Source organism: Setaria viridis, chromosome 5 (genome assembly GCF_005286985.2).
Source record: "Setaria viridis chromosome 5, Setaria_viridis_v4.0, whole genome shotgun sequence".
Taxonomy (NCBI): Eukaryota; Viridiplantae; Streptophyta; class Magnoliopsida; order Poales; family Poaceae; genus Setaria; species Setaria viridis.
The window spans coordinates 19,974,549-20,046,637 of NC_048267.2; the positions used below are offsets into that span (position 1 = coordinate 19,974,549).

Genomic DNA, 72,089 nt, shown 5'->3' on the forward strand with positions numbered 1-72,089 from the left:
ATACTTGATGTGTAGCTTTGACGTACTTTTCTTTAACTTGGAAAATATGAAGCAGCCTGCTAAGAGTCATTTTCATGCCTTGAACTGGATATTGTGCTTTTGTATATTTAATTCATATTGAAATAACTATACAACTGAGAACGATGAAACCCATTTCTGTTAGCCTACCTGTGTTGCATGCTACCAGGGAAAAATATACGAACTAATAAACTGATGTTTGGCATGCCTGAACTAAATATCAAGTTTGGTATGTTCTCATGTGTCGTTTTTGCCCAGATTAAATTATAACTCTAAATGGTATGAAACCAACTCCTAACATGGTATTTATACATGTTCTGTCAATAAAAAAAATACTTCAGACGAAATATAGAATTTTAAAAACAAATCACCATCACTTGTATCGCTTGCATTTCTTTGTGTATATAATTATAAAGTGTTGCATTTGCTAACATCGCATTGCATACTTGCATACATGTAGATTCCGCTACAGAGTGGTGTACAAGCTCGTGGATGTGAAGCAAGCGTAGCCGCGAAGCCCAGCAGAGAATCCAAAAGACCCAGCCCAAGGTTCGGAACGGCCCAAGGCCTTGATTGTACTAACATCGAGCAGTTGAAAAGCAAGCCCCGGAGCATAACTTTTATTTTCAAAACTATGCAATGTTTTTATTTAAGTATTGTGCATTTACATTTTCAGGAGTTGAATAAAACCATAGATGCATGGTCCATAGGTTCCCATGGTTATACTAGCATGTGTAGGTCGTTAGCATGGCTCGGAGCATAACCTTCATTTTCAAAACTATGCAATGTTTTTATTTAAGTATTGTACATTTATGTTTTCAGGAGTTGAATGAAACCATAGATGCATGGTCTATAGGTTCCCATAGTTATCCTAGCATGTGTAGGTCGTTAGCTTTGCCATGCTTAATAAGTTCGATAGAAGTCGGGTGATTTCCTATCACTCGCAAGATATAGGATCCCTGGATACTTATAGTTGATATTAGGGGCAAATGGTTCGAATGTTAAAATGAGAGACAAGGCGGAGATGAGATTGGTTAAGGATATGACATGTGGATTGAAAGAGTACCTCCGCCTATGTAAGACCCGTTCGTTGTTGGCCCTGCTGATCAAGTTTGAACACTACTAATTACATGCTAGTAGTAGGAGGTAGTCGACCCCGGTAAGCTTTGTACCTAGTTCACTCTAGTGTTTGAGCTGATACCTACTTCTCCGGTCGAGTACTAGTCAGAACTCGCGTCTGACCCATCATAGGTATCGGTGGGGACTTGTTACTTGTGGGTCTAGGGCGATTCAACCATTTTTGTAGTGGGCTTTGGGAAAAGTTGGTGCGTGTGACTCGACGAGGTTGCATGTGGTGTGTGGTTAGGTTTTCTTTGCAAGGATTAAATCGAATCGATTCGCCGCCACTCTCGGATAAGAGGACCTTTATCACTATGTCACATCGTAGTATAGAAGTGAATGAGAATGATGATAATTATTATTGTTTGATTAATCAATTGTTTTCCACACGGATGTGTTGTAGTTACGCAAACGTAGAGAATAGCTACTCTCACTTTAACTTTTAAAATACTGAAAGTAAGGATCCATTCTTAGTTGCTTTTTGGTAAAACAAACCCTAGAACTAAAAGCCTTGCATGCTAGGGGTCGGCTATGTATATACTATAGTTGGGTAAGTTTTGCTGAGTATTAGTGTCAGGCATGCATCCCAAGCTCACGAGTAGGTCCTGTACGGCCTACTAAGGGGCGTACTCGGACGTGATCAAGGCTCGGGGGCTACGCGGCAAAGGAGCGTGGCCCACTCGGACTCCTGAAGACTAGTTGGTATACATATGGAAACTACTCTGTCTACACCAAGTAGAACTCTGTAACCATACCTGACTAGGATTTTAGGCTGTAACCCTGCTCCCCCGATCATATAAGGGCGGGTAGGGACCCCCTCAAATCAACTTATCCAAGTTCAATACAATCAACACACAGGACGTAGGGTATTACGGGATCTAGCGGTTCGAACCTGTCTAAATCGTGTTCCTTGTGTCACCATCAACTCCTTGATTCTCGACGACACCCACCGCACAAAAGACCACCTAGGGGGTTGCCGGTCTAAAACACCGACAACTGTCGTGTCAGGTAGGGGAAGTCGTTGAGTTTCTCTGCGCGAGTTCGATGGCATCTGTCATTATCAAGCCTGCTTTCACCTTCAAGGCGGGCCCAACCTTTGTTTTCGGATCCTGGCTTTGCATCGCCGATGGCGTCGGATCGTTTCAGCGCCACGTCATCAGCGTCCAGGGGAAGGGACCTCTTGATGAAAGCTTCCCTCAAGAAAAGATAGGGATTTTGCCAAGAAAAGCCAAATTTTCAAAATTAGCAACACCGAGTTCGACTACGGTTCGGAGTCGACCTCAGCTCGGACTAGTCAACACAAGCCGAAGCCCCAGCCACTTCACAAGTCGATCTCGACTCAAAAACGATTCCCATACGGACTCCGCAACACAGTCGAAGTCTACCAAGGTCTCCTTACTCGAACTCAACTCGAACACGGGAAATTCAAGGACTGCGAATTCGACTCAGACTATGTCCAAGAAATTCCATTATCAGGGCTAGCCCAAAGTTTGGTAGTAACTTCAACGCCACAAGGCAGATTCGTTCACTGGCTAAGGATGAGGCCATCTCTCCTTACCTATGACTACGACTCATGCCTTGTTGCTCACATAGACAACCTCCCGTACCAAGAAGGCATCTCGCTCACTTCAAGCCGCGAGGAAAGTACTACAGAAATTGCTACATCAAGCTCTGGAAGCTACTACCTAGACAGAGAAATTTTCGTCATCACTCAAAACAATAATGTTGGCACTAGCCAACAGAAAACCCCTCGATGGGTAGCGCAACTCGATAACGCTTCAGAGGATGAGTCATCGGCTAACGCTCCGCAAGATGAAACTTCCGATCAAAGAAACCAAAGGAAGATACGAAACATTACTCGGGCTGAATGTTGATAATTACTAGCCACAAACATTCCTATCACAAATCTTGAAAGAGCATTTGACGTAGTACAAGCCCAAGAGCACAACACTCGCAGCAGTTGCCTCAATCAACCTTATATCAACTCTCATACCTCAAGACAGAGATAATGAAATAACAGCCCAACTTGCGCAGCGAGGCAATGGACTAATTGCACAACTCGCAGAACAAGTTTACAAACTACTTGATAAAGAATCATCAATCCCATCTGTTCCTCGCAATTCGGCTCATCAAGACGGCAGTAGGGGTGCCACAGTCAATAACGGCCTTCACAGAGCCTAAGGAAACAACAACGAGGTAGTCAACCAACCAAGGCAACATAGCCAAGGACAGAGCAAACACGAAGCTCCAATACGACATAAGGACGTCGGAGATGCCAGCTGCACTAATTCTAAAAAAGTCTTCGCCATATCAGGAAAATTCACGAAGTATCACATTTCAGCGATCTACGGTAAATAATCAATAGTCACCACGAACGTGAAGTCGACAACTACAACCATTGTCCTGCCTTCACAACGCGGGTAATGAGGACAAGATTACCGGAAAAATTCAAGCCAACAGGAATTAGTTAGTATGATGGCAAGCAAGATCCAATTCAATGGCTCCGATGTTACTCGTTGGCAGTCTAAGCAGCCGGAGGCAATAATGACACAAAAGTTATCCATTTTCCCATATGCATGGAACCCGTGCCTCTAACATGGCTTAAATCACTCCAACCTAGAACAATTGACTCTTAGGAAGATTTGACAAAGGCTTTTACCAACAACTACGTGGGCTCCATGACCAGACCAGGCAACAAGATTGACCTAATTCAAGTAAAACAAAAAGAAAGCGAAACACTACGCGACTACCTACGACGATTCTTCGAAAAGAAGGCTACCATAGTCGACATTTTAGAAACAAACGTCATCGAGTGCTTTCAAAATGGCCTCTATGATCGTCGAACATACCAGGATTTTAGCAGACGATGACTAGTCACCGTCAAAGATCTCAAAGTCATGGTGCAACAATGGGCAGACGAAGAAGATAAAGAGTATGAGCGATTCGGCTCCCATCGCAACCGCGGGCGTGACAATAACAGTCACGAACAGGACAGGAATAGAAATACCGATACTCGAAATAACTATTCGAGTAACCAAAACCGCAAACGCAAACCTGATAACACCGTTGCTTCCATGACTAACTCAGGAAAGAAAGGATCCCGCAAACACGACGACGGACCAAGCTTCACCAAACTACTCAAAAAACAATGCCCATGGCACCCAAATAGCAAACACTTAACGATATACTACTACAGCATGCGCGAGTAATGCAAGATTTACCCACACCACCACCTCCCGAAGAGTACAACCAGAAAAAGGATAAGGGCAAAAACAAAGTCAATAAGGATGAAGAAGGGGAGGGAGACTTCCACACCGCCTCCAAAACAGTCAACGTAATTTTTAGCGGAATACCGGGTACCGCATCCAAACGATCCAGCAAATTGGTACTCAGAGAAATTATGGCCATCGAATCAATAGATCCAACATCACTAAAATGGTCTGAGGTACCCATAACCTTCAGCAGAAGGGACCAATGGACAAGCTTCTCAGAACCAGGCCGATTTCCCCTAGTACTCAACCCGGTTGTTGCAGGCTCAAGACTGACAAAAGTACTCATCGATGGCGGAAGCGGACTCAATGTCATTTTCTCCAAAATACTAAGAAAAATGTGTCTTGACATCATGGACATGCTCACTCCAACAGACTCACCCTTTTACGGGATTGTACCAGGAAACGCAGCCATAATGCTAGGACAAGTCGTCCTACCAGTAACTTTTGGCACTAAGGAACATTACCGAACCGAGTACATCAGATTTGAAGTCGTCGACTTTGAGACCTCTTACCATGCCATACTCGGGAGACCAGCTCTGGCTATTCATGGCCATACCATATTACGTCTACTTGGTACTCAAGATGCCAGGACCCAAGGGAGAATTAACGCTACAAGGAGACCTAAGGTGATCTTAGGAATGCGACACCAAAGCCGTGGAGATCGCAGCAACTTCTCAAGCACCTAGCCCTATGCAACAAGTTTTTTCAACCTTAAAGAAACTTCATCCAATAGAACTTGAAATCCTAGAAAACAAATTGGGACCAACAAAAGTAAAGCCAACAAGTGCGAAAGACTTCAAAACGTTTGATCTCCAGACCGGCGACCCTTCTAAGATAGCTCTGATCGGGACAGGGCTAGACCCCAAATTGGAAATCGCACTCATTAGTTTCCTTTGGGCTAACCACGATATCTTCGCCTGAAAGCCAGCCGACATGCCGGGTGTGCCCAAGGAACTGATTGAGCATTATCTAAATGTTGATCCCATAGCTACTCCAAAACGGTAGCGCCTCCGGAGGTTCTCCCAAGACAGACGAGAAGCAATTAAAAAAGAGCTAGCCAAACTACTTGCAGTTGGGTTCATCAAAGAAGTTTTTCATCCTGATTGGCTAGCCAACTCTGTACTCGTCCGCAAGGAAAACAATAAATGGAGAATGTGCATCGATTACACAGATCTCAACAAACATTGTCCAAAGGACCCTTCTGGACTACCCAGGATCGACCAGGTAGTCGATTCTACTGCCGGGTGCGATTTACTCTGTTTTCTCGACTGCTACTCAGGTTACCATCAGATAAGCCTCAAAGAAGAAGATCAAGCCAAAACAGCCTTCATCACTCCGTTTGGGGCATTCTGCTACAAAACAATGTCATTCGGGTTAAAAAATACGGGCGCAACCTATCAGCGCGCCATACAGATATGCTTCGAAAAGCAATTGCATCGCAACATAGAAGCTTACGTGGACGATGTAGTCGTCAAAACAAGAAACCAGGAAGACCTAATCATCGATTTGGAGGAAACTTTCTCAAGCCTGCGAGCTTTCCGCTGGAAACTTAACCCTACCAAATGCGTTTTTGGTGTACCTTCTAGCAAACTACTCGGGTTCATCATTAGCCATCGCGGCATTGAGGCCAACCTAGAGAAAATATCTGCCATGACAAATATGCAACCACCAGCTAGCATGAAGGATGTGCAGAAACTCACAGGCTGCATGGCAGCTCTCAATCGATTCATCTCGAGACTTGGAGAACGAGGATTACCCTTCTTCAAGCTTCTCAAATGTCAGGACAAGTTTCAATGGACAGAGAAGGCAGACAAAGCCTTGGCACAACTCAAGGACTTTTTGTCAAAATCGCCAATCCTCACCGCCCCATCCCCAAATGAAGACTTGCTCCTATACATAGCGGCTACTACTCACGTCATCAGCACCACAGTAGTAGTCGAGCGGTTTGAACCAGGCCACGTTTATAAAGTTCGGAGACCCGTTTACTTCGTCAGCGAAGTACTCTCGGACTCCAAAACTCGGTATCCACCAATACAAAAGCTGCTCTACGCAATTCTGCTCACCTCACGGAAGCTGCGACATTACTTTCAAGAACACAGCATATCAGTCATCACCGACTTCCCGCTCGGCGAAATCCTTCACAACAGAGATGGCACGAGTAGAATTTCCAAATGGGCAGTAGAGCTCGGAGCTCTATCTTTAGACTTCAAACCAAGAACAGCTATCAAATCCCAGGCTTTGGTTGACTTCATGGCTGAATGGATAGAAAACCAAGTACCAACACCAGTTGAGAGGCCAGAGCACTGGGTTATGTACTTCGACGGTTCCCTCAAGCTCGAAGGAGCCGGCTCAGGAGTACTCTTAATTTCCCCAAAAGGAGACCAACTCAAATACGTACTTCAAATCTTTTGGGAAGTCTCAAACAACGAAGCCAAGTACGAAGCACTGCTACACGGTCTTCGTCTCGCAATCTCCCTCGGAATCAAACGATTACTATTATACGGCGACTCGCTAGTCGTCATCAACCAAGTCAATGATGAATGGGATCGAAACAAGGAAAATATGGACGCCTATTGCAAAGAAGTCCGCAAGTTAGAGAACAAGTGCTCAGGCTTGGAATTTCATCATGTTGTCCGTGACAACAACGTAGCTGCTGACGTATTATCAAAAATGGGCTCAACTCATGCAGAAGTTCCAGCAGGAATTTTCTTACACGAGCTCTACAAACCGTCAATACCAGAACAAATCACACAACCAGTCGTCAAGACCCTATTTCAGAAGGCGCCACTTCTCGTTGATGTCATATCGTGGGCTCGATGTGATGTCTTCTTCTCGTCGTTGTTACCGTTTTAGAGTTAGTTGATAGATAATTGTATTTTAAACTTTATTTCCTTTCCACCTTTGAAATCGATGTTTTATTCTTGTCTTTGAACTCTTTTTTAAAATTTTTGTATCATCCTTGTGTTGTATCTTTTATTTTCGTGTAAAAGCTATCATGTTTGGACTATCTACGCTCACCTTCACATGAGACTACTGGTGGTTGTTCGAAGGGCATACTGGAGAATGCAGGCTGTCAAATTAAACCATTAAGTTAATGAGCCGGATGCGTTCAAATGATGGCCATTAGACTTAATTAGAGTTTTAATTTGACGGTTATGTCGCAAGGGCTCCACGGGAAGGGTCCACATCGCGAGCTTAGGCCATTTTCACCGACCACCTCACGTCTCCTGTCGGGAGACCCCTCCTTTCTTCCAAGATGTCGCCTGATCCCTGGCCTATATAAAGGGAACCGGGCCTTCTAACTTTCTCTCTTGACTCCGTCGCACACACGCACATACCACACGAACACTTGCCTACAAGCACTCCGTTGTAACCTCAGTGCATTCGCTCCAAGGAACAAGATTTCTGCCGAAAACACCCCGTTGTAACCTCAGTGCATTCGCTCCGAGGAATAGGACTCCTACCGAAAACTAGAAGTAGGAATCTTCTCGAACCAGTATAATTCCTTGTTTTTGTGTACTAGCCATTGAAAATGGGGAAAGCGCGGCGTACAATTACCAGTCGGCGGTACAACATACCGACACTACATGTATCCTACACAATTGCATCATAAGAAATTCTCAAGTTTTTAAACCGTACAGCTTGAGTACTGTACCAGTTGATGAGAAAGGATTGTCACGTAGCTCCAGCAGAGTCTTCTATTTGATCTGTTTCTGGATCTCTTCATCGTTCTGCAAGTGTAGTTTATTGACGGGAAGAAGTACAAGGAGTAAGTGCGTAGTAGTTGCTGTGTACTATGATCTCATAGAAAGATTCTTTTACCTTTCTAGGTGGACCGACAAGCATCTGTAGCACTGAGAAAAGGAGAAGCTTGTTTTTACTAATTCATTGACGACACAAATATTGGTATGACACGCTTTGTTTGGCCAACCTCGTATACTGAATCTGTCAAATTCTGAACCTCTGGCCTCTTGGTCCCCATAATAACAACTCAGTCTTGTTTTGACGTCAAAAGAATGGATAATGTTGCCACTACTATTTTTAATCACATGATTGCATTGTTTGCGTCTAGGTCTAGTAATGGCTTATGTTTGCAACTAATGATTCCAAATGAAAGATCATAGGCATGCTCTGAACCAGTAGTTCCAAATTGCCAAATTCTCGTGATTTAGATAGCACAGCATCCAAAACCAAGGCAGACTCGTTTATTCGATTTACCGGATCCTCATCTAAATGTGATTAGGTGGTTGATCTGGTAGTGGAGGTGGAGCGAGAGGCTGTCGCTGGAGGCGAGGCCAAGGAGCACCGATATTTGCCCAAGGTCCTACAACCGACGAGTTGCGGTAGGGATCCGAGGAGCGTCGTTGCCCCACCGCTGCCCCACACCAACAGCACGGCGCCCAGGAGAAGCACGTCGACGAGCCTTTTGCTCCACGTCTTCTCCGCTGGATGCGACGCCGTGCGGCAGCCCAGGCGGGAGGCGCTAGGGACCGGCGGTGGCAGGAGTTTGGGCTTGCAGGGCCACGCTCAGGCCCGAGGTGAACACCTAGGCTGCCTGGGGCGAAGGCACGTGGATGCCTTGTATTCCCTGGAATATCCAAGATTTTTCCAAGTAAAACTCAAATATGTACATACTATATACAGGTGTATATTTATTAATTGAAGAATACTTAGCAATTCTAGTTTTCCTACTGTAAAACGAGTCCGATATGCAACTTGGACCAACCAGCATCATCCGTGCTAAGGCCTGATTCGTTCCACCCAAAAGTGCCAACTGCCATAAACACAATGAATTCTTTTACCATGGCTAGCATCGCATCCCGCTTAGGCTCAGGCTCTCACCTCATTTCTCCCAAAGTCCATTCGCCTTTCTCAAATCCCTAATCATGGCTGCAATTCCCTAACTTCACGCATCTTTAGATGGAGTTGTAGCGCACTCGCACGCAGTGGTGTCCCCAGGCAGCATCACAGCGACAAACCAAATAGAAGTGCACCTCCAGCAAGTTGTGGAAGCGTATTAGTGAGGAGTGAAACCAAGATTTCCAAACTCATTCCATGCTGACCCCTCTGATCTTAGTCTAATAATTAATCAGCCCTGCATATCGATCCGTGCATTGTAAGATGAATGTTACTCGATTGCTAATTCTAGCCATGTTTCGATGACAGCGACACACACCAGGAATTAAGTTGGGTAAAAGGTTACAAAGTACAACCCCTAAGGGACTTTAGACAAACATATTTGCCTCGGAGCATGACTTGGATGATATAATTGTTTTAGCTTGGAATACCCAACTCTCAGAAGATCCTGGCTCCGCGGTGCGTGGAGGAATTTTTATTTCGCTCGCGACGAGCCGAGAAGGCTCTGCCAAGTGCAGCAACGCTGCTTGCGCGCGGCGTTTAACGGCCCGTTAAAAATCATGCCAGTGATCCGGCAACGGCTAAGGACTGGAGGTTCCTGGCTCAGGGATCGTTCACAGTTTCCGTCACTCAGAGATGGCTAATGGGTGAAAAATGTTAAAGTTTAGCATCTTTATGTGTTAGCCCATCAAATAGGAGAGTTAATGGGAGGGCTAAAGTTTAGCCCACGCAAAAGCATTAGCTGGTGAGGAGGAGTTAATAGGTGGTAATGGCTTGTGAAAAAGCTAAAAAGGGAGAGAGAAACGGTGGGAGGTGAGAGAAAAAGGGTAAAAGTGACATTTCATTGATTTTAACTCTATCCAAACGCCATGTCTCCAAACAGAAGTGCTTAGGCTAAACTTTAGCACTTGCTAAACTTTTACAATAGTACATCCAAACAGACCCTAAACATCTACAAACCAGCTGTAGCCTAACAACTAGCCCATAACAGTCCATCGAACTATCTCAACATTTTAGATGAACTATCTTAATTTTTTTTTAAAAAGTTGGTGAATGTAAAAAAATGGTGAGCCAAAAAAATGTTAGTGAATGAAAAAAAAAGTTGGTGCGTGTAAAAAATTATTTAGCAATAATGTTGGTGAGTGTAGAAAAGTTAAAGGAAAATGTTGGTACATATAAAAAATGTTGAACCATACTATTTTTAAAAAAATGTTGATGAACGTCATCAAATATTGATGAATATTAAAAAAATATTGTACATGCCCTTAATATGGGCTTTAAAGATAAGTTGTTTATTTATCTTCCGAAAGGCATATAGGAGTCCCCTTCCTGGCAGGATGGCCATGGGCACACAACAAGAAATCTTTCAATGTATGATGGAAATTTTATGATAAATGTCAAATTATCATAAGTTTATGATATTTTTTGCTGAGAACATAAAATATTGCATCCGAGCAAATTTGTTTATGAAGTTACGAAACATCATAATGGTTGCCATCGAAGTTAAATAGAAAATGTCACTCACTATTACATGGTGGTTTTATGACGATATAAGGTCTGCGAAAACATCATAAACTAACTAGGATCCCACATATAAGTATAAGCTGAAAATAGGGAGGGAAAATAAAAGGAGAACGTATTCCTCCCATGGGTCGAACCTGTTACCGATTGTTGAATTTGTGGACCGGCAGTCTACCTAGGGGGTACCCAAGTGGTAGAGTTGTAGGCGGGGGAGATTGCAAGGTCAAGAACTCGAATAGTAACACGCGACACAATGTTTAGACAGGTTTGGGCCACTGAGGAGGTGTAATACCCTACGTCTTGTGTTCTAGTGAATTGTATTGATGTGCTCGACAAAGCTAGGGCAGCAATGGCGAGGTATTGGGTGATATGTCCCCAGGGGTGCCCTTGGCTGCATTATGTTAGCGGATGACCTAGGGTTATGAGTCGGATTGAATCTAATCCTAGTCAGTTGTTACAAGGAAATTGACTTGAGTCGGTTTACAAGATATATCCCGCAATATCTGTCCAGAATCTATTCGCCCAGCCTTCTACCTTGCGCTCCGTATAGCTTCATGTCTTGCTCCGTACGCCCAGGATGAAGAGGGCCCACATGTTAGGCAGGCCAGAATCCTGGTCGGTGGGACCTCCTGTGTACCCATGTCTCTCAAGCCCCCGAGCGATGTGTAGTCGAACGGCAACCTAACGGATGTGTAATGAGGCCTTGAATATCTATGGCTGAAAATACTCCATCTTGGTTGTAGAGGGGCTTCACAGTGCTTAAAGAAGAAAAATAGAAGTCGGGAGGGTGCGCGCCGAGTGCAACCATTATTGGTAACCGCAGAGGCTTGAGCTGTTTTAAAATAAACGACCCAAGGATCGAAGGGAAACACATGGAAGGCATCGCAAGATGCACTCCATATGAAGTAGCCCCCGAGCTTTGAAGTGATTAGAATAATCAATCTAATGGTTAGGAAAAGCCATTGCAAACCACTTTATGCCGACCACCATCCAACGCCCAACCCCTGAGCGCGAGGACTGGCGGGACCACGGAGGCACGTCGACTTCTTTCGACGCTTAACCCCAGAGCGCGAGGACTATTGTTCATACATGATTATGGTACATTGAACACATTGGCGGGGCGAGCCATGAAAGGTTATTATGCTTGCGTCCATTGTGATAAGGATCTTTGCTCAAGGAGATTGAAGAAGAAGCTATGTTATAATGGTCATCGTCGTTTCCTTCCACCCAACCATCTATGGAGAAGAAAGAGGATAGACTTTGACGGTAATCCTAAAAACCATGAGAGGCTAGTGCAATTTACTATCGAGGAGCTCCTGCAGCAACTGGAAAACATCGAAGATGTTAAACCAGGAAACCAGGAAAGGAAGCGGGAATCAACACAACATCCCCAACTTGGCGTGCCAGGTCAGATTTCTGCTGGGAGCGGGTGATCACCTCCTGCAGACTAATAATTGCTCCACTCAAGGAATAACTCAAACAATATCAGGCCATGCAAAACAATATGCAAGACATGATTACCTGGACATATTTATTTAGCCTTTGCTGCATCTCCAGCATATACTTCACCTTCTCCAGTGCCAACAACAGGTCATCAATCAAGTTGATATTGTCATCAGATGTGTCCCTCACCGCTAGCGTACTCGAAGTGGGATCCGCTTGCATGATTTTGACAATTGTTCGGATGCGCTCTGACTCATGCGCAGGATTAGGTTCAACGGCCACATTTGCCACCTCAACCAGCATCTCCAGTTCGGGGGCTGTTGTTGCAGTCACCCTTTTCTTACCTCCGTGGTGCCAAAACTTGTTGCCATCTCAATTAAGCTCTCGAGCTTGGGGGCTAGAGTCTCCTCTTAGGATTTTCTTTCTGGCTTGGAGGCTAGCGACGCTGCAGTGCTTGTCTCTATGGAAGATGGGCGCTAGCCCTTGCTCCTTGGTTTCACACCATGCCTCTTCAGCTCCAGTGTCGAAGATTTTTCAGTACCAGCAAAGACATTAGTAATCAAGCAAAAGATTTCAAGTTTAAATTAGTACTCAAGCACACAAGATATACCTCGAGGATTTTTTTTCATCACCAAAGATGGTATTTCATAGGGGGGATGGGTCTTGTGGTGCATTTTTTATAGTCTCAAAATTTTTTTAACCAGCCGATGCTAGCCTTAGCTAGGGAAGTAGTCGTCGTCTTGGAGGAAATTTGATGGCTGCCTAGAGGGATTGTCATCAACGACCATCTGGGCAGATGGCCCATCTTCGATAATGATTTCTTCCTCAACGTCATCCTTCATCGCTAGCGACTTCTCCTTCGCAGCTTTAGCGGTTGCCTGCTCTGCTTTGGTTCCCGGCTCGACTACTTGTCGATCTCCATAGTCACTGCCCGTGGTCACTGTTGGTATTTCTTATGTCATGAATAAACCCACAAGCACATGGATATACCGATGTAGCACTTTACTTGGAAGTATTCAGGGTTGTTGATGGCTCTTAAGTACCAAATTTAGGCCATCAACTCCTGCATAAACACATGAAAGATGAGCATCAACAGTAGTGGTAGGAGTTATTAGTAACAAATTCCACAAGTGTTGATGAATATTTATATGCAGGTCCATTAAGGGAGAAAACACACATCAAGAGCAAGGAAACACACTCTCAACCAATTAGGAGCAAGCACGTGGATCCATGGGCCCACAAATGGGAGTAAATCGACTACATTCACCACCAAGCACCCCATACCCACACAAGGGCACACAAGGCAGTGTCCTAGCCAAAGGCAGTTGCCTAGGGTCAGCCGAACCCCCGATGGCCCCAATCACCTCCAGTCGCCACATGTCGCCAGTTATCGACGTTGCAACGGTGGTTATGGAAGATTCCCCGGATATTCCCTTCGGAAACCAACCCTAAGAGCCTATATAAGGAGGAGGAGAGCTTCATTCAACACACATCACTTCAAGATACAAGAGAAAGAGCTCCACTCCATAGCGAAGCCCTACTTAGGCTAGTGCTTAGAATTGGGAGAGAGAGGGAGTAGTTCGGAGGAGTGCTGAGTTCCTCAGCACTCTGCTCTGATCATGTACCGCTTCGGATGCTGGCTTCCCTCGGAGTAAGCAAAGTAAGTATTCGTGATTCCTATCTTTTGTGAAGTACTTATATCTAAGTGAGATTTGTTCTCTTTCTTGCAGGTTCATTGTTCAATCTAGTATAAATTACTTGATCTTCTATAAGCGTGGATCCAAGATCGAGGTAGTAATCAGTAGTGTAGACATGGTGCTAGACTAAAGGTTACCTGTGTTTGCCTTATATCTCACGAATTGCTAGATGTAGGTCGTAGGTGACAGCCGTATTGGTCCTTTGTAATCCTCCACATTCGTATATAGCGTACAGCTATTGGCTGGAGTCGCCTGGCAGACTAGGAGTAAGTCGGTACCTGAAGCATGTAGCAATAATAGAGATCGACCTTTAACTTACCTCAAGTGCTGTCCTTAGGAATCCTCTCTACTTTTCGCCTATATCTATCTTGGTTGTTCTTGGATGCTAGAGTCGTAGGTATACACACATGTTCCCTTGGATTCGATAACCCTTGAAATACTCTGAGGTGAAAGCTACAATGGTATTCGTGCGCTTGCGGATTAATTTGCATTCATTAATTATATCAACAAGGGTATTGTATTTTCCCAGGGAGCGGGAGTGTAAAGTCCTTCTAGCTAGTTCAACCCAAAGATGACAAGAGGTAGAATGGCCTGGGTAGCGAGGTTGTCTAAAGATAGAGATTCCAGGAAGGTTAAGCTTGGTTACTAAACGCTTGCTTCGGGTACTGGCTTAACCCTGGTCTGTCAAGTGTATCCGGCTTGTAGCTCTACGTCGAACTCAAACGTGGAGGACTACGAAGGACGGACAGGGATGTCACCACATGCCGCCTACCTCTCAGACTGTGGGGAATGAGGCAAACAAAGGTAACCTATAGCCTAGACATCATGTCAATGCTATCAATTACTACTCTAGCTTCAGCTAGGAACATCTTTCTCTATCAAGAGTCCTTAACTAGAGCATCCACTATAAGAACGAACGATGAACCCACAAACGACTAGCAACGTAAGTTTAGCCCAGCCAAAGAACTCACCACTGTAGACAAACTAGGATACTTACTCAAATGGATCGTATCCAATGAGGTACAAGCCGAGGAAGATTGCTGACAAACACGACACTTCTCTGAACTACATCCTCACTCACTCCCTATCTACGCTATTAAAGTAGCTCTAGGCCTAGGAGTGGAGACCTTCTCTTCTCTTCTTCTTGTTGGGTATGAGAGAGTGCCCTCCTCCTTGTTATATATGTGCAAGAGGGTGGTTCCTAGGAGGTATATTCATGGAATCTTCAGCAACTGCCTTGGGGAATGCATGAGGGAGCGCCATGTGGAAGCTGGGCTTGAGGGGAGCCCGTCTAGGTTTGGCCGAACTTGGGGTTCGATCGACCCTAGGTCACGCCTCCCCACGGCCGCCTTCCTCTGGTTTATTGCCAGGTGGGCCCTTGTGATGATCCTTAGTGATTCCCGCGGGATTGAGTTGATTTGCTCTGTCTTGTGGGCCCTTGATCCTTGTGCTCTCTTAAGGTAGTGTTGAAGTTGTGTTTCTTCTTTGTTTGAGCATACTTCATCCCCGTATGCAGACGCAATCTTCTGTAAACAGTGATTCACCAATGCTTGTGGAATTAGTTAGAATTAAACTTCTATCTCTAGTTTGATGTTTGATATGTCATTGTTCTCTATTAGAGTTGACGGTCGGATATGACATTTATAGACCATCAAGAGGCACGATGGTGGCCGATGGGACGTCCTTGGGCATCTCTGAATACTATGGATCGTCTCCTTCCTCTATGGTAATTACTTGAGGAGGAATGCTTTCGGAGGACTTGGCCTTGAATCTACATGCTAGCCACTTTTGAATAGCGGTGCATTTCTTCCGTGGCGGCGACGACAGTTCTTCTTTAAAAGCTTGCGTTGCAGAGCCCTTGCCTACCTCTATGATGAACCGACCTTGTCCAATGTTTGAGCCTTCAATTGGAACTCGCCAGCTCCAGATGAGGTCTCGCTTGAAGACTCGAATTCTTCCGGCTCCTCTTCCTCTGTTGCCTTTTGCATCTCTTCTATGGTTAGTACCTGAGGGGGTTCCATAGCAGCAGATGCCAGCTCAGGAAGAGGCGTAGGAGAATAGTATAGATCCACTTTAGATTATGCATAGAACAACAAGCCAGACAAAAGTTCCACAAGAATAAGTATTCGGTGGCTATAGTCTATGACTACTTACTTATTTCAGCGAATGTTCAATGCTGAATTTGGGAGGAATCACAGGAACCTCATGAGCACCATGCGGAAATTTGTTGATCCTCTTCATAATCTCATCTCGAGTCAAGTCTTTAGTAGAAACTCGGGATGGATCATCTGCACCAAGGTACTCGTACCTGAAATTTTCCCTCCTCTGCAGCGGATGGACGTGGTGCTTCATCTAGCTATACACCACACAAATTCCAGTGAGATCTTGTGCCTTCAAATCAGCTATCTTTTTCACCAATTCTAGCACTTAGATTGAATCGAACCTCTTGATCAACTCCACCCATCTGTTATTCCATATTGGCCTTTGCCCTATCCGTGGTGGAAGCTATGGGGCATGGTTTCCAATGTAGCACCTCTTCTCCTTCCAATCCATGTTGGAATCTTTCAGGGTGTACTCCAGGTACTTGTGAGCAAAGCCTTGCCTCAATTGGATAGTAGCACCGCCAACTACTGCTAGACATTTGGAGTTGGACTGTGGCTTGACGCGGACGAAATGATGAAGCAAATTCCAGTGGGGACGAATCCCCAAGAATGCCACACAAAAATGGACAAAGGTGGCAATATGGACAATACCATTGGGATTAAGATGCATGAGCTCAAATTTGTAGTTGTTCAGAATTTCGCAGAGGAAGTCGCAACACGAAACTCCTAGGCTATGCTTGAGAAAATGTGGAAACATCACCATCTTGTAGGCATCCATCTCCATTGCAACCGCTTCCCCATAGGTGCATCTCCACTCGATCAGCTTCTTGCACTGCAAGTAGCCCTTCTCCACCAACCGTTCAAGATCATGCTCAGTGGTGATGGATCGTCTCCAAGTGCATTCTTTGTTGGGAATTTTGTTGGTGTTGATGTTGGTGGACGTTATTTCAAAATTTTAACCGCCAAACTCTCGGTGAATAAATGGGGTATAGATAGTGTTCTATGCATTATTAGCTTTACATTAATGAATTCCACGAGTTTTCACTACAAGAAATCTTCTGGTCTATGACGAACCCAAAAGTGTCAGACACATTTTTTGCATCATAAACTGTGATTTATGACGCTCGAGTGACGAAAACCCTCCATCATTAATAGAGCGTCATAAACCGCGACTAGTGACGTTCCTTATTTTGGTGCATCATTGTATCTATGATGCCTACGAAATGTCATAAATTGGCTCCTACCGTTTTGCCATGATGGATAGAATCTGATGTGGCATGACAATTGTGACAAATTATTTTATCATAAAATGAATTTGGCCCATTTGTTGTTGGGTCGAGCCCAAATTTGTTCGCACAAGTCAATGTTGTTGTGATAGCCTAAAATTGATTTCGGTAGGCCCATTTGTTGTTGGGTTGAGCCCAAAGGTTGTGCATATTGTTTGCGGCCCTTTTAGTCCCGATTAATGAATGAAATACACTTTTGGCCCAATTATATGTGGGCTAAGCCCACTTAAGGCAGACATAAATTTAACTAATTCGGCCTGATAAATAATTGATTTCATTTCAATTCTGATTCGGTTGGCAAAATAATAAACACAACACACATATTTATGTATACAATAAAACAAATTGTTGTTCCCCGTAGAAACAACCACTATCATATTTTTCATCACAGATCACAAACTATTACAAGATAACTATCTCACAAAGAACAGAGATTAATAAAGCTGCATCCAGGTCATAAGCTCAAGAGACAAAGTAGAGCATTATCTTAACCTCTTGCAGAGTGTTGTATATACATCTATGGGACCACCAGAAGGTTTGGACAGTCCCAAATATGGGGCTGGACACCCAGACGCATCTAACATGGAGACAATGGCGTAGGATGGCGTGATCTAAATGGAAGGATAAGAACTAGTCGAGGATTAGGAAAATACTCGTTGTAATAGGGTAGGGCTTCTCTAGTCGTATGTGACTAGTATTCTTGTAATCAACCGACCTGTAACCCCGCCCCCATATATATAAGGTGAGATAGGGACCCCCTCCATAGCAATCCAATATAATCAACACATAGGACGTACGGTATTACGCTATTACACGGCCCGAACCTGTCTAAATCGTGTGTCTGCGTTTACCTTCGAGTTCATAATCTTGACGAGCCCCACAAACACTACCTTGGGCACACGCCTCGGTAGGTTGCCAGGTCTAAACAACGACAGCTGGCGCACCAGGTAGGGGTCTCGCCAAGAATCCACTGGTGAACTCGATGGCACAAGTCATCATCAAGCCATTTGTCGCGTTCGAAGAAGGCGTGACGTTCATCTTCAGCTCTGGGTTTGCATCGTAGACGATGCCGGAAGCTTCCGCCGCTACATCGTACCAGCCCCGGAGAAGAAGCAACCAACCATGAAGCTCCAACGCGAAGCTCTGGAGGATCTCGTCGAAACTTTCGGCGAATGTTCAATTTTTGACCTAGTCAGAGGCTGGGGGGACGAGTCTGAGTACAACTGGACTTCTTCCACTAGTCGTATTGACTTGCACGAGTCGGCACAGTAGCCATCGTGTGAGTTGGACTACTCCAAGATTCGATTCCCGTTCGGACTCTGCAACACGGCCATTCTTTATCAGGCGGCCTTGTCCAGATCGCAATCCAACACGGATAAGATCGAGGACCTCAACTACTAGTCGGATCAGGATGAGGAGACACAAGGCAGATTTGTCTACTAGCTCAACATGAAGCCATCCGCTCTTGCCAAGGATGACGATTCGTGCCTCATCGCCTACCTCGATACTCTCCCGTACCAGGAGGGAGCTCCTCTGTCGCCCATCACAGAAGAGGGTGGCTCCATGAAAGTCATCACCTCTAGTTCGGGAAGCTTCTCCCCAAAGCGAGAAGTCTTCGCCATCATTGCTGGAAAAGAAGATGACAAAGAAGGGGCTAGAGATAGACACCCACGATGTGAATGTCATCCAGATGATGTCTCGCAAGATGAGCACACTGCTGACGTCATCGGGGAAGAAACTGAAGCTCGAAGAACTCGACGAAGGACGAGGAACTCTGCGAGAGCGGAGCATCGGCGCCATCTTGCAGCTGATCTACCAATTCAGAATTTGGGCAAGGCTTTCGAAGCAGTTCAGACTCGCCACCAGCATACTCCTCTTGCCACCATCGCGTCCATAGATCTCATTACCCATGTTCTATATTGTCTTTGTCAGTTATCACAATGAACTTCTCGGATTGAATAGTTCAAGCAATTAGTTTTATGTTGAGTTACTGAACATCATACTACCAGGTTATTTGTATATTTGGTCATGGTTTTGATCATCACAGCAAAACGATGAAGAAGGTTGGAGCCTTTCGTTGGCACTCTATAGACAGTGAAGCTACTTATGATATGAACCCGCTACGGTTGATTCCCGATCTTTCGATGAGAGAGGCATGGATAACTCGATTGTTGGATGGAGACGACGTTCACGGCTTGACTATAGCCTTCCAAGCTGCGCCTTAGCAACCGATACAGCACCTCCAATGGCTGCCACGATCTTGTGGAGCACGTCACCCGGCCACTAGGGCACTCGTCCTGCAAGCAATCGAAGAACTAGCAAGAACAAGTATAACAAGTACTGAATTTACTAGATGAAGATGAAGGTTTCCAACAAAATCTCAATAAGGTGGGGTTCCGAAGACAGCAAGACGGGCGGCTGATCCAGCACGCGCGCTTACAGGCAAGTAGCGAGAGCTAAACTTGATCTAAACAAAACCCAATCTGTTTGTGGCGGCTCTAATCCTTATTAATGCCTAGGAGGACGACCAGGAGGGTGTTGGGGTCATGCTCCAACCCTAGGACATGTCCCTAATGGACCCAACTTGATACACGACCCATTGGGCCAAAATAAGGTGACGCAGCACCAGAAAACCTATCGGTAGTAAATTAGTCATTACGACCGCCTCAGACCAGATATAGACTTGAGTCCAGATCCATATGAAAATAGACTTCATAACGAATCCGTGAAGTACTTGAACGCCCCAATCCGTGTCCGTATGCGACCATGGTGACCATCACAAGTTGGTACTGTCCTGGAGTCCGAATCCAGCCTGCGCGAGTCCGTTTCCCTTTCGGTCTTCTCCATGATTCCTAACCAAAACAAGAGTGCACGCGTCTCCATGGTCTAAATAGGATTGACAGGAACTCAAGAGTAAACTTACTTGATGATTAAGTTGACGAGGACGGGCACGAGTTATAGGACCAGAAACTGGTACTTGTGTAGGTGTGGATGTATCGTTGGTGTTGATGTCCTCATCATCCTCCCCTTCTTGCATTTGAGTCGTCCTCGACTCAAGCTCTTCTTCTTCTCCCAAATATGGCTTCAAATCTGCAATGTTAAACGTGCGACTAACCCCAAAATCGGCAGGCAGATCGAGCTTATATGCATTATCATTAACTTTCTCCAACACTTTAAACGGTCCATCAGCCCGAGGCATCAATTTAGACTTTCGCAATTCAGGAAACCTATCCTTTCTCAAGTGCAACCAAACTAAGTCACCAGGTTCAAATATTAGTTCCTTTCTACCTTTATCACCGGCAAACTTATATTTAGCATTCATACGCTCTATATTTTCTTTAGTTGTTTCATGCAGTTTTAACATCAATTCAGCACGCTTAGTAGCATCAAAATTTAATTTTTCAGAAGATGGCAAAGACATCAAATCAATAGGAGCACGAGGCAAGAAACCATATACAATCTGAAATGAGCACATCTTTGTAGTAGAATGCAGCGAACGATTATAAGAAAATTCAATGTGAGGCAAACAATCTTCCCACATCTTAATATTCTTCTTTAAAACAGCCCGTAACATAGTAGACAAAGTTCTATTGACAACTTCAGTTTGACCATCAGTTTGGGGATGACATGTAGTAGAAAATAAAAGCTTAGTTCCTAGTTTTCCCCATAAAGTCTTCCAAAAATGACTAAGAAATTTAGCATCACGATCAGAAACAATGGTGTTGGGCACACCATGCAAACGAACAATTTCTCGAAAGAACAAATCAGCAATATGGGTAGCATCATCAGTTTTATGACATGGTATGAAATGTGTCATTTTAGAAAATCTATTAACAACCACAAACACACTATCACGACCCTTCCTAGTCCTTGGCAAACCCAACACAAAATTCATAGAAATATCTTCCCAAGGCGCACTAGGAACAGGTAGAGGCAAATACAAACCATGTGGATTTAATCGTGACTTAGCCTTTTGGCATGTCGTGCAACGAGCAACAAACCTCTCCACATCTCTTCTCATCTTTGGCCAAAAGAAATGACCAGCAAGGACGTCCTCCGTTTTCTTCACTCCAAAATGCCCCATCAAGCCACCTTCATGCGCTTCCTGTAGCAATAACAAACGAACGGAGCTAGCTGGAATGCACAGCTTGTTAGCTCTAAACACAAACCCATCACTAATGATGAATTTGTTCCATCCTTTTCCATCTTTGCAATGCAGCAACACATCTTTAAAATCAGCATCATTAACATATTGGTCTTTAATTGTTTCTAATCCAAAGATTTTGTAATCAAGTTGATTCAGCAAAGTATATCTCCTAGACAAAGCATCAGCAATAACATTCTCTTTCCCTTTCTTGTGCTTAATAACATAAGGAAAAGATTCAATAAATTCAACCCACTTAGCATGTCTACGGTTCAGATGTCCTTGACTATGAATATGTTTCAAAGATTCATGATCAGAATGAATAACAAATTCTTTGGGCCACAAATAATGCTGCCATGTTTCTAATGTGCGAACAAGAGCATACAATTCCTTATCATAAGTAGAATAATTCAGAACAGGCCCGCTCAATTTTTCACTAAAATATGCAACAGGTTTGCCTTCTTGTAACAAAACACCACCCAATCCAATTCCACTAGCATCACATTCAAGCTCAAAAGTCTTATTAAAATCAGGGAGTTGGAGGAGGGGTGCATGTGTCAACTTATCTTTCAGCATGTTGAAGGAGTTTTCTTGTACTTTGCCCCAACTAAAAGGCACTCCCTTCTTCGTGAGCTCATTCAATGGTGCAGCAATGGTGCTGAAGTCCTTCACAAAATGGTGATAGAAACCAGCAAGTCCTAGGAAACTCTGCACTTGTGTGATAGTCTTCGGTACAGGCCATCCCTGTATAGCTTCTACCTTAGCTTGATCAACCTCAATTCCCTGTGGAGTCACAACATAACCAAGAAAAGACACTCGATCGGTGCAAAAGGTGCACTTCTCAAGGTTACCAAATAAACGCGCATCTCGTAAAGCATTAAAAACAGCACCTAAGTGATCAAGGTGGTCATCCATAGATTTGCTATAAATCAATATATCATCAAAATAGACCACAACAAATTTTCCAATGAAAGCACGAAGAACCTCGTTCATTAATCTCATGAAAGTACTAGGTGCATTAGTTAACCCAAAAGGCATGACTAACCACTCATATAAACCAAATTTAGTTTTAAAAGCAGTTTCCATTCATCTCCTAATTTCATACGAATCTGGTGGTACCCACTACGCAAATCAACTTTGGAAAACACAACAGCACCACTAAGTTCATCAAGCATGTCATCCAATCGTGGAATAGGGTGTCGATATCGAATGGTGATATTATTGATAGCTCTACAGTCAACACACATACGCCATGTTCCATCTTTCTTAGGCACTAAAATAACCGGAACAACACAAGGACTAAGAGACTCACGCACATAACCTTTGTCGAGTAGTTCTTGCACTTGTCGCTGAATTTCTTTCGTTTCTTCCGGATTTGTCCTGTATGGCGCACGGTTTGGCAAAGATGCACCAGGAATAAGATCAATTTGGTGCTCAATCCCTCGTATCGGTGGCAGCCCCGCTGGAATCTCACTTGGAAACACATCAGCATACTCCTTCAAAATGTTAGCAACAACAGGAGGCAAAGAATGCTGCATGTCATGAACCGAAATCAAAGCATCCTTGCATACCAAAGCATAGGCAACAGAAGTGGAAGCAACCAATTCATTAATATCAGATTTAGTAGCAAGCAAGCAATGTCCTTTCAATCTTATCTCATCTTTCTTACTACTAACAGATTTGACATTTTTTCGCTCTCGGTTTTAGTTTTCTTAGCTTTAGCAACATCATCACGGACAATAGCTTCAGGAGACATAGGAAGCAAAACAATTTTCTTATCATGGTGTATGAGAGAATACTGATTTGATCTACCATGATGCATACAATCCGTATCAAATTGCCATGGTCTACCTAGCAGAATATGACAAGCTTCCATAGGCACAACATCACATTCAATAACGTCATGATATGATCCAATAGCAAAATTAATTCGCACAAGTCTCGTTACCTTAACCTTACCGCTATTGTTGAGCCATTGAATATGATATGGATGTGGGTGCGGTTTGGTTGTAAGTGCAAGCTTCTCCACCATATCGCTACTAGCCAAGTTGTTGCAGCTAACCCCCATCAATTATCAAATGGCACGAACACTCTTTAATGACACACTTTGTTTGGAACAGTGTATGCCGCTGATTTTGCTCCGCCTTCTCCATTTGTGTGCTAAGCACACGCTGCACAATGAGGCTCTCATAATGATCTGCATCCTCTGCACCAATCTCTTCTTCTGGTTGTTCCTCACTACCTGCATGGTGAGCAGCAAGTAAACCAAGTGTATCTTCATCAAAATCACTAGCAGAGGAATACCCACCATCTTCTTTGACCACCAAAACACGCTTGCTAGGACAGTCACGCTGCACGTGTCCAAAGCCCTTGCATCGATGGCACTGAATATCTCTTGTTCTACCCGTGGATGCAACCGAAGTGGTACTAGTGGCTGGTTTCTGGGTAGTCTTGGTTGCTGAATTTGTGGGAGGAGCACGTTGCTTGTCGCTGGACAGAGATGGTGGTGCCGGCCGACTCGGAGAGTGAGCGGGTGGAGGTGCACGTCCGGTCAAAGAAGTAGTCGTACGCGGCTGCCATGATGTAGATTTTCCTGCAGAAATATTAGTCTTGGTACTAGCACGTCGCCCCTGCACTTCCCTTTCAGCTTTACAAGCAAGATGAAACAAACGGGTTACGTTAGTATAATCTTTATAAGCAAGGATGTCTTGAATTTCATGGTTTAAACCACCCAAAAATCTAGCCATAGCAGGTTCCTCACCCTCCTCTAAGTTACAACGCAGCATACCCATTTGTAACTCCTGATAATATTCTTCTACACTTTTAGCACCCTGTCTCAATTGTTGCAACCTATTTAAAAGATCACGTGCATAGTAAGAAGGAACAAATCTAGCTCGCATGACCCGTTTCAAAGCATCCCATGTTTGTGGCATGTTATTAGGATTTTTCTTGCCATGTTCTATCCACCAAACAGAAGCAAAATCAGTGAACTCACTAGTAGCAGCCCTAACACGTGTATTTTCAGGAAACTCATGACATGCAAACTTTTGATCAACAGCAATTTCCCAAGTAATATACGCATCAGGATCATATTTACCATCAAAAGGAGGTATCTTAAATTTTATCTTACTGAAAGCATCATCATTATTATGTACCTCGCGTCGTCGATAACCACCCATACCTCTGTGATTATTGCATAGTCGTCGGCGATCATGAGCATCTGGGTCATCTTGTTCAGTATCATCATCCCAATTGTCCTCGACACGCTCATCCTTGTTGTTATCTCCATCATGTCCATTAGTGGTTTTGGCATGCATCTCATCAAAGCGCCTCAAAATAGCAGCAAGGCTTTTGTCAATACGAGCGACTGACGTCTCCAACCCTGTAAGCTTGGTGTTGGTGGCAAGCTGCGTGGCCTCCAACTGCCCAATCTTCTCATTCGTCACCTGCAAATCATCATCGAGCCCCTCGACGTGCCCCTTCACTAGCTTTTCAAAATGTTGTATGATGCCCTTGGTGCGGGGAGAATGTGTGGCGGAACCGCCCAACTTAAGCTGGTTTAAGTGCGCCTAATCGCTGTCGGAACAACAATTATCCCAAACGCACCTAAAACAGCGTAAGTCCGGTAGTCCGTCGAGTGTCCCTAGGACTCCTCGAAGGATCCACGGCATGTCTCATAACCATACATCAGGATAATATCCGTGATGGGATAATATCAACAAACATTACATTTTTACATACATAATTAAGAGGTACGAGTTATTACAAGACATAAGTTGAGGCAAACTTAGTGATGCAGTGTTAGACAAGCTCTAAGATTAAACATAAATAGTTCAGGAGAAGATGCATCGATAAACTGTTTTCTAGAGTATTGTGAGACTCAGGTCAATACTCTAGGTCTTCGGGGTCTCCTCCTCGGTAGCCTCCTGTGGAGCTTCTAAAAGATAACCACAAGGGGAAAACCCTGAGTACGGGGTACTCAGCAAGTCTTACTCGACTAACCAATATAATAGTTTTTCTTTGGAATGCATGTCAGCCTTTGGGTGTGCTTGGTTGACACAATTTTGCCGAAAAAGCTTACTACGAGTGAGGCCTTAGTTTTATCTTTTATTTTAGTTAAGTTATTACCTAACCATTCTAGATGATAACAGAAGTAAAACAATCATAGTTGTTAAATCATACAGCACTTGGCAATAGGAGATTTTATATCGCATGATTTTATGCTACGATGCTTAACAACGATCAAGTGCATTCACAACCGAGAATTGCGGCGATCCGGATCTAATTACATCCTGCAGGAGAGTACCCCGATCACCAGCATTATACGACTGTCCAGGTCGTACTAACAACCTCTCGATTAGCAAAGTCAATGATTAGGAATACAACTACCCGGACCCAGGGATGCACCCCCACATGGGACCCCACGTCTGGCCTGATCTCCATGTGAGTTTCAGGCTACACCCCTGCCAATCTCCAGCACGTCAAGCGCGGGTACGAAGCATTCCTGATCATAGAATTTACTAACCTACTGGGCTTTACTGGTCCCATACCCAGTAAGTGATCAGATGTTTATCACTTGATCAACAGTTAAGACACGAATCGGGCCTTAACCAGATTAATCTAGCAGACAGAACTACATCTCTAGCTTCTGTCCATTTTCATATTCCGGACTATCCTTCATAAGCAACATGTATGACTTAAGAGTTTTCCTTAAGGTTGGTAAACCAATCATGTAAGCAAGTAAGCAATTCTAGACTTGGGTAGTTTCTAGGATTTGAACAAGTGGCAAAGATGTCCTTAAATCAAGGCATGATCATACACAAGAATAGGTTTCAATCAACTCCTAGACTTAGTGCATACAATAAGCAAATAACCTATGACTAGTCACATAAAATAACGACTCCAAAATAGACAGGTATAAATGCACCGGGGCTTGCCTTGATCGCTAAAAAGATTAGTAGAAGCCGACGGATTTGCTTCACAGGGAACAAATTCAAACACTTCGTCGGATTCCAAGGATCCTTCTGAAAATTCCCAGTAATCTTCTTCCGGTGCTTCTGGATCTACGTCACATATACATGCAGGGGGTTAGAATGCAAACTTTCCTTCATGATAAAGTTGCAAGCCAACAAGGACTATACTACTTATCATGATAAAGTTGCAAGCCAAACACACACAAAAATCTAAAAAGATTTACCTATATTTTTATTTTTCTTATTTAACCCTTCCTATAGCTTTTCTTTTAATTTTTGAAAAAGTGGTAAATATTCTCTAACTTGAAAATCTAACCTCCTATAGGTTAAGAATTATTTGTGATTAATAAAGTATTATTCACCTTTTATACATTTTATAAATATTAAGTATTTATTTAATTACCTTAAAAGGAAGGCATTAAATAAATACCCGAATTTTTATTATTTTCCTAGGGTGTAAAAATTTTAATGCATAAAGGAAAATAAAATAAGCCTAACAAAATTGGTTTCACTAATTTTGGACACTTCTACAAATTTCTGTGATTAAAATGGTGTAAAACGAATTTAAACGAATTATTTTGCTAAAGAAATCTAACTTTTCCCGAAAATCGCCCGAAAAACTTTTCTTACTCACCCATTCTCTACCCTCTCTCATGAACCACTGCACCCCACGGCGCGGACCCCACCTTCCTATTCATCTATACCGACCGGCCCTATTCCTCCTTCCGACGGGCCCCGCGGGCCGTTTTTCTTTTCATTCTCCTTTGGCAGCCCAGCACTGGCCCACGGCCTTCTTTCCTTTTTCTCCCTCTCTTCGAAAACCGGCCAGCTTCACTGGGCCTTCGGCACTTTTCTTTTTCTATCGCTCGCGCACGTAACTCCCTGGGCCTCCGCAACACCAGCCCAAGAACTGCTCCGGCCTTCTTTTCTTTTTCGGCCGAACCGCGCGCGCTGCTACTGGGCCTCCAACGCGTCGCGGCCCAGCAACCGGCTGCACCGCTTCGGCCTGCTCCTTCTCCCTCTCTTCTCTCTGACGCGCGGGCCCGAGCGCCGAGCGCTTCTTCTACCTCCCGCCAAAACGCGTCCGCGACAGGGGGCGGCGCGGCTCGCCGGCCGGCACCCTCCCGGCGGCGGGACTAGGTCGCGACACCAACCCTAGACCTACACGACCCTGTGCGCGGCAACAGCTCCCCGGGAGATGGCCGGAGCCATCCCCTCCACGGCGACAGGCGGCGACTCCCTCGGCCGGCCGTGGCTCCTTGCGACAACAGCTTAACCGACTCAAACGACTGCTTCTACTCCATCCTCGGACCCTAAAGACTCGGCTACGACTACTCAAGAAGGAAGAAAGGCAGCGCAAGGTGGTTCTCACCATGAGCGGGCGGCGCGACGGCGGCGGACAGAAGCGGCGGCGAACACGGTTACTCCGGTATGGATGTGGGACAACAACTAGTCTGGGGTGTAGTTGGGGTGTTTGTGGGGGAGTGGACGAGAGGAATCGACGGAAGCTGCGGGGAGGTGATAGAATTTTGCGCGGCGGTGATACTGGTCAGAGGAGAGCGGGCGGCGGTAAAAAGAGGAGGCAGTGAAACGGTGGCGCGGGAACAGTAACTATTCAAGCGATTCACCCCTCGCATGGACGACACCGTGGCCTACCCGTAGGCTTGCGTGGTGAGGAGGTGGCCTAGCTAGTTGCCCTGGCGGTCGACCGACGACGGCGGCGGCGACACGTCTGGAGCTCTGTCACCGTTCTTCTGGCGCCCGTGATCTTCAGAAGGAACTGACGGTTGATCCTCAATCCGACGGCTTCCCGTGCTTTAACAGAAGTTGAGGATAATCTCATGACCGTCATCTTTTATTTTGGCGTCGGCTCGAGATAAACATCGAATCAACTGAATTCTTGAAATTTTGCTCGGGTTGGTTCTGAATGTTGACTGAATTGTAAATGCAGTTCGTCAGTTTGACAGTGATATTGACCTTAATTTGGGAACCAAATTAAGGACTTAAATCTTGTTCTGTCAATCCAACTTCTTCCTAAACATGTCCTCCTATGTCCCAATGTTCCATTTTGCTCATGAACAAGTACCTTTCTTGATCCACATTGCTCTGAATTTGGATTCAAAGTCGATGCCTAGCTGCTGTTCAGACTTAGGCATTTTCAGAGTTTCAGACAACTATGACAATGTGCTAACTTTAAGCTCGAGTTTGACTTCCTTCCCTTCACTGTTCCTGGCCAACAACACATGAATGTTGTAGTCCAAGATTCACACTTCAATATAGTGTAGATGTTCTAATGCACTTATTTGGAAAATTCTCCAAAAATCAATTTCCAAAATCAACTCTGAAGCTGTTTTCTCTGAATCCTATTTTCGGACGATGAACAGTACACGATCTTTTTCTTTTTCTTTCTCTGATTCCTTTGAGATAATTGGCACTAATTTGGTTCCAAATTTTTGATCTTCCAGTCCTAAATACTCTTACACTTGTATCCCACATTTGTGGCAAATTTTTCTGAATCAAAAATTTGAAATTCAAATTTCGGTCAAATTTGGCCGAATTTGAAATTTTTGTCAATTTTTCTTCTTTTTCTTTTGGAATTGCTTCTAATTTCTCAAGTTGTTGTAATGCCTCCAATGGCAGCTATTACAGCCTCTCCCGAGATTCCCGGGGTTAAATCCTTGGTTTTTGGAATGGAAAGGAAACTGCGTCAGGTCATTTACTCTTTCTTTTTCTGTACAAGGATAGTGGGGTGGTGGTCCTTGTTTATCTGTTCCTGACGGTTTCAAATAATTCCGGATACTTAGACTCTAGGTCTTCCGCTTTTTCCCAAGTAGCTTCGTCCGGAGTATGATTTTTCCATTGCACTTTATAAAACGTGATACTCCGAGTTCGGGTATCGCGTGTCTTTTGATCCAGAATTTTAATAGGTTTCTCTTCATATGTTAGATCCGGTTCGAGCTCAATTTTTGGATCCTCTAAAATTTCTTCTGGGACTCTTAGGCACTTCTTAAGCTGGGATACATGAAATACGTCATGTATAGAAGCAAGTTGGTCTGGCAATGACAGCTTATATGCCACGGGACCTTTTTGTTCCAGAATTTCATAGGGACCAATATATCTCGGGGCTAGCTTACCTTTTACTCCAAAGCGCTGTACGCCTTTCATTGGGGATACTTTTAAGTATACAAAATCTCCGGCATAAAATTCCAAGAACCGTCTTCTTTTGTCTAAATAACTCTTTTGCCGGGACTGAGCTACTTCCAAGTGCTTGCGAATTTTTTGGACCTTCTCCTCGGTTTCCATAACCAAGTCCGATCCCAGGTGTGTCCTTTCTCCTACTCCTGACCAATTTAGAGGAGTTCGGCATCTTCGACCATACAAGGCTTCGAAAGGCGCCATCTTAATGCTAGCTTGATAGCTATTATTATAGGAGAACTCGGCTAGGGGTAAACATTCATCCCATAGCTTAGAAAAGGTAAGGACACATGCTCTCAACATGTCTTCTAATATTTGATTGACCCTTTCTGTCTGTCCTCCAGTTTGAGGATGATAAGCAGAACTTCTAATGAGGGTAGTACCCATATCCTTTTGTAGTCGTTCCCAGAATCTGGAGACGAACTGGGAACCTCGATCGGAGATAATGGTTTTTGGCACTCCATGCAAGGATACAATCCGGGCTATATAGAGTTTAGCATATGTCGACACCTGGTAAGTAGTCTTGACTGGAATAAAGTGAGCTGACTTAGTAAGGCGGTCGACAATAACCCAGATGGAATCATACCCCTTAGAAGTGGTAGGTAATCCTACTATGAAATCCATAGAAATATCTTCCCATTTCCAGACAGGAATTTTTGAGGGTTGTAACAAACCTGCTGATTTCTGTAGTATGGGTTTAACTCTTTGGCAAGTGTCACATTCTGACACATATTTTGCGATTTCAGGTTTCATTTTGGCCCACCAAAATCTTTGCTTTAAATCTTGGTACATTTTATTGGTTCCGGGATGAATGGAGAGCTTGGATGAATGTGCTTCTTCTAGGATTAATCTTCTCAGGTTCTCATCTTCCGGAACTACTATCCTGTTCTTGAAATATAATCCTCCGTCTTCTTCTTGATTAAGTTCAGGAATCTTCCCCTCGGCTTTTCGCTGATAAAGTGCTTTAATCCATGGGTCTTCTTTTTGGGCTGTTATGATTCTTTCTTTTAGGGTATCTTGAACCATAACATTCTGGAGGGTGCCTTGTTTTACTATTTCCAAACTTAATTCTCCCATTTCTTCGCACAGGGTCTTCAGGTTAGACTGGACGGTAGTACAATGGCATTGGGCTTTTCTGCTCAAGGCGTCGGCCACCACATTAGCTTTACCAGGATGGTAATGAATTTCTATTTTATAGTCTTTGATCAGTTCTAGCCACCGTATTTGTCTCATGTTTAAGTCCATCTGAGTGAAGATGTACTTCAGACTTTTGTGGTCGGTAAAGATACGACATTCACTACCTAAAAGATAGTGTCGCCATATCTTTAGTGCATGCACTACGGCAGCAAGCTCTAAGTCATGAGTAGGGTAGTGCTCTTCATGACGTTTTAACTGACAAGAAGCATAAGCAATAACCCTGCCTTCTTGCATTAGAACACACCCGATGCCTGTTCCTGAGGCATCGCAGTATACATCAAAGGGTTTTTCTATGTCAGGTTGAGCTAGTACTGGGGCTGTAGTCAATAATTTCTTCAAGATTTGGAATGATTTTTCACACTCAGGTTTCCATTCAAATTTCGTGTCCTTCTTTAATAACTCGATAATTGGCTTAGAAACCTTAGAGAAATTGGGAATCAATCTACGGTAATAGCCAGCCATTCCCAAGAAGCTTCTTACTTCATGAACAGAAGTTGGCGATTTCCAATCCAGTATATCCTTGACTTTTCCGGGATCTACTTCAATTCCTTTTTCGGACAGTATGTGCCCAAGGAATGGAACCTTCTTTAACCAAAATTCACATTTACTAAACTTGGCATATAACTGGTGTTCCCGGAGTCTATTTAGAACAATGCGCAAGTGTTGCGCATGTTCCTCTTCATTTTTAGAAAAGACAAGGATATCGTCTATAAAGACGACCACAAATTTATCTAGTTCTGGCATGAATACTGAATTTATGAGATACATAAAATGCGCTGGGGCATTTGTCAATCCGAAAGACATAACCAAATACTCATATAGTCCATATCGGGTTGAAAAAGCTGTTTTTGGTATGTCTTCGGGTTTTATCTTAATCTGGTGGTACCCTGACCGAAGGTCGATTTTTGAAAAGACCTTAGCTCCGGACAACTAGTCGAACAACAAGTCAATCCGTGGCAGCGGATACTTGTTTTTGATGGTTACCGCATTCAAAGGGCGGTAATCCACACATAACCTTAATGTACCATCTTTCTTTTTAACAAAGAGAGCTGGGCAGCCCCATGGTGAAGTACTGGGTCGGACGAAACCCTTATCCAACAATTCTTGGAGTTGTGTTTTTAATTCTGCTAGCTCTTTAGGTGGCATTCGATACGGTCTTCTAGAGATAGGAGCGGTGCCGGGTTCTAATTCAATAGTGAATTCTACCGCTCTGTCAGGCGGTAGCCCAGGCAAATCTTCTGGAAATACATCTAGGAACTCATTAACGACAGGAATAGATTCTAGAGTCACTGCTCTAGTCTTTTTGACCATTTGGTCCAAACAAGGTTGAACGGGTAATTGGAGTTCGAAAGAGTGGCCTTGGTCATCTTTCAGGCTAACGACCCGTGTAACCACATTAATTTGAACTTCATGTGCTTTCATCCAATTTACCCCCAAAATAATATCTATTCCTTGATCTTCCAGAATTAAAGGATAAGCTCCCACTTTATTTCCTTCTAGGTTTAAAATCACATTACGAGCTACTTGATTGGTATTCTGTGTGGCACCAGTAGCTTGAATAGCATATTTGACATCTAAGGTATGAACTTCTAGTTGATGTTGTGTAACAAACTTTCTACTTATAAAAGTATGCGATGCGCCGGAACCAAACAAAACCATAGCAGGATAATTGTTAACAAGATACATACCTGCTAGGATTGGCTCTCCTTCTGGAATTTCTTCTACAGTCATATAGTGAGCCTGTCCTATTTTGGTGTTGACAAACTTGCGACGGACAAACTTTTGTCCAGTGCCTTGGCCCGAGGTCTGAGCCTTTAAGTTCAAATTTCCCCCAATTTTGGGAAAAAACGACAGTCTCGGGCGAAATGTCCTGGCTTCCCACAGTTGAAACAAACCTATGGGGTTCCCGAAGGAGTAGGGTTACGAAACCCGAAAGATGGTGCAGTTCCAGGACGAGGGGCAGCACTGGGAGCTCTGGCATTCCAGGACTGGAAAGGCCGTTGCTGGAATGAAGGACGATACATGGGTCGGGGAGGACCTCTATATACCATCCTCATCCTCTGAGGAGCATTTCCAAAATTTCCAGAAGGAACAGTCTTCCTCTTTAATGCTTCTTCTTTCTTCAATGTTTCATCCAATGCTTTCATCTTTTCTTCTGCGGTAATGGCTGTACTTACCGCGGAACTGTAATCAGCGAAAGTGCAGGTGGATAACTTTTCCTGCATTCTTGTATTAAGTCCTCGGAGATAACAATCCCTCTTTCTGGTTTCAGTGTTAACATGCTCTGGTGCATACTGGGCTAGATGATCGAACTCACTGGTATATGCCAGAATACTGCGAGTTCCTTGTTGCAGTCCCAAGAATTGTTCCAGTTTCATTCTCATGACACCTTCCGGTATAAACTGCGTCCGAAAGGCTTCCTTAAAATCTTCCCATGTGACTTCCCTTCCCATTGGCTGTCTGGCCAGATGACTGGTCCACCAAGTTGCTGCGGGACCTTGAAGCTGAAGCCCCGCAAATTCGGCCTTCTGAACGGCAGTACATTGGGGGATTACCCGAAATTTTTGCTCCATGGCCTGAAGCCACTCGTTAGCCTCCAAGGGATGCTCGGCTTTCAAGAAGACTGGGGGACGCGTTTCCAGAAATTGGGTGTAGGACACCCCCTGCTCCGGCTCTCTCCTACGTCCACCATTGCCGGTGTTCTGTACTATCATCTGAAGTAATCGGGCTTGCTCTGCCCCGGAATTCATCAAACTGGCTATTGCATCAGCCAATGTAGGTGCTCTGGGTAAATCCTCTTCCTGTCCTCCTCCGGAACCTGAAGCTCGGGGTTCTCGGGGGTCCGTCATGCTGCCAAGAGTAACAAGATATTAATATCTACGGTGCATTTTATCAAGTAACTCTCTGCATACTAACATATCACACATCACAGCATGCTCACACACAAACCATACTTATGTACATACTTATTTATATTACATGCCTAAGAGTTAATATTTACAAAACCCCCTTAGTGCCACTTGTCCATCACCCATATCTTACAAGAATATATTACAACATTTTCAAACCAAGTTCATTTCAACCGTCATAAGGGAAAATGCCCAGTTCTTCGGCATTTAATCCCAGTCGTGCCATGGCTTCTTGCAGGACGTCTTGGTCCACGGTCATCAAAGTTTGCCCTGGGGGAGCAACAGGTGGAGCTTGATTGACAGAATTTTCACTCCCGGACTCCGGTCCGTAGTCACTCCAAGTGCGGGAAGTGTCAGAGGTGCTAATTCCAGAATTTCCTTCCATTTCTTCTGGCTCCTCTTCTTCTTCGCCTTCCTGTTCTTCTTCTCCCCACTGCTGCATAGGACCATAGCCCTGAGGGTCTAGTCCATCGGCATTGGCATTAGCCCAAGCAAACTGTTGATTTCCCACAGGGACTTCGCCCTGGTCATCTTCCATGTCCACATCAAAGCCTTCCAGATTCTCATGAGCATATAAATCTATCTCAGGATCTGCCGGGGGCACTGGATCTTCCTCCATTTCTATCACAGGTACTAGCTGATCCGCTTCCTCCGGGTTCTGTGGTTGAGGCTCTTCTGGTGGGGGAGGTGGTGGAACATTGACAATATTTTGCGCAGGTGCTTGAGCCTGCATTTCTTCCAGGGCTAGACGAAGTGACAAAATCTCGTCTAGCTGCTGAAATCTTTCCGCCTCCAGCCTATGGACATTGGATTCAGCTTCTTCTCTTGCTCTATCCGCCATGCTTCGACTTGCTTCGATGAACCCTTGCATTGCCCGAAGTTTCTCTTCATAATCTTCAATCCGCCTGGACTGCTCTCGCATTGCCTTTTCCATCTCATGCTCCCTTGCCATTGCCGCCTTCTTGTACATTTCCTTGTCATACCGGGCACCCATCACTTCCATTCTAGTATCTTCGTTCTTCTGCCTCTGATTATAATACTCCCGGATACAAGCTTGATGTAAGTTGTACATAGCGGTCATGTAGTCAGAAGCAGCAGCCACCAAAACATCGTGCTCCACACGAGATGTGTTCTTCAAGGCTTTAATCCTCCGCTTCCATACCCCGTCGTCTTGATGCTTGATTGGATAGAATCGAGCAGAGCTCAACCCTATTTCTACCTTATGATTCTCACACAGCTCAGTAAGAGCTGTCATGGCTGCCCTTTCTATAGTATCGTTGAATTCGAAACCTGATTCCATTACTTCCTCCAAACGCCAATTAGGTCGGGTATCATCATCTGGGATATGCACATACACCGTGCAATATTGCTTATGGCCGGTATCTTCCTTTCTCCAATAATACTCTGGGGGACTATGAAAACCCAACTCTTGTAGTGTCTTCCAGAGTAACTGTACGAACCCCGGTTTGTCCAGATAACGACCACGGGTCCACCCATCCCTATCTGTGTAACCTTCTTCGAACATCTTATAAAAGAAACGAGGTCAGGTCTAGCGGCACTCACCAAACCCAAAAATTTTAAACATGCAATGCAATTATGATGCAACGATTCCTACGTACTTTCAGACTCATACACACACTCGTTAGGAAAATTGGTGGCATCGTAATCTCTCCCTAAATAATAAACTACCGAATACTAGCGACACGCAGCAAACAGTTAGCATCTGCAAAACAATCAACCAGTTAATACTACTGCCACCTATGACTCTTGTTTTTATTATTTAAAATAGTCTCAGTGTTTTAAAAGGTAATATTTGTTGATTATCCCAACCTACGGCTCTGATACCAGCTGTGGCGGAACCGCCCAACTTAAGCTGGTTTAAGTGCGCCTAATCGCTGTCGGAACAGCAATTATCCCAAACGCACCTAAAACAGCGTAAGTCCGGTAGTCCGTCGAGTGTCCCTAGGACTCCTCGAAGGATCCACGGCATGTCTCATAACCATACATCAGGATAATATCCGCGATGGGATAATATCAACAAACATTACATTTTTACATACATAATTAAGAGGTACGAGTTATTACAAGACATAAGTTGAGGCAAACTTAGTGATGCAGTGTTAGACAAGCTCTAAGATTAAACATAAATAGTTCAGGAGAAGATGCGTCGATAAACTGTTTTCTAGAGTATTGTGAGACTCAGGTCAATACTCTAGGTCTTCGGGGTCTCCTCCTCGGTAGCCTCCTGTGGAGCTTCTAAAAGATAACCACAAGGGAAAAACCCTGAGTACGGGGTACTCAGCAAGTCTTACTCGACTAACCAATATAATAGTTTTTCTTTGGAATGCATGTCAGCCTTTGGGTGTGCTTGGTTGACACAATTTTGCCGAAAAAGCTTACTACGAGTGAGGCCTTAGTTTTATCTTTTATTTTAGTTAAGTTATTACCTAACCATTCTAGATGATAACAGAAGTAAAACAATCATAGCTGTTAAATCATACAGCACTTGGCAACAGGAGATTTTATATCGCATGAGTTTATGCTACGATGCTTAACAGCGATCAAGTGCATTCACAACCGAGAATTGCGGCGATCCGGATCTAATTACATCCTGCAGGAGAGTACCCCGATCACCAGCATTATACGACTGTCCAGGTCGTACTAACAACCTCTCGATTAGCAAAGTCAATGATTAGGAATACAACTACCCGGACCCAGGGATGCACCCCCACATGGGACCCCACGTCTGGCCTGATCTCCATGTGAGTTTCAGGCTACACCCCTGCCAATCTCCAGCACGTCAAGCGCGGGTACGAAGCATTCCTGATCATAGAATTTACTAACCTACTGGGCTTTACTGGTCCCATACCCAGTAAGTGATCAGATGTTTATCACTTGATCAACAGTTAAGACACGAATCGGGCCTTAACCAGATTAATCTAGCAGATAGAAATACATCTCTAGCTTCTGTCCATTTTCATATTCCGGACTATCCTTCATAAGCAACATGTATGACTTAAGAGTTTTCCTTAAGGTTGGTAAACCAATCATGTAAGCAAGTAAGCAATTCTAGACTTGGGTAGTTTCTAGGATTTGAACAAGTGGCAAAGATGTCCTTAAATCAAGGCATGATCATACACAAGAATAGGTTTCAATCAACTCCTAGACTTAGTGCATACAATAAGCAAATAACCTATGACTAGTCACATAAAATAACGACTCCAAAATAGACAGGTATAAATGCACCGGGGCTTGCCTTGATCGCTAAAAAGATTAGTAGAAGCCGACGGATTTGCTTCACAGGGAACAAATTCAAACACTTTGTCGGATTCCAAGGATCCTTCTGAAAATTCCCAGTAATCTTCTTCCGGTGCTTCTGGATCTACGTCACATATACATGCAGGGGGTTAGAATGCAAACTTTCCTTCATGATAAAGTTGCAAGCCAACAAGGACTATACTACTTATCATGATAAAGTTGCAAGCCAAACACACACAAAAATCTAAAAAGATTTACCTATATTTTTATTTTTCTTATTTAACCCTTCCTATAGCTTTTCTTTTAATTTTTGAAAAAGTGGTAAATATTCTCTAACTTGAAAATCTAACCTCCTATAGGTTAAGAATTATTTGTGATTAATAAAGTATTATTCACCTTTTATACATTTTATAAATATTAAGTATTTATTTAATTACCTTAAAAGGAAGGCATTAAATAAATACCCGAATTTTTATTATTTTCCTAGGGTGTAAAAATTTTAATGCATAAAGGAAAATAAAATAAGCCTAACAAAATTGGTTTCACTAATTTTGGACACTTCTACAAATTTCTGTTATTAAAATGGTGTAAAACGAATTTAAACGAATTATTTTGCTAAAGAAATCTAACTTTTCCCGAAAATCGCCCGAAAAACTTTTCTTACTCACCCATTCTCTACCCTCTCTCACGAACCACTGGACCCCACGGCGCGGACCCCACCTTCCTATTCATCTATACCCGCCGGCCCTATTCCTCCTTCCGACGGGCCCCGCGGGCCGTTTTTCTTTTCTTTCTCCTTTGGCAGCCCAGCACCGGCCCACGGCCTTCTTTCCTTTTTCTCCCTCTCTTCGAAAACCGGCCAGCTTCACTGGGCCTTCGGCCCTTTTCTTTTTCTATCGCTCGCGCACGTAACTCCCTTCTTTTCTTTTTCGGCCGAACCGCGCGCGCGCTGCTACTGGGCCTCCAACGCGTCGCGGCCCAGCAACCGGCCGCACCGCTCCGGCCTGCTCCTTCTCCCTCTCTTCTCTCTGACGCGCGGGCCCGAGCGCCCAGCGCTTCTTCTACCTCCCGCCAAAACGCGTCCGCGACAGGGGGCGGCGCAGCTCGCCGGCCGGCGCCCTCCCGGCGGCGGGACTAGGTCGCGACACCAACCCTAGACCTACACGACCCTGTGCGCGGCAACAGCTCCCCGGGAGATGGCCGGAGCCATCCCCTCCATGGCGACAGGCGGCGACTCCCTCGGCCGGCCGTGGCTCCTTGCGACAACAGCTTAACCGACTCAAACGACTGCTTCTACTCCATCCTCGGACCCTAAAGACTCGGCTACGACTACTCAAGAAGGAAGAAAGGCAGCGCAAGGTGGTTCTCACCATGAGCGGGCGGCGCGACGGCGGCGGACAGAAGCGGCGGCGAACACGGTTACTCCGGTATGGATGTGGGACAACAACTAGTCTGGGGTGTAGTTGGGGTGTTTGTGGGGGAGTGGACGAGAGGAATCGACGGAAGCTGCGGGGAGGTGATAGAATTTTGCGCGGCGGTGATACTGGTCAGAGGAGAGCGGGCGGCGGTAAAAAGAGGAGGCAGTGAAACGGTGGCGCGGGAACAGTAACTATTCAAGCGATTCACCCCTCGCATGGACGACACCGTGGCCTACCCGTAGGCTTGCGTGGTGAGGAGGTGGCCTAGCTAGTTGCCCTGGCGGTCGACCGACGACGGCGGCGGCGACACGTCTGGAGCTCTGTCACCGTTCTTCTGGCGCCCGTGATCTTCAGAAGGAACTGACGGTTGATCCTCAATCCGACGGCTTCCCGTGCTTTAACAGAAGTTGAGGATAATCTCATGACCGTCATCTTTTATTTTGGCGTCGGCTCGAGATAAACATCGAATCAACTGAATTCTTGAAATTTTGCTCGGGTTGGTTCTGAATGTTGACTGAATTGTAAATGCAGTTCGTCAGTTTGACAGTGATATTGACCTTAATTTGGGAACCAAATTAAGGACTTAAATCTTGTTCTGTCAATCCAACTTCTTCCTAAACATGTCCTCCTATGTCCCAATGTTCCATTTTGCTCATGAACAAGTACCTTTCTTGATCCACATTGCTCTGAATTTGGATTCAAAGTCGATGCCTAGCTGCTGTTCAGACTTAGGCATTTTCAGAGTTTCAGACAACTATGACAATGTGCTAACTTTAAGCTCGAGTTTGACTTCCTTCCCTTCACTGTTCCTGGCCAACAACACATGAATGTTGTAGTCCAAGATTCACACTTCAATATAGTGTAGATGTTCTAATGCACTTATTTGGAAAATTCTCCAAAAATCAATTTCCAAAATCAACTCTGAAGCTGTTTTCTCTGAATCCTATTTTCGGACGATGAACAGTACACGATCTTTTTCTTTTTCTTTCTCTGATTCCTTTGAGATAATTGGCACTAATTTGGTTCCAAATTTTTGATCTTCCAGTCCTAAATACTCTTACACTTGTATCCCACATTTGTGGCAAATTTTTCTGAATCAAAAATTTGAAATTCAAATTTCGGTCAAATTTGGCCGAATTTGAAATTTTTGTCAATTTTTCTTCTTTTTCTTTTGGAATTGCTTCTAATTTCTCAAGTTGTTGTAATGCCTCCAATGGCAGCTATTACAGAATGTGGCATATTTTGACTATCCTCTGATCCTGTCATGGTTAGACAAACAAAGGCAACAAGAAAACAGGTGAAGAAATAAAAACCCTACAGCTATTAGGATGTAGCTACTGCAAGGCGCTCACTCTCAACCCGTTACACAAGCTCTTACCAATTCTTACCTTGCTCAACAGGAGGGACGGCTACCAACAAGTCTGCAACCGTGGAATGAAGTGTATCGGTGCCGCAACAACAGGACCTGTCAAGCTGTAGTCGAAATATATGGAGCTATAGGTGGGCTGAAGCAAGGAAGTACTAGAACCACGTTAGTTGCAAGCAAATTGAACAAACGCTCAACGACGTTATTGTGCTGGTCCTAGGCTAGTACGTGCTAGAGACGCGAGCCTGGACACAAACGAAGTCACTAAGCTACAGCAAGGAAGGATCACAAGGAGAGGAAAAAACAACAAAAGAAAAACCCTTCTCTTCTTTCTTTCTTTCTTTCTTTCTTTCTTTCTTTCTGTTTTTCTTTTCTTTCTTTCTTTCTTTCTGTTTTTTTTTCTTTTCTTTTTTTTTCAAGTAGCACAGAGCTCAAATTTTGCAACAAGAGATAACAAGCTACTTACAACAATTAAATATTTCCTTGGGAAGGGTGATTCAGTAGTAAAGTCAAACAAGTGGCTGTTTTGCAAATCCAGCAGATATGCAAATCTCCAGGGTGATTCCGAAGTGCTCAAAAAGAATTTGGGACCAAGGACAGATCCGTTGGAAAGAGGATAAGTTCAGGTTTCCAGATTGTATTCAAACTCCTTATTCGGACTCCTAACAAAGGAAATATGGTGCTTTTCTTCTCAAGATGAAACAGGACTCCGAAACGAATTCTGATTTGAACTTGTGGGATTTTCTTTTTGGAGATGGAAGTATGGATGTGGATGAAAGCTCCAAGGATGTGATTTGGTTAATAGTGGTAAACAAAACAAAGGAATTTGGAAAATCCAATCTGATTTGTGGAGAGAAACAAATAAACTCGAATCTGCGATAGTGACACAAACGTGACAAGAACTCGAAACTCTAAACGACTAGATGCTAAGACCAGCAACTTGACACGACGATGCAACCATTAATTCAATAAGCCCTAACTAAGCAGTAATAGTAAAAGGCTCAAAGGGTTTTTTGGGATTATGGAGAACTAAGCTACTAATTTTTTTTTGGCCTTTTCTGGACTATAGGAAATTAAAAACAGCAAAGAACTAGAAGTCTCTCACCGATAAACCTTGCTCTGATTACCAACTGATATGAACCCGCTAGGGTTGATTCCCGATCTTTCGATGAGAGAGGCGTGGATAACTCGATTGTTGGATGGAGACGACGTTCACGGCCCGACTACAGCCTTCCAAGCTGCGCCTTAGCAACCGATACACCACCTCCAATGGCTGCCGCGATCTTGTGGAGCGCGTCACCCGGCCACTAGGGCACTCATCCTGCAAGTAATTGAAGAACTAGCAAGACCAAGTATAACAAGTACTGAATTTACTAGATGAAGATGAAGGTTTCCAACTCAATCTCAATAAGGTAGGGTTCCGAAGACAGCAAGACGGGCGGCTGATCCAGCACACGCGCTTACAGGCAAGTAGCGAGAGCTAAACTTGATCTAAACAAAACCCAATCTGTTTGTGGCGGCTCTAATCCTTATTAATGCTTAGGAGGATAACAAGGAGGGTGTTGGGGTTGTGCTCCAACCCTAGGACATGTCCCTAATGGACCCAACTTGATACACGGCCCATTGGGCCAAAATAAGGTGACGTAGCACCAGAAAACCTATCAGTAGTAAATTGGTCATTGCGACCGCCTCAGACCAGATATATACTTGAGTCTAGATCCATATGAAAATAGACTTCATAACGAATCCGTGAAGTACTTGAACGCCCCAATCCGTGTCCGTATGCGACCGTGGTGACCATCACAAGTTGGTACTGTCCTGGAGTCCGAATCCAGCTTGCGCGAGTCCGTTTCCCTTTCGGTCTTCTTCATGATTCCTAACCAAAACAAGAGTGCATGCGTCTCCATGGTCTAAATAGGATTGACAGGAACTCAAGAGTAAACTTACTTGATGATTAAGTTGACGAGCACGGGCGCGAGTTGTAGGACCAGAAACTGGTACTTGTGTAGGTGTGGATGTATCGTTGGTGTTGATGTCCTCATCAACTTATCTGCCTGATTTCAGCTCTCTTTTCACCTTTCATGTCAGATATTGCACTGGCAATTTGGTGTACATTATGACTCTGCTTGTTTTGGCTATAGTGTAGATTACTCCTGAGTGAATATTTGTTTCTGACTAATCTTTGTGGTGCATTGCTTCAAGCAAGAGATGGATTCTACCAAATGCATACATACAGGTTTGTGAAGCCGTGAGAAATTGCTGTTTGCGCACATATTAGTTTCAGTTCAGACCACACTGCATTGGCCTGCATGCATTTAAATTGCGCTGCTCATTGTGGTCACATATAATTTTTTAGCTCAACACAGAGATGTCTCCGGTGTTATTGCATTGGGGCAAAACTGAGCAAGATAATGTCAATGTTAATGCCTGTTTACAGGAAAGTTAACTATATGGAGCTGAAGGCCAGAACGTCCTCTCTCTCTACTCAGGGATTTGATTCTTGAAACTGCAGGGCCAAGGTTAGATTATTTCCTTATCTTTTATTTTTCTCTTTAGTGCATGCCCTATATCTTTCAGGGGTGTAGTTATACCTATGGCCCATGCTTTTGTACAGATGATGGTTACTAGGATAATCAGATCTCTCTTAGTATTCAACAACCGCTACCAACTGATGGTGGCTGTGTTTAATTTCCCTGAAGCACTATCGTGATTGATTTCTTTAATCATCCTGTTGTGTCCTTAATTCACAATACGATTCTTTTTACCATGTTTTTTTATTACTTTTTGTTTGCTAGGAAGATGGTGAACTGACGGAAGCGGCGACAGCTATAGCTTGTGAAGGAGGCGGCAATGGGTATCGCTGCTGCAGAGGCGGTGGTCCCCTCCTCAGCATCTCAAAGAAGGCGGCCGTGGCGGCTTTCTACAGCTTCTGAGTTCTTGCGGTAGAGACAATGCACATTGGATGAGCTCAGGATCGCCGGTCCCTCATGTATGGCGACCTCCCCATCCAGCTTGGCTTCATGAGGCAACGCTACCGATCTTCCTATGGCCGGCCTTCCCTTGATCCAGTCTCATTGAAATATTTTCAATTCCTTATTTCATCTTTGCATTCATGCCTTAGGGATGTGAGTTGTTCATTGGAAATATCAGATTTCAAAAGGGTGTGAGCATGCTAGATTTCCCGTAATTTTTGCAGGACTGAAATTTCTCATATTCAATTACTAAAGTGTTGGTCATTTCGTTTCATTCCATGTTTACGGTTTCCTTTTCAGACATGCTACTGAAATTGTGAATTGGTTTCTGCCAGGTACGACCCATTTTTGGATAGAACATTGGACACTCAATTTAGAGTAGAACTATTTTCAGAGCATCATCATCAAAGAGTCCTAAAGTATTGGGGGCCTAATGTGCTACTATGGTTATCTTGTTCGTAGGCAAGTATCAGGGCAGTGCACATAAGCTGTAACTTGCAGGCAGGAAGAATCAGTAGGCCACCCCAATGTGCAACCACAGAAGGTGATTTACTACAGTGGTATTTAGCTTCTAAAATATTATCCTTTCGTTGATCAGTCCATACTGGTTGGTGGTTCCTATGTCACCTTACCCTTGTCTTTCTATAATTAACATTTGGAACTTCTCAATTTTTCATCTGTTAGTGATTAAAGATATATTGGTTGCTCCTTAATATTCGCCACTGCTTACTTCAGATTTTCTGTTGTGATCTACATATGTATAATTATTTATTGAGCATGGGTGACCAGTTGGCGAGAGCAGATGACCCTCTAGATTTTGTTTTTATAAACATAACATTTATAACTAACACAAAGGAGGAATAATCTACATGCAGTCTGAGTCCTATGTTTGTTGAAAAGTTCCAATGCTTGTTCCGCTTTGCGAAGCGAAATATGAACATCGATCTAGATGCTTTCATATGTGCAATACAAAGCATTGGAAAGGAAGAACCAAGAAGCTAGCAAGGAGAGAGAGCAAGGTCATGAGAAAAATCAAGCATAAAATATTTTGTCAAGAGTTTTAAGGTATGTTATCATTTAATCCCGAATTGGGTGTGCCCATTCACATTGAACTGTTATTATACCAAAACTGCAGGATAGAGTAAGTTTATGAAAATTATTTTGCCTAGTATTTTTTCGCTGTTAGTATGTAATAGAATACATGTTTCTCTGCAATATGTTAAGTATTCTGTGAACAATCAGTACCCTACTTGACATGTTTCATATTGTCACTCGCTTTGTGGTTTAGATGGTGCATTGGTGCTCATATTGTTTGGGTAGTTTGTCTCCTAATAGGTTAATACCTTTCCTATTTTGATGCTTTGTAACCCTATGTTTTGGGCATGAATTAGATATTCGTCCTCTCTGTAAATTTCTGAGAAGGCAAAAGTGGGTAGGGAGGGAAATAGTATTTGCTTCAAACTTTTTCTCGATCCTGTCACAATCTTTTTGTGATCTTTCCCCTCACAAATTCCTGATAATGTTTATTTTCTATTCTTCCTGTTTCTTGCATGCAGTTTTATTATAATCATGTTTTGCACACAGATAACTTGGAATTAGAGGGGAGATCAATGTAGGCAGCCAGGAAGTGCATACAGTATTATCGTTGCAATACCATGAAATCCATTATCCTTTTTATGTTGTGACTGCAAAGTATGGAAGTTCAAATAATATAGACTCAATTCGAAGAATGTAGTGGATGAATCACTAGCTACATTGTATGGTTCAGCTCTTGGAGAGGGCCACCCTTGTGATGCCAAGGGGTTTTTTTGTTTGCTGTTTTCTGAGTGCATAAGTGGAAATCATGGAGTCCTTTTGGAGAGTTGTCTGACAGTCTGCTTCAAGCTGAGTGCACCTTGTGTTTATGTAGAGATTGAATGCCATCTTCTTCCTTAAAAATGTTTGCATGTTGTTTATTCCATTACTTAAGTGCAGTACTTAAACATAACATGGAACATGCACAAGCGCTGTAGGCTGCAACGAGTTCAATATAGTTGGCACACATGCAGTTGCACGTTTATGCTTTGAGCACAAGATAAGTAAAAATTTGAATAATGTTTTAACAAATTTAACAGCATCTATGTATTGGTTGTAAATCTTTTATTGCCCGTAGCAACGCACGGACACGATCCTAGTCGAGTTTCTAATCTCGACGAGTCTCACCAACCAAAACACTACCTCAGGCACCCCATTGGTAGGTCGCAAGGTCTAAACACCAACAGTTGGCACGCTAGGTTGGGGATCTCGCTGAGAATCCACTAGCGAACTCGATGGCATAAGTCATCATCAAGCCATTCGTCATGTTTGAAGAAGGCACGACATTCATCTTCGGCTCCTTACTTTGCATCGCAGACAACGCCGGAAGCTTCCGCCGCCACATCGCAACGGCCCTGAAGAAGAAGCAGCCAACCATGAAGCTCCAACGCGAAGCTCTGGTGGATCTCGTCGGAACTTTCGGTGAATTTTAAATTTTTGATGTAGTCACAACTCGACTTCTTTCGCCAGTCGGATTGACTTGTACGAGCCGGCGTAGCAACCATCGTGTGAGTTAGACTACTCAAAGATTTGATTCCTGTTTGGACTCAGTAACGCAGCCACTGTTTATCAAGTGGCCTTGTCCAGATCGTAATCTAACACGGATAAGATCGAGGACCTCGACTACTACTCGGATTCGGATGGAGAGACACCTTTATCAGGTCCACAGCAGGGTCTTGTAATCACATCAACTCCACAAGGCAGATTCGTCTACTAGCCTAAAATGAAGCCATCCGCTCTTGCTAGGGACGGCGATTCATGCCTCATCGCCTACTTCGATACTCTCCCGTACCAGGAGGGAGCTCCTCTATCGCCCATTGTAGAAGAGGGTGGCTCCACAGAAGTCATCACCCCTAGTTCAGGAAGCTTCTCCCCAGAGCGAGAAGCCTTCGCCATCATTGCTGGAAAAATAGACGACGAAGAAAAAGAGGCCAAAGATAGACACCCACGACGTGAACGTCATCCAGATGATGGCTCGCAAGATGAGCACATTGCTGACATCGTCGGGGAAGAAACTGAAGCTCGAATAACTTGTCAAAGGGTGAGGAACACTGCAAGAGCGGAGCATCAGCGCCGTTTTGCAGTTGATCTACCGATTCAGAATCTGGACAAGGCTTTCGAAGCATTTCATACTCGCCACCACCGTACTCCTCTTTCCACCATCGCATTCATAGATCTCATTACCCGCGCGATGCCTCGAAATAAGTACACTGAATAACTGGTGGACCTGGAGGAACTTGCATATGAACAACTCGATCTCTTGAACCCCATACAGTCAGTCCAACGCTCCAGATCCTAGAGGAGTTAGCATGGAAGTAGCCATAGGGGCCCTCCCCTAGGAGGGGCCGGAGGCGGAAGACCAGGTCAACACGGTTGCGCTAGACCAAGTCAAGCCGGAGGTAGAAGACCAAGTGAAGCAGGAGTTGAAGGGAGCTGGGCAGGACCTTGGGAGACCACGGCCACTGTGGGGGCACATCGGATCCTAAACACCCAGTCGAAGACCTCTGCAGCAAGATAAACGCCAGCGTTGCGCGCTCAAGCAGGAAGCTGAGCAACCGGAGATGACGTTAATGATTTTCCCACCTTATCCAGATGCGTGAGGAGGATGATTCTACCCAAGAAGTTCAAGCCCCCGGGCATCAACAAGTACAACAGCAAGCAAGACCCAGCGCAATGGTTCCGGTGCTACTCGCTATCAGTCTAATCAGCTAGCGAAAATAATGACACCAAAGTAGTCTATTTCCCCATCTGCATGGAGGCAGTGCCTCTCACATGGCTTGAATCGTTGGAGAAGAACTCCATCGACTCGTGGCAAAACTTGAAGGCGGCATTCACCAACAACTAAGCTAGGAAAATGTAGTGTCCTGGCAACAGGATCAACTTGTCCCAAGTCAAGCAATAAGAAGACAAGACCTTACGAAGCTACGTACATCTCTTCTTCGATAAAAAAGGTAGAATCATGGATATAATGGAGCGTGACATCATTAACTGCTTCCAAAACAACCTCCACGACCGCCGGATGTTCCAAGACTTCAGTTGAAGAGGCCCCAGCGATGTTAGATCTCTAAAGATTATGGCTCAGACTTGGGTGGATGAATAAGATCGGGAAGGTTCAAGTCCAACCACAACAAAGGCCAAAGCAACAACAATCAGAAAAGCAATGGCGAACATAACGACAAGAACCGCAATGATCACCCCAACAACGACAATCAAAATAACTACTCGGGAAGTCAGAACCGCAAGCGCAACCTAGACAACACAGTCACAGCAATACAACGCCCGTCCAAGAATGGCGGTAATAAGAGCTCTGACAGGCCTTCGTTCAATGAACTCATGTAGAAGTAGTGCCCATGGCACCCGTACCACAAGCACTCTACCTGGGATTGCTTCAGCCTACGTAGTGCCATGAAGTACACGCCGGAACCATCCAACACAAAGGACAAGGGCAACGCCAAGGAAGACAAAGATGACAGGAACAATGACAAGTTCCAAAACCCATTCAACACAGTCAACGTCATCTTTGGTGGAACCCCGAGTACTACCACCAAGCGATCCCAGAAGCTTATTCTATGGGAGATAATGTCCATTGAGCTCGTGGTGCCTATGTTCCTTAAGTTGTCCGAGGTGCCAATTACCTTCTCCAGGGTGGATCAATGGACTAGTTTCTCAGACCCAGGGCAATATCTTCTCATCTTGGACCCAGTGATCATAGACTCCAGACTCACCAAAGTACTCACCAGCGGCGACAGTGGCCTCAAAGTCCTGTTCACCAAAACGCTGAAGAAAATGGGTCTCGATGTCACCAACATGCTCACCCCAATGAACTCTCCATTCTATAAGATCGTCCCAGGCAACACGACTGTACCTTTTGGATAGGTGGTTTTGCCAGTTACCTTCAGGATCACAGAACACTACTAGACAGAGTACATCCGGTTGGAGGTGACGGACTTCAAAACATTGTATCACGTTATCCTCGGAAGACCAGCATTGACCAAGTTCATGGCCATCCCGTACTACGTGTACTTAGTTGATGAGAACATCACCTGCTCGGATACAACCATATTAGCAACTTTTGATTCAAAGGTGAAATAATTCTTTGTCATGATTGTATTTGATACATTTGATAAATTAATGCTGCACTATGATGTGTGTTCATTGTTATTTTCAAAAATACATGCGTGGATCAAAAAGAGTGTTAAACACACATGGAAGGCATGGAGGACTAAAGAAGTTGATTGGGGGACAAGTACAAGTATTCCCAACATCCTCCACCAAGCCACCACGTTACTTTTGGCCCAAGGAAACAAAGAGATTAAATCCAACACGTTTTGGGGCTGGATTCGGACTGCAGCACTGCGCCAACTTGCGGTGGTCACCACAACCTCATCTGTACTCCGTTTTGGGCGTTCAAGTACTTCTTGGAATACTTATGAAATCTATTTTCATATAGATCCAGACTCATAGCCATATCTTTTATGAGGCGGCCGCAATCATTGAATTACTAGCCAGAGATTTTTTTATCAAAGGTACTGCGTCGCGTTATTTTGGCCTGATGGGCCTTGTATCAATTCGGGTCCAATAAGGACGTGTCCTAGGGTTGGAGCACGACACCCGGACCCACCTGATCATCCTCCTATGTATTAATAAGGATTAGAGCCGCCACAAACAGATTGAGTTTTGTTTAGATAAAATTTAGCTGTCACTACTTGCTAGTAAGCACGTGTGCTGGATCAGTCGCCCGTCTTCTTGTCTTCGGAACCCCATTATTATTGAGATTGAGTTTGAAACCTTCATATTCATCTAGTAAATTCAGTACTTGTTCTTACTAGTTCTTCGATTGCTTGCAGGACGAGTGCCCTAGTGGTCAGGTGACGCGCTCCACAAGATCGCGACAGCCATTGGAGGTGGTGTATCGGTTGCTAAGGCGCAGCGTCCTTGGAAGCCTGTAGTCGGGCCGTGAACATCATCCCCATCCACCAATCGAGTTATCCCACGCCCTTTCATCAAAAGATTTGGAATCAACCCCAATAGGTTCCTATCAGTTGGTATCAGAGCAAGGTTGATCAGTGAGAGATTTCCAATCCGTCGCTGTTTTTAGTCTCCTATAGTCGAGAAAAAGACCAAAAAATAAGTAGATTAGTTTCCTTTAATCCTAAAGACCCTTTGAGCCTTTCACTATTACTTCTTAGTTATGGCTTATTGAATTAACGGTTGCATCGTCATGTCAAGTTGCTGATCTTAGAGTCTAGTCATTTAGAGTTTCAAGTTCTAGTCACATTTGTATCACCATCTCAGATTAGAGTTTCTTTATTTCTCTCCACGAATCAGAGTAGATTTTCAAATTTCTTTATTTTGTTTACCACCATTAACCTAACCACATCCTTTGAGGTTTCATCCACGTCCATCATTCCATCTGCAAAAAGGAAATCCAACAAATTCAAAAATAGAATTCGATTCGGAGTCATGTTTCATTCTGAAAAGAAAAGCACCATATTTTCTTTGTCAGGAGTCCAAATAAGGAGTTTAAATACAGCCTGTAAACCTTAACTTGTGCTCTTTCCAATGGATCTAACCTTGGTCCCAAATTCATTCTGAGCGCTTTGCAATTGCCCAGGAGATTTGCATATGTGCTGGTTTTGCAAAACAACCACTTTTTGACTTTGCTGCTAAATCACCCTTCTCAAGGAAACATTTAATTGCTTAACTTTCTTGTTATCTCTTGTTACAAAATTGTAGTTTTGTGCTACTTGAAAGAAAGAAAAAAAGAAAAAAAAGAAAAGAAAGAAAGATAAGAAAGAAAGAAAGAAAGAAAAGAAAGAGAAAGAAAAAGAGCAGGGTTTTTCTTTTGGTGCTATTGCTCTCCTAGTGATCCTTCTTTGTTATAGTTCAGTGACTTTGTTTGTGTTCAGGCTCGTGTCTCTAGCACGTCTAGCCTAGGACCAGCACAATAACGTTGTTGAGCGTTTGTTCAATTAGCTTGCAACTAACATGGTTCTAGTAATTTCCTCTAGTAATTTCCTTGTAAATTACTTTCAGCCCACTTACAGCTCCACATATTGGACTACAGCTTGATAGGGATTGTTGCTTCGGCACTGATATATTTTTTCTCCACAATTGCAGACTTGTTGGTTGCCATCACGTTCTGTTTGGCTTGGTAAGTACTTGTAAGAGCTTGTTTTAAATAAGTTGAGTTTGAGAGAATTACAACCAACACATCCTAGTAGTTGACAGGAGGATACATATTACTTTTGTGTTTCTTGTTTTCTACTAATCATGGTAGATACGGAGATTTTTTAGCTGTTGAAACTAGACCCTCATATTTAGGATGTCATTCAACACTTGTCGTTATATGATGGCAAGTTTGATCCTAAAGCTTACATTGATTGGGAGCTAAAAGTAGATAATCAATTTGATGAGTATGACCTGTCCGAGAAACAAAATATTTATATTGTCTCTAATGTTTTGACTGAATATGCTTTGCTAGAAAGGAAACATATTTGTAGGCACAACAAAGTTCCAGAATGTTGGGAAGAGTTCAAATTTCTTTTTAGAGTTGCATTCATTCCTGCATATTATGTTGATTATTTGCTTGCAAAATTAGACAACTTGAAGCAAGGTAGTAGGACTGTGAAAGAATACTTCCATAATTTTAAAATTTGTATCATGTATGGTGGATTAGATGAATGCATGGAAGATGTTATGAGTAGATTCATGAGACGGCTCAATTCTAAAATTCGAACCTTGTTAATTAGCAAATCATATAGACATAGTGGTCAATTGTTTTCTCTTGCTCTCAGTGCTGAAAAGAAGATTCTATTATTTGTGAATACTTGCAATAATGATGTGACCCATAATGTCCAAAGTTTGTCCACTCTGCATGCTAATCAAGAGCAACAAATAGTGGAACCTCCTACTGATTTACCTTTGTCATAAGATGAATTACTTGATGTTACTTGTGATAAAGAGGACTTGTATGCTACTAATGCTTTTACTCCTATGCCACAACTAGTGAATAAGTGTGATACTTTTGGTTTGAAACCATACAAATGTGTTGAAGATAAGCTTTTTCATCCTATTACTTATGCACAAGATGAACTGAATTTGATGTCCTCTTTAAATACTTTGGGTTATATTGAATTTGATATTCTGTGTAATCTAAATTGTCTAAAAGAGAAACTTAAATTCCATTCTGGTTTGCCAAGTTTTAATCATTGTTTGCTTCATACAATTGGCAAATATGACAAACAAAGGAGATTATTTGGTGCATAAAGTTTATATTTGCTCTAATCTGAAATATCCTTTTGGGCTACAATACCATGAACAAATAGGGTGCTGCACTAACACTAATAATGTCCTGCAAAGTTTTTCTAGTTTTTACCTTATGCAACAGGGTAAGCCCGAAGAATGGGAGTATTGCTGGTTGTGGTTGTGCAGCATAGCTGTTGCTCCGTGTTCCAACATCAAAGCAAGCCCCATTGAATGGCATTGGAGCAAGTCGAGGACGACTTGCAGCCAAGAAGGGGACAATGATGAGAACATCACCTGCTCAGATACAACCACATTAGCAATTTTTAATTCAAAGGTGAACTAATTCTTTGTCATGATTGTATTTGATACATTGATAAATTGATGCTGCACCATGATGTGTGTTCATTGTCATTTTTAGAAATACATACGTGGATCAAAAAGAGTGTTAAACACACATGGAAGGCATGGAGGACCAAAGAAGTTAATTGGGAGCCAAGTCCAAGTATTCCCAACGTACTCCACTAGGCCACCACGTCACTTTTGGCCCAAGGAAAGAAAGCGATCAAATCGAACACGTTTTAGGGCTGGATTCGGCCAGCACTACACCAACTTGCGATGGCCGTCATGACCTCATCTAGACACCATTTTAGGAATTCAAGTACTCCTTGGAATCCTTATGAAGTATATTTTTATATGGGTCTAGACTCATATCCATATCGTTCCTGAGGCAGCCGCAATAATCAAATTACTACCAAAAGGTTTTTTCTCAAAGGTGCTGCATCGCCTTATTTTGGTCTGATGGGCCTTGTATCAAGTTGGGTCCAATAAGGACATGTCCTAGGGTTGGAGTACGACACCAGGACCCCCCTGGTCATCCTTCTAGGTATTAATAAAGATTTGAGCCGCCATAAATAGATTGGGTTTTGTTTAGATCAAGTTTAGCTCTCGCTACTTGCTTCTAAGCGCTCGTGCTGGATCAGCCGCCTGTTTTCTTGTCTTCGGAACCCCATCATTATTGAGATTGAGTTTGAAACCTTCATCTTGATCTAGTAAATTCAGTACTTGTTCTTGCTAGTTCTTCGATTGCTTACAGGATGAGTGCTCTAGTGGTCGGGTGACGCGCTCCACAAGATCGTGGCAGCCATTGGAGGTGGTGTATCGGTTGCTAAGGCACAGCATCCTTGGAAGGCTGTAGTCAGGCCATGAATGTCATCTCCATCCACCAATCAAGTTATCCCACACCCTTTCATTGAAAGATCGGGAATCAACCCCAACGAGTTCCTGTCATTACTACTCAAGATGCCGGGACCCAAGGGAGTACTCTCCCTACGCGGAGACTTGAAGGATCATACAACTGTGACATGGAAGCTGTGAATCTAGCATCGACTACTCAAGTACCAAACTCGATGATGCAAGTCTTCGCGGCATCCAAGAAGCTGTCCCCGTTAGAACTCAAGATACCAAAAAAGAAGTTGGGGGCAACCAAGGTCAAACCGGCGAGCGAAGTCAACGTCAAAGCCATTGACCTTGAGACTAGTGATAACTCCAAGACAGCCCTGATTGGCACAAGGCTGGATCCTAAATAGGAAGACGCACTCGTCAGCTTCCTCTGGGCCAACCGAGATATCTTCACGTAGAAACTAGCAAACATGCCAGGGGTGCCCAAGGAGCTGATTGAGCACTCACTCAACGTGAACCCAAAAGATACACCGAAGAGATAACGCCTACGCCGATTCGCTTAAGACAAAAGAGAAGCCATCAAAGCAGAGCTAGCCAAACTACTCGCACCGGGTTTCATAAAAAGAAGTTTTCCATCCAGAGTGGCTCACCAATCCTGTCCTAGTGTGAAAGAAGAATAACAATGAGTAGAGCATGTGTGTCGACTACACGGACCTCAACAAGCACTATCCAAAGGATCCCTTCGAGCTCTCTAGGATTGATCAAGTGATCAACTCCATAGCCCGATGCACCCTACTTTGTTTCCTCGATTGCAACTTGGGGTATCACCAGATAGCTCTTAAGGAAGAAGATTAGATCAAGACCGCGTTTATCACCCCATACTGAGCTTTTTTCTGTACAACAATGTCGTTTGAGTTGAAGAATGCAGGCGCCACATATCAATAGGCAATCCAAGAGTGCTTCAAGAAACAGTCACACTGCAATGTCGAAGCGTACATGGATGATGTGGTCGTAAAGACAAGAAATCCCGATGACTTGATCGTTGACTTGGAAGAAACCTTCGACAGTCTGCGAGAATTCCGATGGAAGCTAAACTCGACCAAGTGTATTTTTGGCGGATCGTCTGGGAAACTACTTGGTTTCATCTTCAGTCACCGAGGAATCGAGGCAAATCTAGAGAATATCTCCACCATCACCAACATGCATGATCCATTAGGCATCAAGGATGTCCAGAAGCTGACTGGATACATGGTGATGCTCAATAGATTCATCTCAAGGCTTGGAGAATGGGTCTACCTTTCTTCAAACTGCTCAAGCGGCAAGACAAGTTCCAGTGGGCCGAGGAGGCAGACAAAGTCTTGCAACAATTGAAGGACTTTATGTCAAAGCCACCGGTTCTCACTACTCCAACTCCCAACGAAGGTTTGCTACTCTACATTGTCGCGACTAATGTCATCAACACAGTGATCGTGGTCGAAAGACTAGAATTAGGCCATGTATTCAAAGTACAGAGGCCTATCTACTCTGTTAGTGGGGTGCTGTCAGATTCCAAGACCAGATATCCGTCGGTTCAGAAGCTGCTATATGCAATACTGCTCACCTCGAGGAAACTACGACACTACTTCATGGAGTACAAGATCTCTGTTGTCACAAACTTTCTGTTGGATGTATGCCCTAGAGGCAATCATAGAGATGATGATATTCCATTTGTATCCATGATTTGTATATTGTGTTCATTGAATATCCATTAAAGGCTACTTGAATTGATTTGCAATTATGTGAATTGTATGTGAAACTCTTTACTTGTATGGTTATTCTAAAGTTGTCCCTAGTCGGAGTTCATGTGAGCACACACATGAATATTAGACTAGCACATGTATTAGTTGATGACTATGTTTCACAAGTCATGGACATGGAGATGTTGAACTAATAATGTGGACACATGTGGAGACATGTGCTAGGACTGACCCAACACGAGAAGTAGTTCTCTCTTTAAACAACATATACGCTTTGTCCTTAGACCTGAGATTGTCGCATGTATTCAAGATGTGGATCGACCTACTTAGGGACTATCAAACGCTACGCCGTAACAGGGTAGTTATAAAGGTAGCTTTCGGGTTTGTCAAGAAGCATGCTATGAGACATGGTCAATCAAGATGGGATTTGCCCCTCTCTGATTGAGAGTAATATCTCTGGGCCCCTCGAGTGATCGGATCCGAAAATGCATGGACATGCTACGTACGGTTAAGAGTTAACCTACAAAGCGATTCCGAATCACAGGATCGAGAAAGAGCGGTCGGCTTGAAGCTAGACCAAATATCGTGAGGCAAAGGGAATAGCATGTATATTATGTTGTGATGGTTCGTCTGATATGATCTTCGTGTGCGTATAGGAGTTGGCACGTCTTGCTAGAGGCCGCTACCGACTATTGGGCCGAGTAGGAGTAATCGGGCCATGTCTATACGTATCCGAACCCATAGGGTCACACACTTAAGGGGCTGGAAGCCCAATTCGGATCTGATCCGAGTTGGATTAGGTTTAGAAATACTAATGGGCCTCGGATCCAGAGGCCCGTCAGGAACCTCTATAAATAGAGGGGTGGGGGCGCCCTAGGGTTGACACCTTTTGGCAAAACACATCTGCCGCGCCTCCCACACCCTCGCCTGTTGCAACTCACGGATCTAGCAGTCCGGCTTGCGACTCTTCCTCCCTGCACGTGTGGATACCTTGGAGGTGTTGCGCCTGCAGCACTCGGACGAGCCGCCGACGAGCCACGACGAGCCGCGGCACGGGGGCGATCTTGCTGCACGTGGACGAGCTGCTGAGGAGCTGCTGGATGTTGACGTGATCGACTACGTATGACTACGTTGATCGACTACGTACGACTACGTTGATTGTCTTCACTGCATCGACGCAAATCTACATCTTCCGCACCAATAGTGCGTCGAGTGGTAATCCTGTGATCCTTATACGGCAGTTCTTCCTGGTTTTACACGGTAGAAATTTTGATTTGCGCTAGTGTAGCCTACCTCGTATCCCAACACTTTCCCCTTGGAGAAATCCTTGTTGACGATCGTTAAGTACCAAATATGGCCGTCAAGATACTCAAGAATAAAGGAGGACTGACATTTCTGTCAAATTTATAAGCCCGACAGTCTACCAGGGGGTTACCCAAGTGGTTGATTTGTAGGTGAGGGTGATTCTGAAACCAAGAACTCAAAGGTGATCATGAGAACAAGAGGGGACACAAGGATTTTAGACAGATTCGAACCTACAGAGAGTAATACCCTACGTCCTGTATTTTGGTGTATTGTATTGTTCAATGGTTCGATGGGATACCCTCAGGGGTGCCCTTGGCCGCCTTATATAGGTTGATGACCAAGGGTTACAAGTCGGTTTGAATCTAATCTACTCGGTAGTTACATGGAAAGTAATCTGAGTCGGACTACAATACGCATCCCACAATATTCGAGCATATTTGAACTATCTTGTTGCCTTGACATGTACTCCAAGTAACTTCATGTCCTTGGCCCACACGCCCTGGTCGGATGGGCTCCCTTGTCAAGTCCGACCAGTATCCTGGTCGGTAGGGACCCATGGGGTACCCATATCCCTCAAGCCCTTGAGCGATGTGTAGGCGAACAGGAACTTGAGGTCATCACAACGAAGCTTGAAATAAAGTCGGCTGAAGCTGTGATGGTGTCATGGTGACGGAGAGGCTACATAGCGCTCAAAAAAGAAGAAAATCCGAGCAAACGCAGAACCAACACGCAGAGCAAAGACGAGTGCCGAGTTGGTGGATGCTAGCATCCAGCAGGTCGAAGCAAAGTTTAAGGAGGACGTTGCAAGACACAATCCGTAGGAGTAGCCCCCGAGCATTAAAGCGATTAGAATAATTGGTCTAATGGTCAAAGAAGAAAAAGTTGTCTCCTGAAGCAAATCCTAGTGCCCAAGCACAAAGATAGGCGCAGCCACGGAGGCCCGCTGACCAAAAGTACACACCCAAATCTCTGGAGATAAGGACAAGTGCAATGATAAATAAGCGACAAAGATGCCTGCTCACCGGAGTACTGCACCATCTGAGCAACTTCATGATTCTTGTCAGTACTTAAAGATCAGGCCAAGCATCACGTGAACACTGTAGAGCCGTACCGGTATGGGTGAGCCTTGTCATGAACCCTCACGAGCCCACTATAGCACTTTGGATGTAAGCTGGCAACCAAGCTATAAATAGACCAATGTTCAGCATGAAGAGCCATGGCCCAAATAATAGTGCTTGTAGGCTTGAAGCTTGTAGTTTTTGATATGAGTAGCACCTGCCCAGAAGCTTGATGCCATAAGAACTTTCATGAGGAGAACCAGGGTGCTCCTTCCCTTCACAGTCTCTTCGGTAAAGTCGAGAGGTAACAATGTTAGAAGAATCCTCGTGAGGAAGCTGTATCATGAACCCCGCCACTTTGTCTAGGACACTGCTAGGGGAAGTGTGTGACAACTCTAGCTAATTAAACTTGATTAAGCTTGAATAGGAGCCTTGGACACTAATCTAGCTAGTGAGAAGTCCGCTTTACCCTTAAAAGCTAAAATTTGGGATTAATTCAAAACTTGAAATTTTGTATAGAAACTTAAAATTTTGTCAAACTAAAAGTTGTAGAGTTTTAAATTTTTAGAAACTTTTCTTATTTTCACTTTGATTGATTTGGAGAGGAAGAGGTTCAAAAACTAGAATCAAAATCAGTGGCAATTCAAAATCACTCAAAAACTCCAAGTGCTTAAAACAGTGAAATTCTTCAATTTTGCAGCCCTGTTTCTCACAAATTCATAAATGAACTCAAGTCAAACCATTTATAGAAGTTAGAGTACTACAGTTGTTCTACAACTTTGCTTATTTGACCCTAGGGAAAATCTCAACGAAAACCCTTCAAAAATCATGTCAAAGTAGACCAAAATGGTCAAACCCAGCTCAACCTGAATTTTTGCGTAAGTCTGAATTCGCCGCGTTCCCACGAACTTTGAAGCTTTGTAAATCCAAATCCATTTCGAAATTGAACAAACTCCTTTTGCAGAAGTTGAAGCTGGACCTTAGGGCTACATGTTTTAGTTTTGAAGTTATGCGAGTTCTTTTGAAAGTTTTCAAACAAATCGCTCCCCAAAACCTGGCCTTTTCGCTGCCCTACGCCTCACCCGACGCCAGAGCGTGCCCAGCGCGACGCTCTTGTCCGCCGTCCTCCGTGTAACCGGCCCTCACCGGCAACGCACCGTCACCCAACCCGCTCCCGGGACAGGACAGGTCGAGCTGTGGCTGCCCAATACGACGGCGAGCTTATCCTTTCCCCTATCCGCGATCCCCCTCGCCCTATCTCTTGCGACGCCGCACATGTCTGATTGCTCCCCGACGCGCCACACCTCGCGCCTCCACCGGACGAGCCCTGCCTCCCCAACCCCAGATGCGATAGAGATAGCACAAGGCCCGCGAATGTCCTGAGGTTAGGTTGGCCATGCATGGTTAATAAATTCAATTCGAACCGTCTGCCTCTCATATTTGGGACTACTTGATCGCCGCTGCACTAAATAAGAAGTGGAATAGAATGATGATAATCTTGATGCTTGAACTTAATTGTTTGATCACCTTGCTTGACTAGAATAGGTGCTCACTTAGAATGGTAAATGAATATAGAACCTGATGCTAAAACTTGAAAATAAGGATCAACTATTAGTTGCTTTTGGCAACAACAAACCCACAGCCAAAAAGCCTGCATGTCTAGAAGTTGGTAAAGTAGTAATCACCTGTCCGGTCAGTCTTGCTCAGTATTAGTTGCTCAGCCTCGCTTGTGGCTTACTTTTTCAGGTAATGTCAATTGTACTAATGTGGCTGCTAGCTTTACTTAGCCTACCCAACTCCCTCCAATTTGGACGGTTGAGTGGGATCCCTCCTCGGACAGTGAGGACAGGGGTCATTGATGTCATGATCGGCTTCATCATGATATCACGTATCGACGTTTAGATTCCACATGTTTATTTCTTCGTTGTTGAAACCTTGCAAACTATGTTTGAATTTCTAAACTTTGATGTAATAAATTGTTGAACCATGTTAACCTAGATGGACTGTTGTAATCTTTGTGTAACCACTCACCTTCGTGTGAGCAATGCTTTCTCGATCCTGAGTGAAGTGGTTTATCAGATGAAATCCAACGGACGGCCAAGTTGACTTGTTTAAAGTACATGATCGCGTGTTAGGCGACTTAAGTGTACTTTAGCCAGGTTAATTTAGGCGGTTCCACCACACACGATACAGCAACACCGCTAATAATAGAACAACGGTCAACAGGGCGTGTACATAACAACAAGGTCGCTAGCTCCAACGTAGTGTTTGCCACCATCTACACAACGAACCAATCACACAACATACTACTCGTTAGCCACCGAACATATAGCTTGGAACTGCTGCTCACCAACGACGCATCAAAGCAGAACAAGCACCCAAGAAATTGATATGCTCACTCTAGCAAACCACAGGTGCCACGTATTCGCACTTACAGTGTAGCAACAAACAGGGCAACTATTGAAGAAATTATCGTCACCGGAAAAGACACGAAACAACATAAATCCAGCAACCACGTCCGAAGGAAAAAACCGTGGGAAAATCTATCTACCTCGTCTCCAACTGTGCATTCCTCCTCTGTGTCATACAAAAAAACACCAACACAGTGCCCAACACATAAAAACAGAGAATCCATGCATACACGATGTTGTAGGGACTTAAGTATATATATATTACAGATCCATAAGTTAAACCAACCAAAGACATCAACCATAAAGGTAACACAATAATAATAAAAACAAATACAACAAGTATAGCCACACAACCCACAAAGCACCCCAGACCATCACCACTCCACTTTCTTCGCGAAGAAACACTCTTTAACATCGCTTGAACATCAAGAACACCAGGCTAACCCAACTATCTCTTGCAGGAAATTGTAGCAATATCATCACGAATGATTTGACCTTCGCCTATAGGAAATCGAATCAATATCACTACAATCAGATAACGCAACAAAAAATAAGTACATGGACCAAAGGAAAAAAACAAAAAAAAAGTGGAAATATAAAGCAACCTCTTCGTCGCTGCCAATTTAGCTCCCTTAGCATCCCTGGTCTTCTCATTCTTGTCAGCACCATCAACCTTATCGCTATCATGGCCATCACCGTCCCATTCCCCACTCTAAAAACATTATACATAAGTAACCACACAGGGAGCAAACAAACATACACAATGCAGAAGAACAAAACCTTAGGATTCCTTTCCTCGACTTCTGTATTATCAGCCAAACCATCTGTAACCACACGAATCTTCGAATTCTCCGCAACAACACCACCGGGAGCACTTGTACCAGCAGAAGTATTGCTGCCAATAATTGAAGAAGAAATTAGGTAGTTAAATCCAGCAACTCACAAACAAACAAAGGATAACACGCATGAACCACAAAAAAAAAACACATAACTGGTCAAGCATCAACGATGATGAGCTTGATCCTCCAGCAGCTTCAACCTGCTTGTGCCTAGAGCTATCCACTCGCTTAGTAACCAGAGGCTGCATATAAGCACAAATAAGAAAAGCTCAAAAAACGAATCTACCTCGCAACAAAAAAACAAAAAATACCATTAGAAGCTATCATTAGCACTCGGCGTGATGAGTTATGTGTCCTCCGCACAGGTAACCCAACAGAAGCAGAAGGTTGCTTAGGGGGGTCAGCATTGCTAGAGAAATATGATGCCTCTGTAGCTTTAGCATCATCATAATCCCATATATATGGCATACAAGCTTGCCTCCCAAGAAAAGACTCCACCGCATTAACTTGAAATGACACAACCCTGTGTGTCAAACTCTTCTAACTAACAGACACGGCAAAAGTAAACTTTTGAGACACAATAGCTGAGCTACCCTTCCAAACAGCACAAATTCGGCAGCAGCCATACCATTGGAACAAATAAACAGAGATGATACCTACAACCGAGAAAAATCAGGGGAAAAACAACAATAACCAAACAATTGCCACCTAAAAAACGTACTTAGGAACAGTAGTAGTAGAAGTGCAACCACCGCTATAGCGGTACTCAGATCCATACGGAGCAGAAGCCTTGTAGCATCTAGCACAAGATGAAAACCACTATGGCTGGGCGGTGCTAATCCTCACTACCGTCACAGTACATAGAAAGTTAGTAGCCTACACGAGAAACAAATGCACACCATATTAAAATGCTACGACATACGTCAGCATTGAAACCACATGGAAACAAAAATGTTAAGTTCCCTCGACATCCCAAGGATCTAAAACTCGAAGTTCAGACACACTCCTCTGCAGCAATTGACTAGACCTATACCGCCTTGTTCATCGACAATCCAATCTACTTTCGTGAAATCATCACCAAGTCGGGCAAACACAAACAAAAGTAGATGCAACATCAATGGATTAGGTGTAAGATCCAAAATATCCAAGGGAAAACAACACAAGCAACACACACCTTTCACATAATTCATCTATTTCTGCTATATCAAGATACCATTTGCAAGCGGCCCACCAGACAAAGTCTCCTCACCTGCATGAAATGGGAACCAAACCTGGCGCAGCAAACACCCAAAACAACCAATACAAAGAAGTCAACACCAATTTGAAAACTAAGCTCGGTATGACTCTACCAAAGTCTCAACGAATATCCCAACATTAGTGTGTTCCTGACCAAGTAGATGAACCGCCTTAGCATCAAACTCATTTGCATGGTTTCCCCAAAGAACAAGCTTCATCTCCACATCACCGCAAACATACAACAAAACCAATAGCACATACAAATATAAATAACCACGTATAAAGATCAATAGACTTTAACTCCAACGAACAAGCAGCATACCTCAAATCCTTGAGACTAAAGACTCTCCTAGGCGTGTCAACCGAGTTGCTCCTCATCCGTATATGAGTAACGTCAGACACACCAACTATCATTACTATAACATCTGAAAGCACACACAATCATTGTAAGAGGGAAATAAAATCTAAAAAGATAGCAAGTAACCTAACAATCGATATCGCATCACCAACCTATAAAATATGTCTGACTTCCTACATGCGAAGAAAGATCAGAAAGCGGTGACAGATGGAACACAAATCAAGGAAATGATTTAGCGATAGGTTCAACAAGATCCATCTTCATCCACGGGGTGAGCTTGATCATATACTTCACACAAAAAGGCTTGTAGGAAGGTTTCATATTGACCACAAGGAACTAACTAAACGAATACACACCACCTTCCTCGACGACACTCCTAACCTTATCAATGTCACACGCAGCAGCTTTTGCGTACATAACATCCCCCTACACACCTAGCAACCAGATCAACACACACACACACACAAACACAGCCACAATCCGACCTAGAAGCACGTACCTTTTCATCCACAAGCACCAAATTGAGATGCAGAGCAGGTTGTCCATCCCGAGCACTGCAGTAATCCCACATGCGAGCAATACGAGCATGCACACACAGTTCTTGCTCGCCGGCAAAACATCATGTAGCCCGGACCACACCATGGTCGCAGCGGGCAATTCGAAGCAGGCGAAACTCTGGGACCCCAAACAGCAGTGCAGTAAAGCGAAGATCCTATATATGGATAGAACCCAAAACTAAGAAGGCACTACATACCAAAATGCTGGTGGCCATATGTGCGCAGCAAAGGACACGTCGGCGTAGCAAAGAGCACGTCAACGCTGCACCGATGCACACGTACACACCACTGCTGCCGCTCGCAACAAATTTTATGTACCTAGCATACACAAATGTGGGGCAATCAAGCGCACCCTTATCCTCGAGGCTTCTAGCCAGCAGGGTGAAGGCACGTAGCCCAACACCTCGGGGCGGAGCAACCTCCTGGACCCAAAATTGATAAGGCGAGAACACGAGGGGCTCCCCGCAAAATGGCATGCTCCGGTGGTAGCCCCGGACGGCCGAGCCAGCCTCCATCGGACGGCCGCAATTCAGGCCTAGAAGGCTCCGTGAAGCAGTCCAGCGCACCCCCCAGGGGCGCGAAGCGGACCCATAGCCCCACACCTCGGGACAGAGCACTTCAGGCCGCGGGCACGCGGCGAGGGCAAGCGGCGGCGAGGGGCTCCCAGCAAAGCACCAGGTGTGCGCCTTTCCGCAAAACCGGCACGATCTCCGAATTTTCTCTTCTCGGTGGAGGAATATTCTGGAGCACGGGGGGAGGGGGGCGCGCAAGAAAAAAGGCCGCGTTTACTGTACATAGGGGGCCTCCCCCCGGAGCCCGAGCCGAAACGCCGAGGACCCGAGGGCCACGGTGGCGGCCCCAGGGCCGCCGGATCGGCCGCGATCGGATGGACGTGATTTCGACGCGACGTGGCCCGTGCATTTGGCCGCGGCAGGGTGCCCAGAATAAGGGGAGTTGATTGTGATTGAAGAGATGTTTATGTGGAGTTTTGCTTGTGCTTGAGGAGTTTCTCGTCTCCTCGCCCTGACACACTAGCTTAGTGTTTGTTTGGGTCTGGCCTCTCCCTCTCGTAACAGGTGATTAGTTTTTGTGTAATCTCGTAACAGGTGATTAGTTTTTGTGTAAGATGATAGTTTTTTCTGCTCAGGTTTTTTCCTTAAAAGTGCTCAGATTTTTTTCTTAAAAGTCCGGCTGTATCTTGGGTTTCTCAAACCCCTTTTCTTCTTAATATATTGATACGCAGCTCTCTTGCGTGTTCGAGAAAAAAAGAGCTACTAAAATATCATAAAGAGTTTGACATATATTCTGCAATATTTTTTAAACGAATAATATAGGTTATGATTCTGACCAAATGAATTCTCTACTGAACACACATACATATGATGTTCACAAGTAAATTAAATACGTAAGAAATGGGTTATGGAATCTGAAAATTATTCGTAAACAAAAGATACTCAGCGTGACAGTACCAGAGAACAAACACATGTTTGTCTATCCTTTACACGATTAGCTAATTGGCTGATTAGTAACTACTAATCAAAACATAAGAACACAAGTCTCTACACAGGCTCATGATCTATTCTCTGGCTAGAATAAATAGTCCTATGACAGAACCTCATATCAACAAATGATACTAAAATTTGTAGGGAAATAAAACATGTAGATGCAAATGCACCAGTGCACAGTATGAATGATTTTGCACACAATTTTAAAATGCATGTACCTCGAATCGAGAAGATAGCAAGGGAAAGATCTCACCAATGACACTGTCAGGGGCCGCAACCAGAGAGTGCCACAAAACTGCAAACTGCTTGAAACATCGAGGTCCAGAGATCAATTGCTTTTATTCAGACTGCAGAAATGTGCATAAAACTTAAAAAAAGATCTATAATTACAGTCATATTCTCATCTGAACCGTAGTCAAACCAAAATTAGTTATCTACAGTAATTTTGTACAAACCTGCATGAAATCGTTAGTAAAGATGGAGCAGGAGGTCACAATAGTCACATCAGCCACATCTGTGCTCCTAAAGCACGTGTATTGAGCTGGCCTTCTTTCCTGCATCAATCAAAATAACTAAATCGAAACACTGATATGATAGATATATCCAGCCTCATACCGAATATTAATCTGTTAGGTAATTACCTTGATGTGAGTGTTCCCACTAGCTGTTACCTCAGCCTTTGCTTCTCCAATCCAGTTTGCTCCTGCAGCTTGCTTGCAATCCTGGTCCAGAAGAGTATTAAATCGAGTGGAGCGTCTCAGAAAGAAATGAATGAAATTCAGGAATGTGAACTCCCATTTGAGTTCCAGTTCTGGCTTCCAGTTGCAATTAAACTTTAATCCAACTCTTTCCAGACAGTAAAGTTCATCACTGTACACCATATATAGAGATGCACAGACAGGAAAAAAAAACTCTTGCCAAAGTCTTGTAATTCTATATGCACAGATCAGACATTTTCACGCGAACAAGCTTAATTGAATAGAATGCCATGCAGAAACCATGATAGACACAACCAATATACAAGATACAAAAATGACACATAGAAAATATCCAGTTGCTAAATGTGTAGAGAACCTTGGAAGATTTTCTACTAGCAGTTAAAAGTCTATTATAATTCTATACCTGATTCGGTAAGAAAAAATGATAGGTAAACAAACCTATGGTCTTGTCTCTAGAACTAGAACTAGTGCAAAGTCTACAATACATTCTCTTATTCTTCTAGTAATGTCAGCTCTTGGTTTTAGATTCTCCAGTAGGACACCATAGCTGCAAAAAAAAAAGTAAAAGTAAAACAAAAATGTATTAATTTAATAGCATGAACGTCAGATCATTTTTATATTTAAGGGGATATCCCCACAGCTGATGCTTTGCAAGACAGAAACATTTACAGAAAAAACGCCTTTCAGCAGTTAACACTCTACAATCTCACCCTCTCCCGATTCATATAAAATTTAGAATGCTATGACACACAGAAAAGCTAATAAAAAGCTACATAAGTATTCAGTACAAAATCTTGAGCACAATCAGACAGTAGATGTTCAACGATTAAATAAGTTCTCTCTACTAGGATTTCAAGTAAGATAGGAATGGAAAAACATCCTTGACTAATGCATAATATTCGCGCCAAACGTATAATCAATTCCACCACCAGAAGTAGGAAAGAAAGTCCCAAATCAAGCTCAACAATTAGAGAAAACAAATTGTAATTTGGCAGAAATGAGGTCCTCACGGACAAAAAATCCCCAATTTAAATCTAACTAGAGAACAAATCGAATACATTCAGGCTACGGAATGAACCACATGTTGGAAATATGCGTTTAATTCTATGAGATATAAACATGAGGCATATTACGTAACCCAGTGCTACAACTATGTAACCTAATTCTTGCGTGAAACAGACAGGTGTAAGCTATGACATACTAATGTAAACGGTGTTAAAAGACAATATATAGAAGGTATATGTAACCAGGACTAGCAAGCACGTAACCGTCCTACACATGATGTAACCCAAAACTGTAGAAGATCCACTCAATGGACTTACAGATCAGCGATTCGTCCTCTAGATTTCGATGCAGGTTACTTGGCGCAGTGCATATCATAGATGAGGTACCGCAGAACGTAGTAGATCGATTTGAGCGGTCACGCAGTTGCGCTGCCCAAAAACCTTATTGCAGCTTCGCGTGCAGGCTTCCTGATGGCAATGGCTTGGAGATATCGCTCACCCTACTCCTCTAGGCACACCAAGGAGAAGAGCCGGCAAGATTCAACAGCTCAGTACCATAGCACAAATCAGCTGATGGAAAAAGAGAGGAGTTCGTGGGTTGTTCTCGCGTGTGTTTCGTGTCTCCAGGACTTCTTATAGAGGAGACGGCAGCCCTCTGCTGAGCGTTTCTCCTATAAAATCGTCCCACTAATTGACAGCTATAACTATCCTATTAACTTGGGATTAAGGCATTGACTATGTGCTTATCACCTCTAATGACCTTTGTTAAAAGGTTACAAACAAACAGCAAAAATGTTACACCAACTTGGCTTGGCTGCGTCGCAAGTCACAAGTCACGCAGTTGGTTACGCGAAAAAGAACACGAATATGCGCGTGCGTGTGCGTTGCGTAACCCAGCCCAATTGTCTCCTTCAGTTACATACTTAGAGAAGTGAGAGAGCTCTTCTATTTAAGTTCGCTTCCACCAACTCAAACTAGCATTATGTGATTCTATTAAATAGGCCTCTTCTATTGTAGGCATACATTTTCGCTTTGAGATTTTGTTAAATAGGCCTCTCCATGGGTCTTTTTTTTCAACACTACACTCAGAATCAAACGTAGATGGAGATAAAATGAACATAAAATGCAAAAGCCTAGTCCACGACGCACAACGGAAATGCTGAAAAGGTATCTGGGTAGGATGGGCGCTGCGGCAGCTGCCCGGAGGCGGGCATGGGTCTTTTTTCCAACACTACACTCAAAATCAAACATAGATGGAGATAAAATAAACATAAAACGCAAAAGCCTAGTCCACGGTGCACAACGGAAATGCTAAGAAGGTATCCGGATAGGATGGGCGCTGCGGCAGCTGCCCGGAGGCGGGAGCAGAGCAGAGGAATGTGGGACGACCCGGTAGGACACTATGGCCAAAGATCACCGGAGACGAGATCCAGACTTAGGCCCCGTTTGGATAGGGGGTGCTAAACTTTAGCACCTTTTAGCACTTGGGCTCCCAAACAGGGGTGCTAAAAGGGGTGTGCTAAAGTTTAGCACCCCCATTTTCTTTAGCACACCCAAGGGGTGCTAAAAGGTGCTAATGGGTGCTAAAAGTGGTCCCAAGCTCATTTTTTCCCCTGGTGCCCCCCTCTCTCTCCTCTCCACTTTTCCCCAAGTCAGTCATAAATGAGGGCAATGTAGTCATTTCTCACCTAATGTGCTAAATTTTAGCACTGTATCCAAACAACCTCAAAACAACCCCAAGTGCTAAATTTTAGCACTGTATCCAAACAACCTCAAGTGCTAAACTTTAGCACTCCATTTGAGGATGCTAAAATTTAGCATTGTGTATCCAAACGGGACCTTAGGGTTTTGCGCTTCCTGCAGCAGCTCCGCGAGAGAGCGGACAGGAGGTGATGAGGCCGCGGGTGGGGGAGCCAACGCGCTAAACGGGTGGCTGGACCAACAGCAGGAATCTCTGCGGACCGGATAACGTATAATCGGGCGCATAAAATACACAAGAGCGTACGCGGCAGATGAATTAAATATGAGACGATCTCCACTGTCCATAACTGATCCAACGCTCCGGCACATCGATTGATGGATAACAAAATCTCAAAAGCGGTTGATAACTACTCCCTCCGTTCCAAATTGCAGGTCATTTTAACTTTTATAATTTATAGATATTATTATACACCTAGACAGAAGCTATATCTACATGCATAATAATATCTATGAACTAACAAACTAAAACTAAAATGACCTGCAATTTGAATGAAACGGAGGAAGTAGTAAATCTAATAATAATGTGAGCATATAGACGCCACAAAAATTGTATGTCCGAAGTAGCATTTCTTGCTACGCTACCAGATTATCACCCGTTTTTACATTTGTTTCAGCTGGACTTAATCACAGTAAGCTTACATTTACATACACCTGTGATCGCGTCGATGAGCCTAACAGAAAGTTGACTGTTGACTACAGTCTACAAAGACCACGATGAGCCGTCTAACAGAAAGTTGACTGTTGACTACAGTCTACAAAGACCACCTCTTCAAGTCCCAAATGATGAACAAAGTTTAGTATGATACAAATTTGTATAAAATACATGCCTTCGTATGAATTAGATCATTGCGCCTCCAGCACCCCTGAGAAACGCCTACTCAAAAGAAAGCAAACGTCTGAGAGCCGACAACAAAGGATTAGCTAAGACACGTACTAAACTACATAAATTAGCGACTTACCATCTTAGTTGCTTTAACATACTGACTCTGCCTTTCCCTTTTTTCGCGCTGGCACTCACCACACCAGCTAGGAAAATCCTTCTGGTATTTCTTCATCTCCCTGAACACAGAGCTGTACATAGGAAGAACTCATTCAGTTGCAGCATTTCACAAACACTTGTTAGTCAAAGTATAACTTTACATGCTGACAGTAGCCAGGAGTTTGACATTTGGGTTGCTTTCTGTCCACAAACTTTACATTCCGGAGACTCCATATCTTTTCACTCCTTATGTATGCATCGAGCATCCAAAGCATGCAAACTCATAATTCTGTGATCCATATAATTGAAATGAAAACTATAGGAACAAATATTTGGGTATGCCTTTGCCAATTACAGGATCTGAACGCGACCTTAGACGCTTCCAAAACATGCAAACCCATAATTCTGTGATCCATATAATTGAAATGAAAACTATAGGAACAAATATCTGGGTATGCCTTTGCCAATTACAGGATCTGAACACAACCTTAGACGCTGCTGAGTTTTGTTTAGTGTGAAGGTTGGGAACTTAGGATCAGAACAGCTGTGAAGTTTCACGATACACCATACTGCATAATGGCATTGACAAGGTGGTCGAGGAGACTGCATGAGGGGTGTAGGTTACTCATTCATGCAAGAAAACTGAGCCACCGAGGTCATCAAACTAAGACCACCATGCATGCAGCCATGTATCTTTTACAGTCAGACCCTTGATTAGAAACAAGTAGGCAATGGAGCTGATAAATCAAAGCACAGAACAAATACACAGAATGACTATGCAAATTGCCATTATGCAGCATCGCAATATAACTCCTGTACTCAACAAAAATGGCAAGAGCAGAATGACAAGTTGACAACCTTTTGACCGGAAAAGCACCTATACTGTATCAACATTTTCAATAAACGATAATAAGACAAATTTAGACATGAATATATCAATATATGTCAAACGTCAGGCGTCACTAGCATATACACAGTAGACAAGTGCTATGAAATCTGCAAATACATATTGATTCCAATGTGCTCAGGAACCAATGATAAAAATGGAACAGTAGGAAAAGGCCTGTATACCTCCGGCACCACAAAAGCAGATTGATTCTGAGTCCAGATGATGTAGCTCGAGCACCATGCCTATGTCGACCACGATGGAGTACAGCCTGTCCAGGAATATGAGTGTAATCATACATTTCCTGCACAAAAGATCAGACAGATAAGAATGTAGGAAGCATGACACTTGAAGATAACGTAACTGCTTGTCAACAAGAAAGAAGTAACATGACTAGAAGCTATATTAGTAGAAACAAGAATGTTTCTGATAGAACTAGAACAAAATATTGACCACTCAAAACACAGAATGCTATAACAGGATATAATAATGTTATAGATTCACATGCAAACACCAAATCTCTCCTTAGTCCTGAAACACAAGCTATCTATCCAATAGAATATACACTAGTGCAAGTTCTAACTTATAAGATACAAAACAGTACGGGAGATAACTCTCCAAGAATAATGGAAAATTGTCTGAAACCACACATGAAGCAAATATCAATAGATAAATCACATTATTGTACCTGCTGTACGTGAGTAACTCCAGTGCTACCATGCATAAAAAAATCTATGGAAAATATCAATAGATAAATCACATTATCATCTACCATCATTCAAAACTTGAGCTTGAACGAAAAATCTCTTTTTTGTTTCTTGCACGAGTTTTTTTTTCAAGCTCAAATTTTGCAGAAGGGTACATGATATGTTCTATAGATTCATTTGTTTTTATATAACTTTTTATGCACATTTAGAGGTGCTATCATGAGTTAGCAGCATGGTATCACCCTAAGATGTGGTAGCACATTTGTTGCTCCCTTTATTATGCTATTTACTGGATCAATATTTAAGCAATATAACATCCCGTAATAGTTAGCTAACAACTAATAAAAACATAAATATACAAACTTGAAACTTCTTTGTTCATATTCCTTCTGTGATTCCTAAATCCTAAGTGTTCTCTTATCCATTAATTCATAGAGCCTATTATTGCCTCAGTTTTATTCACAAAAGGTAAAATGCAACTAAATAATCTAGCTGTTGATTGTATATGCCCTGTACCATCATTAGTCAATGACAAACTCTGGAATACAAATAAAAAAATAGATGGGTACGAGGAGCATACTCAAAATCTATCAGAAAAGCATGACTTAGCATGCATGGCAGATAAAATAGAAACCAAAATGATAAATATTCAGAAAGTTGCGCAGGTTTCAATAAGGAGTCACAACAAACCTCATGTTGTGTCTCTGAATTCACATGATTCTCACAACGAATGCCTCGGAAGTATAATTCACCACCAGAGAATTGTTTGCCAAGGCAAACATTTAATGTAACTTCAGAATCATCAACATGAAAACCTAAAAAAGCAAACATTAACAGTTCAGAACAAAAAAAAAAAAAGAAGATATCCCACTTGTTCACATATGTTCATACAGTAAAAATGTAATGGAACATTATTTCGCTTCCTTGGCACTAATAAAACAAATTTAAAGATGTATTGAAATTAAATTAAAATTCTCACTGGTAAGGGAACACCATATATTAGTTCATCTTAAGTTATAAAAAAACCAAGAGTAAAATATTGAATCTTGAAGAGACCAGCAACATGATGCACACATGTGCAGCTATCAGAATAAAACTTGACATCTCATCTTAGAATTCTACAGTAAAGCAGATTTTCCGGAAAAAATTAAGACGTACAATTTTCTACTAACTTAATATGTAACACCATTTCTCACAGAAAGCAGAACAGGCTTCCTGCCATTCGAGAATGTTCAGTGGGTAAGGGCTACCACTCGCAGTTGGAAAATGAATGTATTTGCCATTAGTTGGCTAAAGTTTTTTTTTTTTTTTTTTTTGGGGGGGGGGGGGGGGGGGGGGGGGGGGGAAGCTTCGTACACATAGTTTAACAGTAGTTCTGAAAAAACAGGTATTCCTTTCACAACCATTCACCTATAGCATATCAAAGTGTCAATGTAAAATTCTGAGTAAAATACACAGCCGGTCCCTTGTCTTGTGGTGTCATCCGGTCCCTAAACTCTCAAAATGCATTTTCAGGTCCGCAAACTTGTCTCAAGGTATCATCTGGGTGCCTAAACTCTCAAAGTGCATATTTAGGCCCCCAAACTTATCCTCGGGTTTCATCTGGGTCCCTAAACTCTCAAAATACATTTTCAAATCTTAATACGTGTCGGCTGTCGCTGATGGCAATGCTTCTTCCTCGCTCGTTGCCTTCACAACCACCTTATGCTAGTGATCACGCATGTGTTGCTTGGCGCTTGATTGGGGTATTTTAAAATGCATTTTGAAAGTTTAAGGACTTGGAGGACACCCTGAGATAAGTTGGGGGACCTGAAAATGTGTTTTGAGAGTTGAGGGACCCGGATGTGAGTTTTTATGGGCCATGAGCATTTCAGGGTCCCTGTGGTACCCTGCAGGGGGGAACTCCCCGCCCCCATCCCGTTTCTGTTTCGCAGCCCCACCCGCTTCCCCCGTGACAAATTTGGCCCCCATCCCTGCCCCATTCGGGTCGGGTCTCCGTGGGGATCCGCCCCCACAGGGGAAATTGCCATCCCTAATATGAATTGTATAAAAAATGTAAAGCAAATCCTCCTTGAAAAGAATGAAATTATAATCTAATATTGGCGAAGTACACATGGTTTTTGAAAGGAGCATTAATACATAATTCCTACATGCAAATAGGGCCTGTTCACCAGAATACACGGGCTACTGGTAAAGTTCACCAGAAATACAATAATATATGAAAACAAAATATTTAGTCGACTGATCAAGTAATTAGTCAAATTGATGGCATCATCTTTATAGCCATGTTAGTGACGTGTTTGATCAACAGAAACGAAAAATAAAGGAAACAGTGATAAAAGGAAAGAATGGATAACAGTATACCAGTATAATACTACAACTGATGCCGCAGCAGCACTAGCAGTTAAACTAACAGTGATTTGGGCCAATGCCACAACGGGGTTCAAAGTTTAGGGGGCTCACAAAGTAATTACAAATTGAGGAGTGTGGGTGAGACAGCCATGCAACCTCAGGGACAAAATAACATTAGTATCTCTTATCTATAATAAAGATACTAGCTTTATTCATGCTTTTTTAGTTGAAAGGTGCAAAACAGTTGGCTCATGGGATGGTAACAAGCAACAACTGGATATCTTATTTTCTACCCTGAAAACAGCAGGGGAATGTCCATGAGTTTGTTGCAAGTGTACCTCCAACAGGTACAATTTAACTTTTGTGTGAACAAAAATACTAAAAGCAAAAGAAATAATTATGAAAACTGATTGCACTCAGATATGTAC

General features: G+C 43.5%; 1 protein-coding gene, 1 long non-coding RNA gene and 1 pseudogene across 2 annotated transcripts in view; 1 reads left to right on the top strand and 2 right to left on the bottom strand.

Moving 5' to 3' along the window:
- The window catches only part of LOC117855358 (uncharacterized), a 1,911-nt gene extending 1,024 nt beyond the window's left edge, over window positions 1-887 (top strand). The window contains exon 2 of the long non-coding RNA XR_004640497.2: window positions 479-887. This is a non-coding gene — a long non-coding RNA (uncharacterized lncRNA). The remainder of the gene's footprint in view (window positions 1-478) is intronic.
- A 2,347-nt stretch (window positions 888-3,234) lies between these two features.
- LOC140222823 (uncharacterized) lies at window positions 3,235-34,352 on the bottom strand (annotated as a pseudogene).
- A 32,932-nt stretch (window positions 34,353-67,284) lies between these two features.
- LOC117857703 (2-oxoglutarate and iron-dependent oxygenase domain-containing protein CP2) overlaps window positions 67,285-72,089 on the bottom strand; it is an 8,481-nt gene continuing 3,676 nt past the window's right edge. Inside the window, exons 6-9 of the mRNA XM_034740523.2 lie at window positions 70,000-70,124; window positions 68,788-68,906; window positions 67,697-67,808; window positions 67,285-67,611 (exon numbers count right to left, since the gene is read on the bottom strand). Of these exons, the coding sequence (XP_034596414.1) occupies window positions 67,576-67,611; window positions 67,697-67,808; window positions 68,788-68,906; window positions 70,000-70,124 (392 nt within the window). The 3' untranslated portion in view covers window positions 67,285-67,575. The remainder of the gene's footprint in view (window positions 67,612-67,696; window positions 67,809-68,787; window positions 68,907-69,999; window positions 70,125-72,089) is intronic.